The sequence below is a fragment of the Lycium barbarum genome, chromosome 7 (assembly GCF_019175385.1).
Source record: "Lycium barbarum isolate Lr01 chromosome 7, ASM1917538v2, whole genome shotgun sequence".
Classification (NCBI taxonomy): domain Eukaryota; kingdom Viridiplantae; phylum Streptophyta; class Magnoliopsida; order Solanales; family Solanaceae; genus Lycium; species Lycium barbarum.
The window spans coordinates 94,954,404-95,026,492 of record NC_083343.1 but is presented as its reverse complement, the minus strand read 5'-3'; the positions used below and the strand labels follow the sequence as shown (position 1 = coordinate 95,026,492).

Genomic DNA, 72,089 nt, shown 5'->3' with positions numbered 1-72,089 from the left:
AAATCGTTTTTGGCATACTATTATTATCCATATTTTAACCATATTTTATATTTTTTAGATTTTTAGTCCAATTAGTCTAAAAAAACATTTTAAGTCCCTTTTGTCCAAATTGTCCGTAGGTACGGTCCCAATTTGTCCCAATGTCCATAAATTTGTCAAGTCATTTTTTGTCCAAAATCATGATTTGCATAAGAAATGTCCATTTTTATCCATAGGGCAGTTTTAGTCTAAAAATCTTTTTTTTTTTTTTGCACATTATCATTCATCAAAAATCAGTTTTTATATCTTAAAAAATAGTTTTTGGCAACTCTAAAAATGTGACAATTTTTAAAGGGTTCCAATAAACACATTTCATCAAATAAATAATATAAAGTGAGGGTGTTGGGCCTACCAAGCCCAACAGAAATAAAATGCAATTAAAATTAGTCCGCCCCAAATCCGCTCCAATTGCTTAGCTTGTCCATAATGAGGTCGACTCGATCTAAGTGAGTTGATGGGCCTTGTTGGACCCACCAACGAATGGGGGGTTTACAAATAAAAATGGGCATGACATAAATTAAATTACAACGCCAAAAATTAAATTACAATAGAATTGGCCTAGGCCCATAATTATTAAATTAATGGGGAGAGGGACAAATATGAAAAAGGGACATTTTTTAATATATAAATCGGCTGGAGCATCAAGCGGGCCCAACTAGCCCAACCATTAGAATAGGCATGAAATTTTCTAAGTGTCAAAACATGATATACATGGTATACTAGATGATATACTCTCACATGGAGAGCAAAACCCTTTAAAGGGCATACCCTCCATATACAACCAACATACACTATATACCCTTTAATATTCACTCTACATAAACCTCTTTTAAATACCCAAAGAAACTGAAAAAAAAAATCCAGAAATTGCCCTGATTTGCCAGGTTCGAAATATTCAGATTTTATCAAGCAATCAAGCATATAGGCAACTTAAGGTTATGGATTCTAAGCTAGCAAATTCAGACAAGCACAACAAGTAACAAACAGTTTTAGGCCAAAACAAATGCATATGAGGCAGCGTCCAGCACAGTGCACACATCATATTTTAGGAGTCAATTTCTCACTTTAAACTCATGATTAATCTAGACTAAAGTAAAGGCAACACTTAGTCAAATAAATCTTTTCAAAGTTCCAATTTTTAAGGATAGGTATACAATTTCCACAAATGCAGCTAGAAACAAAACTTTCAATCATGCTAAGCCTATTTTTTGACAGAATCCAGAGGCGATAACAAATAGAATGGTGTACCTAAAGTTAAAATCTAGGCTAGTGCCAAATAGGATCATTCAGAGGCAATACTCAGTTTCTTGAGATTTTAAAACTGCAATTCTCGGTCTGTTTTCAAAGTTCAGCTGCACATAATCTTCTAATGTTGACTAAGGGAATTAATCTTATAGGTCTTATAAAGTTTCAAGTAGGGAGGAGTAGGGATATCCAAGTGAAGACTACATCTAGCAATTACAATAATACAGAATACAAGGAGAAAATGCAGAACTACATTATACCCTTATGAGTTTTTCTAATCAAACTATGCCAACTCCAATCAGGACTCAGGAAATGCAGTGTCACTCAGAATCAATACAAGATAAGATACTAAGTAAAGGTTTAGGAACAGCTAAGCTAATCAACAAACAGGAAAAACATCTTCCTATTTTCAAACTTATAGCTCCCTTTCCAAGTTTCTTTCTAGCACAAGTAATAGATTTTCAGTCTTCTCATTTATCATTTTCAGTCTCTCAGCCTTTAGAACAAGTTCTCAGTTTTAAATGTGACAAAACAGTCAAAGAAAAGTAAAGGAAACATTTTCACAAGTATTCTAGGTAAGGCCTATGCACATACAATCTCCACTTAGTCTCAAGTCAATTTGAAGTTTTCAAAGATCCAAGATGTAGTGCATCCTCCAAAATAACAGGGATCCACATGTCTTTATACCAAAGGATTCAACTAATGCAATTTGAATCTTTACAGGATCCTATAATCACTATATATGCAATGCCAACTCTGATCCAATACCAGTTTTAGGCTAAATGTCAATACTATGAAAGAATTCTACCTAAGTGTAGGGTCTAAAAATGATAATTTTAGCTTAGTTCATCTCAGAATTAAACAGATAAGTCCAAACACAAATGCAGGATCAAGCAGAGTCTTTATAGGCCATAAAAGGTAGTCAAGATAGGATCAGCAAATTCAGAGGCAGCATAAGGAACATGAAACTTATCCTAGGTGCAGATATATCTAAAACTGCAATCATAGCGAATCACAAATGATAGGAAGCTTTTATAGGAGCAAATATAGGTCCAAAGAGTCCTCAATTATGGCCATAAGGGGTTCATAATACTATCCTAGGTTCAAAAATTGTCACATTAGTCATGTTTTAGTTCAAAAAAGCAAGCAGGGGTGGGAAATCATACATATGAACTAGAGGAATTCACAAACAAGTTATAAAGATAGGTATAAATAGGCAGATACCATGTTTGTTATTTCAAAGCAATTTTAGCTTTAGTTTTACCATTGCATTAGGTTCAGTCAAAAATTCAATGTGAACAATTTCATAATGTAGTTTCAGAAAGAGAGATTTTAGTCAAAAGTTCAGTCTCAGTCCAAAATTCAAGTCAAGTCTTAAACTTTGATTGCAATAGATGTCACAAATCCTACAAGCTTAAATTAAATCTTAAGAGACAGTCTAGTCATAAAATAATTCTAAGTAACTTGATGTGATCCAACAATGCAGGCAAAGTATGTGTACTATGAATAGTAGATACACAACTAGATATAATGCACAACAATGGCCCAGTGTTCATATGGTGAATAAAGAAGATACGTGCTACTTCTCCTAAGTCACAAAATGATGTGCTCATAAGCAGTATAGGCCAACAGTGTATAATGAACAAGATATGTCGGTTGTAAGATCAAGTATGAGCAAGAAGGGAGAACTTAGACTATGGTTGCACCTAGTTTCAAATTTCCCTTTAGGTTCAATTTTAGTTTTTTTCCCTATATCCCTAACTTCTATTTAGTCTAGTAAGCAAAAGTATTCAAAGGCTACCTAATCAAATGTAACTCACAAAGCACATTACACAGTAGCCTTGACAATCAAACAAGTTTGAAAGAGAGAATAAGTCACAAAAGGGTCACAAACACAACCATAGTCCCAAAGATACTAGCCTAGCTTTCTAATCTTTACTTTCTTAAACAAGAAAATAGGTTCTCCTACTTCCTTTTATTTATTTCCTCTAACAGTTCTGAAACAAGTGGTAAACACACACAAGACCAGATAAAACTCAAATATTCCCAAACCCCAACAAGACAAGTTATAAATCTATCAAGGTTTTAGACAAATTTTAATTTTAGAGGCCTTAAGTCATACTTAGCAATCTCAGAATACACAAAGCAAACTAAGAGGTTCATTTATTACTTCTTCTAAAGATTAAGCAAGATTCAGAGGTTATAGAATGAATATAAATAAGGCAAGGCAGTCAGAGGAACATACAGGTCCCTATTACAATCTTTAACAATCATTTAGCCAAAATGTAGGAGGGTCAAAGGTTCAGGTTTAGAAAACTTATAGATTTGCAGATTTTTTGAGAACTATTTCTTGATTTAGATAGATTTAGATACCCTCTAGTCTAATAAATGTAGACAGCACAGAAACACACTATCATATTTCAAGCTTTCAAGTTATTTTTTAGTTTATCTCAGTCCCAAAACTTTTCAAGATCCAGAAAATATGTGGCAGGTTCTACCTCAATACCAACAAAACTTCATAGATGTGCACAGACAGGTTAATACAGAAGAATATATAGGCTCAAATGCCATTTTAACCACCAGCTCTTGACTGAAGACTATCTAACCATTTCGAAAGGTATTAAAACCATTTCAAGACTTCTTCTAAACTAGGCCTTGGCTATTAACAGCAAGTATGGGAACACAATCTCATTTTTTATGTTTTCAAAACATGGTTTTTAGAAAAAAAAACATTGACAGCCATCTATAGGACAAAACAAAAACTATCTATACCTTATTTAAAAACCATTGTATCCCAGATCAAACAAAACAAACTGAACTTAAAAGAAGTCAATACAAGATCAAAGGAAACACAGAATCCTTAAATAGTTTCCAAACACACAGAGTGAAAGATAATGCCGTAGAATCTCAACATAACCAATGTAACAGTAAACCAAGGTCCAAAACTAACATCCTACTCCATTTTAAACCTTATTTTTAACCCTACTACCTAATAGCTAGCATTTAAAATCTTTTGAACTTCATTATATTAGCATTATATCATAACAATCTTAAAACTTTAATGAAACAGTAGCCGAACAAGGTTTATATAAACATGAATAGACTTAAAACATGTATAAATGCTAGGTTCTTCAGATAGGAATAAAATTGAACATAGGCAAGATAATACATCAAATAAGTTGAAACAGGAATAAAAATGCACTAGAATAGGATAATACCTTTTTATAGGGCAACCCAAAGATCAAATGGAAGGAATTGGATCAACACTTAAACACCAACACTTAAATTTTTGGAAAATAACCCTTTTCTTTGAGTTTTTGAATAATATCAGTATCTTCAGAATAGACTCAATAGAGTATGTATTTGTAATGTTCTTATGTAGTATAGTAGTGATATATTGGAAGTGTTTCTATAGTATATAGGTGGTATATATTGAATATTTGTGGTATATCTGGTAGTATATAAGTAATGAAGGATTTATATGATTTTTAACACTTAGGATTTTTCAGCCCAAAAAGAGAGATCCTTCGAATGGCCATTTTCCTTCTATTTATAGGAGAAGAAATAGGTCTTAGGGACAAAAATGGAAAGGAAACAAATCCACAATAGAATTTCCCCCTAATTTGAAACCCTCATTCAAAAATATTCAAATTTCCAGTAAAAGGCAAGCAAATTCTTCAACAAATTCATACTAATTGTACTACTACCAATCAGAAAATAGAACATATCACACAATATAGCAAATTTATATCCTAAAATTCAAATAAAATTCCAACAAATCAGCAAAATACTAGGATAGTACCCCTGGTCATCAATAGGACAAAAAGTAGTACCTTCCAACATCTAAATTGTACAAATAGGATAGAAACCCCTAAAATGGTACTCAAATTGTACAAAATCTTTGGGGAAATTACCCCAGATCCTCTGTTTTTAGTACTGCTGCACAAGTTGGCCAAGGGCTAAAGGCCCTGCCCATGGCAACCACGTACTCAGAAGATCCGAGTAACATCCCAACTAAACCATTGAATTCGAGTCCATACAATGCGATATATATGAAAAATAACCTGGGAACTGTGAGAAAACAAGATAGAGGTTAAAAGCCCTCAAAAATCCAGCTAGAATTAGCCCTGAATCACCATTAATTGGTTGCAATCAAAGGAAACCCTAAATCGCCTCCAATATCGCCTTAGAAGAGAAGGAATGGTCGGGCAAAGAAAATGAAAAGCGGGGGGTGAAAGTTTTATTTTATTAAACTTTCACTCTCCCCTTTTAATAAACCTCCCCTCCTTAAAGTTTTTAAAAAGTTTTAATTAACCCCTCCCAACATTGTACTCATTAAAAAAAATACATGCTCTTTAAAACGTATTCGTCTAAAACATCCTCATAAAATAACTTTTGACGAAAACAAGACTTATAATACACAATTTTAAAATATAAGATTTAAAACAAGCCCAATATTGATATACTTCCGAGTAGTATTTAAAAATGTAAAAAATGCGGTCAAAATTAGCCGTAATTCATACATCGTCTTAATTAACAATTTTTCCGAGTAAGACGGAGCGGGACACATATATTCTTTTCAAATATTATTCGTGAAAGTAAATAACTCACAATTTTCTTGTAATTGTTATTTTTTATGAAATAATACTTAAATGCCCGATTTTGTAATGTTCTCGGGATTTTTGAATTTTTGATTTTTTAAAAGTGTATCTTTACTCCGTTTTGGACTTGAGAATTTTGAAAATTAAAATACGCGTCTTATGAGGTGGAAATTAGGTGTCAACACTTGAGTCTTCCCTTGATGTTGTCATAGGTATATTATAAGTATTCTCTTATGATATATATGCATTGATTGATCTAGGTTCTACGTGTCATATGTTACTCCTTATGTTGTTGGTCGGTTTGGGGTGACACCTGAGTCGATTAAAACCTTTTGAAGTATCTACACCGTTGGTGATCCAGTGATAGCTAAACTGATGTATAGAAATTGTGTGGTTGTAGTTTCCGACCAGCAGACAATGGCTGATTTCATTGAGCTGAAAATGGTATATTTTGAGGTCATTATGGGTATGGATTGGTTGGCCTCCGATTATGCCAATGTTGATTTCAGAACAAAAATGGTTAGTTTCCGATTTTCGGGAGATTGATTTCGTTCTTGATGTGTTACCGGATACTAAGCCCATATCTATTCCTCCTTACAAAATGGCTCCTACAGAATTGAGGGAATTAAAGGAGCAACTAAAATATTTACTCGAGAAAGGCTTATTTAGGCCTAATTCGTCGCCATGAGGAGCATCTGTGTTGTTTGCAAGAACGAAAGATGGTTCTTTGCGGATGTGTATTGACTACAGGCAGTTGAATAAGGAGACAATAAAGAATAAATATCCACTTCCAAGGATTGATGATTTATTTCTCAAAGATAGATCTGAGATCGGGGTACCACCAGTGAGAGTCAGGGAGGAGGACATTCTGAAGACAACCTTTAGAACTAGATATGGTCATTTCGAATTTTGATTAATGTCGTTTGGATTGACTAATGTACCGGCGGTATTCATGAATTCTATGAATAATGTGGTCAGGCCTTTCCTAGATTTATTTGTCATTATGTTTATCGATTATATCCTGGTATACTCTCGATTCGAGGCAGAACATGCGGATCATTTACGTGCGGTCCTTAGATTTCTTCAGGCTCGGGAGCTATATGAAAGTTTTCAAAATGTGGGTTCTGGTTTGATTTTGTAACTTTTTTGGGGCATATTATTTCAGCTGATGGTATTCGGGTAGATACCCAGAAGACTGAAGCTGTGAAAACTTGGCCAAGGCCAACAATACCTATGGATAGTTCATAGTTTTCTAGGCTTGGTAGGTCATTACAGAAGATTTGTAGAAGGCTTTTCTTTTATTTCTGCACCATTGACGAAGTTGACTAAAAAATCAGCTAAATTTCAGTGGACGGATGCTTGTGAGCGCAGTTTTCAGTAGCCGAGGAACAAATTGACATCGGCCCCGTTCCTGACACTACGAGAAGGATCGGAGGGCTATGTTATTTATTGTGATGCTTCAGGTGTTGGACTAAGTTTTGTGTTGAGGCAACATGGTAAGGTGATTGCTTACGCTTCAAGGCAAACATTTGAAAAACTATCCGACCCATGATCTAGAGTTAGCTGTGATTATTCAGACATTGAAGATGTGGAGAAATTATTTATGTGGCATTCATGTTGGTATGTATACAGACCACAAGGGTCTCCAGTATACTTTTAAGCAGAAGAAGTTGAATATACGGCAAAGACGGTGGTTGGAGCTATTGAACGATTATGATGTTAGTATCTTATATCATCCTGGAAAGGTGAATGTAGTAGCTGACTCTTAGCCACTAATCTATGGCAGTTTATGTGATGTTCATCCAGAGAAGAGGGAGTTAGCCCGTGAGCTTCAACAGCTAGCCAGCCTAGGAGTTCACTTGATAGACTCAGGCAATACATGAGTCACTGTCCAGAATTCAGCTGTCCCATCATTAGTAGTAGAGGTGAAAAAACGCCAATATAAGGACCCCCATGTTAACTCATTATAAAGGTACACTTCCTCAGAATAAAAAGCCACCATTTGAGATTTCTACAGATGGAGTTCTCAAGTATCGAGGCAGATTATATGTTCCGGATGTCATAGGGTTACGTCAACAGATTTTGGGGGAAGCCCATCCTTCTTGCTATTCTGTTCATCCAGGAGCGACAAAGATGTATCATGACATTAAATCCATTTATTGGTGGGACGGAATGAAGAAAGGCATAGCGAAGTTCGTAGCATAAGGTCCTAACTATCAGCAGGTAAAGATCGAGCATCAGAAGCCTGGGGGATTGCTGCAAGCTATGAAAAATCCAACTTAGAAATGGGAAGTGATTAATATGGAATTCATTATAGGCTTACCTTGTTCTCAGCATAAGTATGATTATATGTGGGCGCAAGTGTAGATCACCAATTAGATGGTTTAAATTGGGGGAGAATAAGTTAATAAGGCCATATTTGATCCAGTAAGTAGTGGAAAAGGTCAATCTTATTCAGAATCGATTATTGGCAGCTCAGAGTCGTCAGAAATGTTATGCAGATAATCACCGATGAGACTTAGAATTCAAAGTTAATGATTGGGTATTCATGAAGGTGTCACCTATGAAAGGTGTGATGAGATTTGGTAAGAAAGACAAGCTTAGTCCTCGGTATATTGGACCTTACAAGATTGTGCGCAAGGTAGGCCAGGTGGCTTATGAGTTGGAGCTACCTTCGGGATTGGAGTCAATCCATCCATTTTTCCATCTATCAATGCTTCGCAAGTGTGTTGGAAACCCTCCCAGAATTGTACTTGTGGATGATGTCCAGGTTACTGAGCAATTATCTTACGAAGCAATTCCCATTGCGATTCTAGATAGACGAGTTCGGAGACTCAGGATTAAAGATGTAGCTTCGGTTAAAGTCCTATGGAGAAACAATAATAGAGAAGAAATGACATGGGAAGCTAAGGAAGATATGAAGTTCAGGTATCCACATTTGTTTCCACTCCCAAAGGAGGTTCAGATAGAGCCACCATTATCTTCAGGTACGAAATGCTTTCCTTTTACGATTTCTTGATCGTGTGTGGCCATTATTGTCTCGACCCGACTAGGGTCCATGACGGGTACCCGTGGCTAACTACCGAGCACCACTTGTTCTACTACTCATTATACTCATATAATAAGAAAAATCATTTTTCATTTGGAAACATAAAAATTCTTTTATATACATAATCCTTTCGACTATCAAAATGATTATATATATAGATGTACAATAGCAACTTCGTGAGACCATATAACCTACAACTGCGTATCTACGAGCCTCTACTAGAGTGCTAGACATAGAGATGGGACAGGACCTCGTCGTGCCCAAAATATACATATATATACACAAAAGAATAAACCAAGTAGCACCTCCGGAACAATGGAGTGCCCTCAAGTCAGCTAACAGCTCCTACGAGTCTGAATCAAGCTCACCTCCCTGTCTACCTGTGGGCATGAACATAGCGTCCAAAGAAAACAGACGTCAGTACGAACATTGTATTGAGAATGAGAGGCATAAGTAATAATAACATGTCAATGAGATAAAGGTAGCATGAAGTAAAGAGCAACTGTAACTGACTGTCCATCATAAAGAAATAATGCATGCTGCTTACTTCATAATCGTCGTCATGTCATATATGCATAAATGTATAAGCTGCCCGTCCATATCGGGACGGTGTGATAATAATTAACCAGCGTCCAGGCCTCTCGCGTCCGGGGTATAAGCTGCCAACTGTAGTGGTGTGTCTGCCCGTGCCATATAGGCACGGTGTGATATAATCAATATATACTCATCATAATGCATGTATAATAACTCAAATATAACTATACTTTATCGAGGCGACATAAGGTCGTGAACCCCCGATTCCATTATGGAACATTTACAAGTATTCTGCCTCACCTTGAAGGAAATAGTATATAAGGTGAGCGTATACAATAAATGACATCATTAACTTTATGGTATTCCGCCTCACCTTGAAGGAGATAATATATAAGGTGAGTGTGTACAACATACGACATCGTTAGCGTTATAGGAACATCATATCATTTATTGAATTCATAATATATCTCTCATCTCATATGACTATTCATGAACGTAGGCTATTAGTTTTCCGAGATATAGAGGATTGATGGAGAAGGAGGAAAAATCATACCATCGGATTCATGCCATAGAAAGAAAGGACTAGCCTCACATACCTTTTCCGTTTAACTAATCTATCGCTTGCTTGTTCTCCTTCAATGCCCACGTTTCTACCTTCAAGAGAAGTCGCATGAACATTAGCTAATCGATTACTTAAACGTGCTTAATAAAGCTAAGGAAAATTAGGCAGCATTTCCTTTGTTTATACAACTTTTCCCATATTCTATATCAACTCCCAAACATTCATAATAACATTCACAATATCACAAGCAACAATCATAATCCGTCTACATTATCCACATTTCACAATTTCACTCCAATTTCTCCATAATCATGGTCATAGTTCATTATTTCATTTTCTCGCATATAATACTTATTCCATGGTCTAAGTGTCATTCACAACATACCAATATTCATAATTCCATCCAAACCTTTACCCAACAATGTCACTATTCAGACATTCATGACCTATTTCCTATATTTTTCTATAATCCATGTGTTTTTTAACTTTCAACACCTTAAACAACCAAGAATGATCATAAAACTCACCTTAGATAATGGATGAATAAGCCTTAAGTGGAACTTTTCTTCTTGCACCAAAACCCTAACTCACTTCTCTTGAGTCTTCTTGGTGTAGATGAACTTTTGTTAGGTTTCATACACTTGATTTCGTGGTTTTGATGTAGTTGATCATGGATTTCCCTTGGTTTCTTGTGGATTAATAATGGAGAGTGTTCTAGAGTTTTCTTGAAGAGAGGAGAGTGGAAATGAAATGAATTAATGAGGGGAGGGTCCTTATATTAAATCTTGAAATCAGTCCTGACCAAGTTATACGGACCAACATACGGTCCGTACAATTTATACGGGCCGTGTGTTTGGCCGTATGTTTTGTCCAGTGAGGCATGACATTCTGGGCTAATTATACGGCCAGACATATGGCCAGTATGTTGGGCGGTATAATGCCCAGTTCATCCGAACTCTTTCTCGTTGACTCGTTTGATCTCCAATCCTTATGGAACCTTCTTGACATTTGATCAACACTTCAATACCAATCTAAGGGACATTATAAATCTTCTCCAAGGCATCATTACACCATCATTAACTTGTCGCTTATAATTCTTACCCGACACATAACATATCCTTTACTTTCTTTGACAACTTTCTTCCCTTACGTCAAATGTCTTTGAATCTCGATTAGGATCACCAAATGCTATTTCTTTCTTATCACAACATCGTACATGTCGTGCCCTTCGCTAGCCTATTCACTGTACGCTAACGGGGAATTTTTCAAGGTGTAACATTCTTCCCCCCTTTTAGAACGTTCGTCCTCGAATGTTAAACATTCGGGAATTCTGCGAAAATTTCGCTAGAGTTTCCCCTGTAATATGGCACTATCATCCTGTCAAAACAACCCATAATAATATTTCCTCACAGTGCGACAACACAATAGAACTATAAATTGGCCACACACGACCAAAAGAATGAAAAGTAAGCATACGTACCTCATAATGTTAGTGTTTCATCTTGAATCTCTCCTGGGGGTTGGAATAAGTGCGGATACTTGAACTTCATACTCTCTTCTACTTCCCAAGTCATTTCTTCCCGGTTGTTGTTTCGCCACAAGACTTTGACTGAAGCTACTTCCATATTTCGAAGTCTTCGTATTTGCCTGTCTAAGATGGCAATGGGCACCTCTTCATATGCTAGCTTTTCTGTCACTTGAACATCATCAATCGGAATAATCCTCGTAGGATCTCTAATACACTTACGGAGCATTGAGACATGAAAAACTAGGTGGACTAATTCAAGCTCTGAAGGTAAGTCCAACTCGTAGGCTACATGACCCACCTTGCGGATAATCTTATAAGGTCCAATGTATCAAGGACTTAACTTTACTTTCTTGCCAAATCTCATCACCCCTTTCATTGGTGACACCTTCAAAAATACCCAATCATCAACCTGAAATTCCAAGTCTCGTCGGCGGTTGTCCGCATAAGATTTTTGGTGACTTTGGGCTGTCAACAATCGGTCTCGGATCATCTTGACTTTTTCGACCGCTTGCTGAATCAATTTAGGGCCTATTAACTGTACTTCTCCTGTTTCAAACCATCCAATTGGGGATCTACACTTTCTTCCATATAAAGCTTCATACGGAGCCATTTGAATACTGGAATGGTAACTATTGTTGTATGCAAATTCGATTAGAGGTAAGTGATCATCCCAACTACCGCCAAAATCTAACACACATGCCCGTAGCATATCTTCCAAGGTCTGAATAGTACGTTCGGCTTGCCCATCAGTTTGCGGATGGAAGGCCGTGTTGAGCTTTACTTGAGTACCTAGACCTTCTTGGAAAGATTTCCAGAACTTGGCTATAAATTGTGCTCCTTTATCTGTGATAATGGATAGTGGAATACCATGAAGTTGCACAATCTCCTTGAGATACAACCTTGCATAGTCTTCTGCTGAGTAGGTAGTTCTGACCGGAAGAAAATGAGCTGCTTTCGTTAATCTATCCACAATCACCCATATAGAATCATACTTTCCTCGAGAACGAGGTAACCCCACAATAAAATCCATGTTGATCACTTCCCATTTCCAAGTAGGGATTTCCATGGCTTGCAATAATCCTCCTGACTTTTGATGTTGGACTTTTACTTGCTGGCAATTTGAACATTGGGCTACAAATTCTACTATGTCTCTCTGCATGCCATCCCACCAATATATCAGCTTGAGATCATGATACATCTTGGATGCATCTGGGTGAATAGAATACCGAGAATAATGGGCTTCTTCTAGAATTCGTCGGCGCAATTCTGCAACATTCGGAACACATAGCCTGCCTCAGTATCTAAGAATTCCGTCCATGGAAGTTTCAAATGGGGACTTCTCTTTTTCATGAGATATGTCTTTGTAATGGCACAATTGAGGATCTTCATACTGACGCTCTTTTACTTCTATATTCAGGGATAAAATTGTGGGATCATTAATACTAATCCCTGCACTACCTGAATCAATCACACGTACTCCAAGATTAGCTAGTTGGTGGAGCTCATGAATCAATTCTTTCTTTTCAGGGGAAACTTCACATAAGCTGCCCATTGATCGGCGGCTAAGCGCATCAGCCACTATATTTGCTTTTCCGGGGTGGTGTAAAATATTCGCATCGTAATCTTTCAATAACTCTAACCACCGCCTTTGTCACAGATTTAACTCCTTCTGTTTGAAAATGTATTGAAGACTCTTGTGATTTGTATAAATATCGACATGCACTCCATACAAGTAATGTCTCCACATTTTCAATGCGTGAATAACCGCAGCCAATTCGAGATCACGAGTTGGATAGTTCTTTTCATGTTTTCGCAGCTGTCTCAAAGCATAAGCAATGACTCTACCGTGCTGCATTAACACGCATCCTAACCCAACGCCGGAAGCATCACAGTACACCACATAACCATCTGACCTTTCTGGAAGTGTTAAGACTGGAGCTGAGATTAATCTGTCCTTCAACTCTTGGAAGCTGCGTTCACAAGCATCATTCCACTGAAATTTAACTGACTTCTGGGTTAGCTTCGTCAATGGAGCTGAAATAGAGGAAAATCCCTCTACGAACATTCTATAATATCCTGCCAATCCCAGAAAACTTCGAACTTCTGTAGGCGTCGTAGGCCTTGGCCAAGTCTTCACAGCTTCAATTTTCTGAGTATCAACTCGAATACCATCACCTGAAATATCATGGCCCAGAAATGTTATAGAATTCAGCCAAAACTCACACTTTGAAAACTTTGCATATAATTCTCGAGTTCGAAGAATCCCAAGAACAATACGTAAATGATCTGCATGTTCTGATTCTGTGCGAGAGTATACCAGAATATCATCAATGAATACTATCACAAATAAATCCAAGAGTGGCCTGAATACATTATTCATCAAATTCATGAACACTGCCGGAGCATTAGTCAACCCAAACGACATCACCCAGAATTAATAATGGCCATATCTCGTTCTGAAAGCTGGTTTGGGAATATCTTCTTCTCTAACTCTCACTTGACGATAACCCGACCTCAAGTCTATTTTAGAAAACAATTTAACACCCTGTAGTTGATCAAACAAATCATCAATCCTTGGGAGAGGATATTTATCCTTTATCGTCACCTTATTCAACTGCCTGTAATCGATGCACATTCGTAAGGTACCATCTTTCTTTCTCATGAACAAGACTGGTGCTCCCCACAGCGATGAACTGGGTCTAATAAACCCCTTTTCAAGCAAATCTTTCAATTGTGCCTTTAGCTCTTTCAATTCTGCCGGAGCCATTAGATACGGAGGAATAGAAATAGGTTTGGTGTCCGGCAACACATCAATGGCGAAGTCAATCTCGCTTTCTGGAGGAAGACCTGGAAGTTCATTAGGAAATACATCCAGAAATTCATTCACTACTGGAACGGATTGGAAAGTTGGTGACTTTGCTTCGGTGTCATGTACTCTGACTAAGTGATAAATATAGCCCTTGGCTATCATCTTTCTTGCCTTACGGTTGGAAATAAAACTACCTTTTAGAGATGCTATATTACCCTTCCATTCAAGCACGGGCTCTCCTGGAAATTGGAATAGAACCACTTTCACTCGACAATCAACATTAGCATAACATGAGGCCAACCAATCCATACCCGTAATCACATCGAAATCTAACATTTCCAGCTCAATTAAATCAGCTTTGGTCTGGCGATTGCATATCATAAGTACACAATTCTTATACACTTTTCTGGCTATCACGGTATCACAAACCATAGTAGATACCTCAAAAGGTTTAATTGGCTCAGGTTTCACCCCAATACAACCAGCAACATACAGAGTAATATAAGATAAAGTAGAACCTGGATCTATCAAGGCATATACATCATGGGAGAATATGGACAATGTACCTGTAACCACATCAGGGGAGGACTCGAGATCCTTTCGTCCGGCTAAAGCGTACACACGGGGCTGAGTGGCACCTGAAGTAGATAATCCCCCTCTGCCTCTACCTCGACCTGCTGACATCTTGGCATTCTGCCCTACCGGGCGCACTGAAGATGAACCAGCCACTGATCCTGTAGGCTGAATCCCAACTCTACCACTCATCGACGGGTAATATCGCATCATATGACCAACCCGGCCGCAAGCATAGCAAGCATCCGAACCCTGGAAAAACCGTCCGGAATGTAATCTACCGTACTGGCTGCATTGCGGTACTAGGGGTCTCCTCTGGCTATAATCTCCCCCAAACTGAGAATCTGGGGCCCTCGAACTTTGATCCTATCCTGAACGAAAGGAACGATCAAATCTGCTACCCGTAAATCGAGGAGGTGCACTAGTCACCGACTAGCCTGAGTGTCTAGAATGTGTCTGCCTAGATCCCCCTCTATAATCACTACCTGCACCTATAGATCTGGCCCTCTTGTTTTTCCTTCTATCAATATCACGATCACCCCTTTGTAGTTGCTGTCGTCCCTCTACGTTCTGGGCATAGGCTTGTATTCGGGAAATATCCATCCTATCTTGTAACGAAGCCGTCAAAAAATCCTTAATTAAATGTGGCCCTAAGCCACTCACAAAGCGATGCACTCTATCTCCCATGCCGGCCACCATAGTTGGGGCATATCTAGCCAATGAATTGAATTGAAGGCTATACTCCCGAGCACTCATATTCCCTTGTTTCAAATTTAAAAATCTATCCGCTCTAGCTCGGCAGACCTCGGGTGGAAAATAATGGCGGATGAAGGCATCCACAAATTCTTGCCACACGGGAGGAGGCGCATTTTCTTTTCTTGATGCCAGCCAATTATTGTACCACAATACCGCCACATCTCGGAGTCTATAGGATCCCAACTCCACAAATTCAGTTTCGGAGGCATGAATAATCCTCAATGATCTCAACATCTCATTAATAAAACCTTGCGAGTCTTCATCCAGCTTTGACCCGAAAAACTCCGGAGGATTCAAACTCATAAAGTCACGGGCTCTAGTACTGGCTGCCCCATCACTTGAACTCACATTTTGCCGCTGTGCCTGGGCGGCAACCAACTGTGTCAATAGATGAATGGCCTCGGTCACTTGTTGACCCGAAGCAACCGGTGGAGGAATTGGGGCTGAAGCTCCTCCTTGTTCTTCCACATTGGGCGGGGTAGATGAAGTACTAGATGGGGCCTCATTGTATGATTCACCCTCTTATATATTCATTGGCGACTCTCTTTCTACCCGCCTTTATTTTTGTAGTCTTGCCCTTCTAGGTGGCTGTAGCTTTTCCCTTTGGCGGCAATTCTAAAATCATAGCACACTATTAGGAAGGAAGAGATCTTATAATACAGCTCTATCGCACGATCTCTTAAGATGAAAGATGGTCATTTTTCCTAAATGCCCCGTAGTCTCTTGTTTATTAGCGTGGCGTGCAACACACCATAAACAAGACTCTACTAGACACGGCTCGTAGACACTTCCTAGGACTGAACTGCTCTGATACCACTTTTGTCACGACCCGACTAGGGGCCGTGACGGGTACCCGTGGCTAACCACCGAGCACCACTCGTTCTACTAATCATTATACTCATATAATAAGAAAAATCATTTTTCATTTGGAAACATAAATACTTTTATATACATAAGCCTTTCGGCTATCAAAATGATAATATATATAGATGTACAATAGAAACTTCATGAGACCATATAACCCACAACTGCGTATCTACGAGCCTCTACTAGAGTGCTAGACATAGGGACGAGACAGGATGCCGTCGTGCCCAAAATATACATATATATACACAAAAGAATAAACCAAGTAGCACCTCCGGAACAATGGAGTGCCCTCAAGTCAGCTAACAACTCCTACGAGTCTGAATCAAGCTCACCTCCCTGTCTACCTGTGGGCATGAACACAGCGTCCAAAGAAAACGGATGTCAGTACGAACATTGTACTGAGTATGAGAGGCATAAGTAATAATAACATGTCAATGAGATAAAGGTAGCATCAAGTAAAGAACAACTGTAACTGACTGTCCATCATAAATAAATAATGCATGCTGGCTTACTTCATAATCGTCGTCATGTCATGTATGCATAAATGTATAAGCTGCCCGTCCATATAGGTACGGTGTAATAATAATTAACCTGCGTCCAGGCCTCCCGCGTCCGGGGTATAAGCTGCCAATTGTAGTGGTGTGTCTGCCCGTGCCATATAGGCACGGTGTGATATCATCAACATATACTCATCATAATGCATGTATAATAACTCAAAGATAGCTATACTTTATTGAGGTGACATAAGGTCGTGAACCCCCGATTCCATTATGGAACATTTACAAGTATTCTGCCTCACCTTGAAGGAAATAGTATATAAGGTGAGTGTATACAATAAATGACATCATTAACTTTATGGTATTCCGCCTCACCTTGAAGGAGATAATATATAAGGTGAGTGTGTACAACATACGACATCGTTAGCGTTATAGGAACATCATATCATGAACTCTAGAATCTTTATACTTAACTCATCATCATCATTTATTGAACTCATAATATATCTCTCATCTCATATGACTATTCATGAACGTAGGCTATTAGTTTTCCGAGATATAGAGGATTGATGGAGAAGGAGGAAAAATCATACCATCGGATTCATGCCATATAAATAAAGGACTATCCTCACATACCTTTTCCGTTTAACTAATCTATCGCTTGCTTGTTCTCCTTCAATGCCCGTGTTTCTACCTTCAAGAGAAGTCACATGAACATTAGCTGATCGATTACTTAAACGTGCTTACTGAAGCTAAGGAAAATTGGGCAGCATTTCCTTTGTTTATAAACTTTTTCCTATATTCTATATCAACTCCCAAACATTCATAACAACATTCAAAATATCACAAGTAACAATCATCATCCATCTACATTATCCACATTTCACAATTTCACTCCAATTTCTCCATAAGCATGGTCATAGTTCATTATTGCATTTTGTCACATGTAATACTTATTTCATGGTATAAATGTCATTCACAAAATACTTACAACCACAACATACCTATATTCATAATTCAATCCAAACCTTTACCCAACAATGTCACTATTCACACATTCATGACCCATTTCCTATATTTTTCTACAATCCATGTGTTTTTAACTTTCAGCACCTTAAACAACCAATAATGATCATAAAACTCACCTTAGATAATGGATGAATAATCCTTAAGTGGAACTTTTCTTCTTGCACCAAAACCCTAACGCACTTCCGTTGAGTCTTCTTGGTGTAGATGAACTTTTGTTAGGTTTCATACACTTGATTTCGTGGTTTTGATGTAGTTGATCATGGATTTCCCTTGTTTTCTTTTGGATGAATAATGGAGAGTGTTCTAGAGTTTTCTTGAAGATAGGGGAGTGGAAATGAAATGAATTAATGAGGGGAGGGTCCTTATATTAAATCTTGAAATCAGTCCCGACCAAGTTATACGGACCAACATACGGTCCGTACAATTTATACGGGCCGTATGTTTGGTCCAGTGAGGCATGACATTCTAGGCTAATTATATGGCTAGACATACAACCAGTATAATTTATACGGCAAGTATGTTCGGCCGTATAATGCCCAGTTCATCCGAACTCTTTCTCGTTGACTCGTTTGATCTCCAATCCTTATGGAACCTTCTTGACATTTGATTAACACCTCAATACCAATCTAAGGGATGTTATCACTCTTCTCCAAGGCATCATTACGCCATCATTAACTTGTCGCTCATAATTCTTACCCGACACATAACATATCCTTTACTTTCTTTGACAACTTTCTTCCCTTATGTCAAATGTCTTTGAATCTCGATTAGGATCACCAAATGCTATTTCTTTCTTATCACAACATCATACACGTCGTTCCCTTCGCTAGCCTATTCACTGTACGCTATCGGGGAATTTTCCAAGGTGTAACAATTATTGTTGTTGATATTATAGCCCTGTGAGATGTCGTATATTTTGGGTTGTTGTGACAGGATGGTAGTGGCATATTATATCAGAAAGTCTGGGGAAATTTTTATAGAATTCCTAAGAGTCTAACATTCGAGAATGGATGTTCCTAAGGAGGGAGGAATGTTACATCTTGGAAATTTCATGTCATTTGCATTAGGAGTGAACTAACGCAAGCCTAAAGTGGAAATGAAGCCCTTATAAGGTTAATTATGGTATTTGATAACACTAAGTGTGTACCTTAAGGTTTTGGAGTCATATGAATTGGCGGAAGTAAATTCGTTGAAGAAATTGGAATTTGAGTCATATTTTGGGAAGATTTCGTATCATTTGAGTTATACATTGCTTAGAATTACCTTGAGGGGGAGTTATAGGTCCCTTTAAATGGTTAATGAATTTTTATACAAGTACCAAGAAAGTTGCATAAGGATTACAGGTCAAACGAATCGAAAAGAATGCATGCTCACAAAACCAGAGAAATTGGGGCAATATGCGGTCGTAATCTTAGTATGCTGGGCCGCATATTGGTGGAAAATTCCCAGTTTTGGGTGATATTTCTTCCCAAAATTACCCCATGTTGTGGAGGGAGCATTCGGCCTCATGCTCAGTATGCTGAGCCACATACTCACTGCAACACGGAGTGGTGAGGCGAATTGGACAAATTTTTAAACCCCAAAGGACCCCATTTTTCACATTAACTTCCCACACTTATTTCCCAACATTATTAGAGGGTTATTGAAAGTTATTGAAGGTTTCACAATATCCCAAAACCTTCCATACTATCAAGAGAGAAGATCAAACATCAAAACCTCAAGATAATCCGTGAAAGATGAGGGTTCTAGCTTCTCTTTAAAGTTGTGATGAACTTGGCCGTACAAGGAGTTGAGGAAGGTGAAGTTCCTCTATTATAAGGTATGTTCTTCCTATTATTTACATGTTTGAGTTGATGTAAAGGTTTAGTAACTCTTGGAAAGGAAAAGAATTAAAGTGGAAACTCATAAAGTGTTGAAGTGAAGAAGATGACTATCAGATGAATTTGAAAAGGGATTTTGGATAACTTTAAGATTAAATTGAATATAACTACTTGATAATGATATTGTAGATGCTATTATTGTTGGTTGAGAGTTGTTTTGTAATTTGGTGGAAGTAGATAAAATAGGGGAAGTGCTGCCTAAATTTCGCTAGCTCGTTAATTACAGTAGTTTGAACTTAAGAATGTTTTCAAGACTTAACCTTAGTATGAATCCTCTTGAATATAGATTTGCAAGCTGGAGAGGAGAACATTAAGTCGTTAAGGAGACGTAAAGGTATGTGCAGGCTATTCTTTTCCTTCTTTTGGCATGTCTTTGATGTAAGTTAGACGTAATAAAAGTCTTAAGCTTGATTATAGTCATGATAACCGAGAACCTCCTTGATTCTTATTCACTCGTTGAAAGTAGAGCGTGTATGCATAATGAAGATTCATTTCTTATGTCTTTTGTATTCCAGATAAGTTGCTAGTATGTTCCAGGATGACATAATGTATACGACAATAGTTGGGGCATAGAATTACCTTGCGTTATTCAAGTGAATTCAAATACGTACCTGAATTGAAAAGTTGTCGTTTACGAAACAAATGTAGGATTTGGTTCTCCAGATAAGGTATAGTTAATCATATTAACTTCCTAAATACTATGATATACTTCCCTAGGGACTTATATGCACTTAGTATTCATTCAACATTTAAAAGTTAAATAGAAATGTGATAGTACTTTACATAATTCGAGGATGGGCAATATATACATTATATATGGATCGGGTTGCACATTTCGCAAATATACATTATATATGGATCGGGTTGCACGTTCCGCAACATATACATTATATATTGATCGGGTTGCACGTTCCGCAACACAGGGCCAGATAACGTTAAGATAATAAGATAATCAAGGTATAGCATTGCATATGAACGTAGTTGAGGTTTCCAGAGTATAAGAGTAGATGTATACGTATGTGTATACTAAGAGCACTTCGATAAGTCAAGGTGCCAGATTATATTCTTATCTTCTCCTCTTATGACATATGTTTATTGTATTATGCTTCATGCCTTACATACTCAATACATTATTCTTACTGACGTTCTTTTATTTGTGGACGCTGCATTCATGCCCGCAGGTAGGCATGGGGACGGATCAGATTCTTAGGTGCTTCATTAGCTATCTCTTAAGAGCGCTCCATTTTCCTTGGAGCTACAGTCTAGTGGTACTATTATTTTGTGTACATATGGCACTGGCGGGGTCCTATCCCATCCTTGTGATGTTATGCACTCCTTGTAGAGGCGCATACACAGATGTGTATAGTTAGAGGTCCTATAACCTTAACGGTTCATTTCCTGTATATCATTTTTGGCAGCCTTGTCGGCTTGCATACCTATATATAGACAAGCTATAATTTTTGCGCATTTATGCTCTTTTAGATCAGGATATTCATAAGGTATCTTTCATGGTCCACGTAGAATGATAATAAGAAGTATGCTAAGAGGTGCTCAGTATGTTAGCTCAGGGTACCCATCATGGCCCTCCAGTTAGGTGGTGACAGTGCCACTTTTAGCTTAATCTTCCCAAAATATCCTTAGATATTCTTTTCCCCAAAATGAAATATGCCATGGATAGGGATCAGGTGGAATTTTTCCATGTGATGGCCTATCATTGGTTCAATTTTCTTTTTCTTTTGATTAAATAAAAACACCAAGATAAAATATTAATCAACTACTTTTAAATCAAAAAATAAGAAAAATCATTACACTAAGGAAAAATTGAAAAGGTAATTAACTAATAAAAAAAATAGATTAAAAGAAACCTATTTTTATTTTTATTTTTTTCGTTAAAACACAAAACTTGTACTCTAAAAATAGTGAATATTTTTTTTCTTTTTTAAAAAAAATATTTTTGTAAATAAACCTACTATATAAAATAGAATAAAACTGATACATCAAAATTAAAATTAAAAGAAATATTTAGACACTAGAAGGTGAAACACCCCGGGGAGGGTCAAAAATCACGTGTCTACAAACAACAACTATTGTTGTTGCCACAACTACAACTTCAGTAGTTGTTCCATCATCTGTCGAAGTTGTTCCAATATTTAAAATCATAATCTTTAGGTTAATATTTTACTATGCGTATAATCACTTGATTAACGTTCAATTATAATCAATTCAATAAGTTTATGTCTAATAATACGTTGAATCACTCGATTAATCTTCAACTATCATTAAACCTCTTAGCTAATGTTTTACTATGCCCTGTATTACTCTGTTGATATTCAATTATAATGAATTAGTAGTTATTTTTCTAGTTGTCCTAACAATTACTTTAGTTTGTCCTAACAATTACTATAAGTGCTCCTATAATTTATATAGTTTCCAAATAATGTTTTTTAATTGTATCAACAATGTTTTTTAATTGGCCCATCAATTGTCTGAGTTGTTCCAACAATTTCTATAGTTGTCCCAAGAACTATGTCAGTTGTTCCATCATTTTATATAGTTATCCTAACAACTCTTAAAAAATTCATCGAATCGTTAATATAATAGCTATATTATACTTAATAACTCATCGAATCTCTTGATTGATCATCAATTGTCATTACATTACTTACTTTATGCGTAATATTTCATAAATCACTCAATCTTCAATTATTATTGAATCACTATGTTTATGCCCAACATAATAATTGCATCACTTGATTGACCTTCAATCCTTACTGAACCACTATGTTTATCCAAAATTATTCATAATATGGCTCGAGTGATCATCCATTTTTATATTAATTCGTTTATGTGTAATGCTCAATACAGTCACTCAACCTTTCTTTAATTGTTATCGAATCACTCCCTTTATCCTTAATAATTTGCATTATGGCATAATTGATCATTAATTTTCATTAAATTAATTTGTTTATGTGTAATAATTCATACAGTCACTCCATCAACTTCAATTGTTGTCAAATCATTACATCTATCCTTGTAACATGGAAGAATTGATCATTAATTTCGTTATATTACTTATTTTATGTGTAATAAGTGTAATAATTCATATTATTGTTCAATCTATCTTCAATTGTCATTGGATCACTACGTTCGTCTTTAATTCATATAGCGGTTCAATTGATTATCAATTGTCGCTATATCAATTCGTTTATGTGCAATAACTCATAGAATGACTCGATCAATCTTCAATCATCTTTGAATCACTATGTTTGTTCTTAATAATACATAGAATGACTCCATTGAGCATCAATGTCATTATATCACTACGCTTATCATTAATAAGCCATAAAAAGACCCAGCTGGTCGTCAATTATAATTAAATCATTTAGTTTATGTGTAATAACACATATAATTGCTCGATCGATCTTTAATTGTCATGAAATTACCATGTTTATCCTTAATTAATCATAGAATAGCTCAATTATAATTGACGTTAGATCACTTAATTTATGTGTGATAATTCATAGAAGCACTCAATCGATCTTCAATTATTATTGGATCACTATGTTTAGCCTGGTAATTTATCGAATGACTCAATTGATTATCAATTTTTATTAAGTACTTAGTTTGTGTGCAATAATTCATAGAATAGATCGACCGATCTTCAATTTTCGTTGAATCGCCATATTTATCCTTAATAATTCAAATTTAGCTTAATTGATCATCAATTTCCATTAAATCACTTAGCCTGTGTGTAATAATTCATAGAATCACTTGATCGATGTTCAATTATCATTGGGTTACTACATTTATGTCCAACAACTGACTTTGTTGTTACAACAATTTTAGCAGTTGTTCACTAATTTTAATAGTTGGTCGGGCAACTACTCTAATTGTACGACAACTGCTAAATTTGTTGGCTTACCCCTAATAGAAATTTTCAACAACTTCAGAAGTTGTCCGACAACTACAATAGTAATTTTGGGACAACTACCGAAGTTGTTGAAAAAACTCAATAATTTTAACATGTGGTTACTACTGTAATAAAATGACTCCATTAATGCAGCATAATTCATACAATGACTTGGTACCACAAGCTCTGAAATATACATCAAGGTTATTTGTTAAACTTAGATCAGTAATAATAGCAACGTCAAATACTTATATATAATACAAATGATTGTAGGTCCCCAACATCTATTGCAGTTGCTAGAACAAATGTTGAAGTTGTCTCAATAACTATTGTCGTTGATGGACAACTGCTGAAGTTGTCCCAACAACCAGTTAAGTTGGTCCATAACTGCAATAGTTGTTGGGACACGTAGTATCAAATTTGATCTAGTAAGATCTTTCTATTATACTAAAATATTAGCTTAAATATGACTATTAAATATTGGAAAAACTATTGAAGTTATCGGAATAACTATCATAGTTGTGGGAACAACAGTAGTTGTTGTTTCAATAACTTTAATAATACTTATTACAACAACTTTAATAGTTGCCGAACAACTAAAATAGTTGTCCAACAACTCCCGTAGTTATTCGCGACTGCAAAAGTTTATTTATTGGTTCTAAAATTTATTTTCAAAATCACTTTAATCACCATCAAATAATCTAAAATTTGATATTTAGCTTCTCTTAGGTGTTTACAATGTTTTTCAAGAACACTAACTCAAAATAATAACCAATTTTCATATCCTAATTTTCAACTTCAACAAACTCAACAATGGAGTTTTAATTTTTCTTACACCAAATCTCCTTCCAAGTAGTGTTTTTAACAACCTATTTAAGCACAAATAAATAATATCTACTTAATTATGCAACAATTCACCAATTATTTTCGAATTTTAATTATAAATTTATAACCCCAGAGCTTTATGACTCAACAATGGAAGAAATTTGGGGCTAAGTGAATGCCTTTTGATTTTTAAAAGAAAGAAATTCTTTTGTTTCTCTAAGTTTTGAATATTACAAGTTAGCCCCCATTTTAAGGAGAATGAGGTGAGGAGGACATCCAAGTCTTCAATTAACAAAAAGGGACAAGTGTCCCTTTTTACTTAATTAGTGTTTAAGTGAGCCAAAGAAAAAAAGAAAAAGATAGTGGAATCCACTTGTCCCTTTCTGTTAATTGAAGACTTGAATGTCCTCCTCACCTCATTCTCCCAACTTACTACCCATATGTATGTTCGGCAATCTAATTTACGCTTTATGCGTCCATGAATGAAGAAAGCTGGATCAAAGCTCTGCACAATCCCCACCTTGCAATAAAAAAGCTTTCCCCTATGCAGCTTCATCAAATCTCTTCCAAACTCACCGCCTCACCAGCAAACACAAGTGGTCGATTCGATTCAAGAGTTTTAAGCACAGATTCAAGCTCTTTCTCATCTGGGTATTCAGGAAGTTGCAAAGCTTTCTTGGTTTTCCAACTTTCAAGACTCCATTTTTGCTTCACCGGCGCCTCCGTCGCGTGTACGATCGAGATGGGGTGGCGCCACCCAAGGGAAATACGGGGTTGGGGTGAAGGGTTGTTGTGGAGGAGATGAGATTGAACAAGTGATTTTGATGATGATGACAATGATGTGGTGTTCTATAAAGAAGCCAAAAAAAAAATTCCTTTGATGATTCTTGAATGCTCTTTTACTCTCAAAAAACTCTTCTGATGGGTTTTGCTATCACTTTATTTCATAGTTGGCATTGTAGTATATGAAATGTTTATATATATATATATATATATATATATATACAAAACAGATATAATATCGATACACTGCAATTTTGAGTTGATTTTGTGTGTTTATACAAAGCATATATATTACATATGTAGAGTATATGTGCTATATACATTATCTATACACTGATGATATAGTGAGCTACATCTGCGTGGGCCATATAGCTATAGAGAATATATATATTATCTATACACCGATAACACAACGGGATACATCTCCTGTAAACTAGATGTGTCCGCCGTATATATAAGTTATTTCCCCAAATATATTCCCCTTTATCTCAACTATTCCCTGAAATGCCACATTAACAACTGGAATAAAAGTCAAAACTATTCCCTTTTTATTTTCAAGTGCCTTCTTTTTTATGTTGGCAAATTTTTTTTTTGTCCTTTTCTTTTTCTAGTGTCTTTATTTTTTATTTTCTTTTTAGCTGGTAAAATTCTTGTTTTCTCTCTCTTTTTTGCAATTCAGATTTGGATATTACTTTACACATTATTTTACATGTTAATAATTGGTTGGTGTAGTGCTTATGTATTTTCTATGTTAATACTATATGTCATAAGCCATAACATTATTATGATATATATTGCCTACTTACATTATATATATATATATATATATATATATATATATATATATATATATATATATATATATATATATATATGTCTAAGTACCAACACTATATATGACATACTAACGGAGTATTTACTTTTATACTTCCACCGTCTCAAATTATGTCGCTTCTTTGTTCTATACATCCCTTAAAAATATTAATTAGAAGGGGTATTTGACTAACTTTATTCTTATTTATGTTTAGGTTATAGTCTTTCTTCATTAAATGTGTACTCTATTTATGTGTCATTTTCATTAATAACAGAATTCTACTAAGGGTAAAATGAAAAAGAATCATTAATTGTGTCTTGAACTTTTAAAACGATAAATAATTTAAGACAACTATTTTTTATAACCATAATAAATAATTTGAAATAACTATTTTTATAACCACGACAAATAATTTGAAACGGAGTATAAAATTATTATGACAATATAGTGGACCTAAAATTCATTCTCAACAAGGAGGGAAAAAGAGGGAAATTCTAGAAAGTTCAAAATGAATGATAAGTATAATTCTACCCTGATTTTGCCTCTGATCAGGACACGTGGACGTCCAATGGCTCACATTGACCCATAGGCCCACACTTTATGACCTACTCTAGAGAAGATTTGTATAGACGACCACTTCTAAGTTTTAATTGGGAATATGGCCACTCATTTTCTTTTTCAATTATTTTTCGATATTAGAGTTCAGAAAAATGGGAATGGGGTACTTTTCATAATTTTAAAAAGATTGAAAGTTTTAAGTTATACACTTAATTCCACTTGACTTCTAATAAAATACACGAACACCCCCTCTCTTATCCGTCTTTTTCCCTTCTATATTTCTCTTTCTAGCTTGGAACTCTCAAACTTCCACCTCTCTCCTAAGCTCCAATACGCCTTGATCGTTGTAAACATATAATTTCTTTAACTCTGCAACTCCGTCGGAGCATTTTGAGCTCCATATTGCCCTAAAATTTTTTATTTTTTTCGATCTTGATAAAAAAACTAGTGTTCATAAAGATCTACTTTTTGTCAAAACCTTTGTTGTTTTGCTTGTTTTTTCATCGAAATGTTATACTTATTTTGCTTGTTTCAATATTTGTTTTCTGTTTTTTGCTTTTTGAAATTATATATGGTCTATTAATAAACCTTTGGTCGATTATTATATCGTGGATGATCAACGTCTCCATTGTTTGTATATAGATCATATAAATGCCTAGGTCTAGAGGCAAAGGAGTAAAAATACTCCCCTGTTCTTGTGCTATGGTTGAAACTCGTTCTAATGCGAATTGTAAGGATAAAAATAGAAGAGGTGAAGAACTTAGCTGAAATAGAAAAAGAAAAAGAAGTGCAGAAGCTGAGAGTGCGTCCCACTCAGACCCATTGATGAGTGTACTGTTGATGGAGATAGAGCTGATAGTAGAGTTGAGAGTGTATCTGAGCATGGTTCAAAACACTCTAGTGCTGCTGAAGATGTTGACCCTTTGTCCTTGCCATATTGTGCAAAGAAAATTAACATTAAAAGTATGGCTTGATCAATTGGCTGGATGATTATGAATCTTTTGGAGCAAAAGTTTCTGTTAGGAGCAGGCTATCGTTGTTAGTTGAATTTAACAATGTGTTGAGAGATCAAAAACAAAGGAAAAAGTGAAAGTGTTCCTCTTTCGATCACGTTAGAAAGATATCAAAATTCTTCATCAATTTCAACGGACGGATGATCCACTATATGTTTCTTCATCACGTGGTCCAGAAAAAGAAGCGTGAAATGTGGTTCTTCGTGAACGACAAGCCTGTGTGTTTTGGCTTGAAGGAATTTGCGTTGATCACCGGTTTAAATTGTGGATCTTATCCCTCCCAATCTAGAGAGTACAAGGCAATTAAGAAATGGGCAGAATTCTACGCAAAGGTTACTTGAAAGAAGAAGATTACATCAGACAAGCTATTGTCGGTGATAAGAGGGCCTAGATTAGATAAAAAAAGAAAAGCTGAAATGTTGTTTTATGTGGTTTCTCTATACAATTTCGATGGCCAAAGATGTGTCCAGAGGTGTGGACCCTGATTGGTTTAAAATGGCTGACGATTTGGAATTCTTCCAGAGTTATTCTTGGGGAAAGGAATTCTTTGAACTCACCTTAGAATACTTGATGGACAAGGTAGATATTTTCAGGCACCACCAAATCCACCTTGATAAGAAGACGCCATCATACGCTTTCTACGTCTTCCCCTGGACATTCATGGTACATGTTATAAACCACTGGTGTAGTAGATTATAGACTGTGTGTTATTTATTTTACACTCAACAATTATTTGTGTTATTATAGGTACTTATGAAGCTTTCCCCATACTTGGACTGCATGCTGGCAAATCAAATGAGGTTCCTCTACCTATTCCTAGCATTCTTAGGTGGCACACCACAAAAATGGAGCGATTTATTGAAGGTGATCCATTTAGTATTGGAAGGGGAATTTCACAGGTATAAATTTGGAGTCTATTATCAATGTTTTTGCAAAAATATAAACTAAATGCTAATGTTTTGCGTATTTATAGGTTGTGCACCCTTATATCATCCCTATAATGCGTGAGATGGAGCAGGACTACATGAAAGACTTCTTGGCATTTGATAATAAGGTTGATGATCCCATCATAGATAAATTGAAGATCGAATTGGAAGGCGTGACCATATTGGTTACATCAAAGAATGGCTCGAAGGCTCCTAGTAGGTTGAGAAAGGAGCCCGAGGAAAATTCTGATGAGGACACTCATCATGCCTTGAAGCGTCGTAGTAGTTTTGAAAAGGAGCCCCCATATGATGTGGAACATTGTTACACCCCGGAAATGTTTTTGATAACGTACAGTAAGTAGACTAACGAAGGGTACGACGTATACGATGTTTTAGTAAATAAGAAATAACGTTTGATGATTTTAAATAAGATTTCAAAGACATTTGAGGTGAGAGACGAAAGTTGCTAAGGAAAGCAAGGTATATGTTGTGTGTCAGAAAGGATTTACGAGTAACAAGTTAATGATGATTTAATAGTGCCTTGGAGAAGAATTATAACATCCCTTAGATCGTTAATAAGGTGTTAAACAAGTATCAAGAAGGTTCCATAAGGACTGGAGATCAAACGAAGTGACGAGAACAAGATTGGAGAAAAGATGGGTTCTACGGCCAATTATACGGTTTGTATAATGTTATACGGTCCGTATAATGGACCGTAGAATCGTCACAGTGAAGTCCTTAACTGATGGGATTATACGGTCACTTATACGGACCGTATAAAATTATACGGACCGTATAATGTGCCGTAAAATGAACACAGAAGTGAGAAGTTGACGGGGTGATTTCACGATCACTTATACGGACTGTATAATGTGCCGACAAATTGATACAGAAAGGGATGGTTGCTGAAGCAATTTCACGGTCACTTATACAGACCGTATAAGTGTCCGTATAATTTCATCAGGACAGATTTTTAATTCATAAAAAGAGCACCCAAGTTTATTATTTTCATTTCATTTTCATTCTCCACAATTCAAGAATTCTCTAGAACCATCCACACACTCCATATACAAGAACTCATGAGAAATTGATGATCAACTTCATCAAATCAAAAAAACTAAGTGTGAGAAACACATCAAAGTTCATCCAAGTCAAGAAATTCCATGGGAAGTGGAACTAGGGTTTTGCACAAGTGAAGTATTTCCACTAAAAGCTCATCCCCACACTATCAAAGGTAAGTTTTATGTTATTTACATGTTATTTAAGGTGTTGAAAAATCGAAAAAACTTGGATTGTGGAAGGGTATAGGAAATGGGTCATGAAAGTGGGAATAGTGTTATTTTGAATAGTAGTTTGGGGTGAATCATGAATATTGATATGATTGTGATTGTAATTAAGAGTATGAGAGAAACAGTAGATGAGAATGAATGTAACATTGTATTACGATTATGATTATGGGTGACCTTGAGAGGAAATTGTGGGGATTGGATAATGATGAATTTGACTAAAGTCATTGATGATGATATTATGAATGTTATTATTGACATTTGGGAGTTGATAAATGATATGGAGAAAGTAGTATAAATAAAGGAGATGCTGCTCAATTTTCTCTAGCTTTAGTTCAAACACGCTTATGTTATCGATTGTCTAATTTGAGCATGAACTCTCTTGAAGGTAGAAACGCGAACAACGAAGAAGAACGATCAAACGATAGAATAACTAAACGAAAGAGGTATGTAAGGCTAGTCCCTTCTTTCTAAGGCATGACTCCTATGACATGAATATTCCTAATTTTCCATAATCTTCCTAAATAAAGGAATTCTGAGTCCATGGCTGTAATGAGCTATATATGTACGAGATAAAGAAAGGAGATACAATACGAGCATGACAATGATGATGATGAATATAAGAATGAAGAATCCTAGCGTAATATAAGATGTCCATGAAGCTAATGATTCTAAGTATAGTTTTATTGATGCTTTCCTTGTATACACTCACTTAAATTGTTAGTCCCTTCAAGGTGAGATATGATGATGATGATTACTCCATAACGTAGTTGGGGGCTCACGACCTTATGTGACCTCGACATAGCCATGGTTACCTCCAAGTTCTAATATAGGATTAATGATGAATGTATGATGATGTTAAGTTACGATAAGATTATGATATGCCTATGACATGTGTAATAATGATTGAGTATATGACGATACGATTCCACCGTGCCTAGTTGGCCGGTCATGTCACCGCAAAGGCGGGCTGCTTACGATTCCACCATGCCTAAATGGTCGGGCATGTCACCGCTAAGGCGGGCTGCTATGTTTACACCGAGCCTGGAGGGCCGGGCATGATCACCACTAGTGGGTGACATATGATGGTTACCCGGACGCGAGTTAACGATGATGATTATGATGCGATGATATATGCGCTATGATGATACATATACTATGACTCTATATATGATATATGTATGAAATGTATTCACCCATAAAAGTCACGCAGGTTATATCTTTATCCTATGTCTTATGATTTTTCTTTCATGTTCATTTCATTCATGCCTTACATACTCAGTACAATATTCGTACTGACGTCCGTTTTCTTTGGACACTGTGTTCATGCCCATAGGTAGACAGGGAGACGGTGCAGACCTATAGGAGCTATCAGCAGATTTATAGGAGCACTCCATTATTCCGGAGGTGCTATTTGGTTGATTCTTTTGTGTGTGTGTGTGTGTATATATATATATATTTATATATATATATATATATATATGTAATTTGGGCACGACGGGGTCTTGTCCCGTCCATAAGTCTAGTACTCTAATAGAGGCTCGTAGATATGCATATGTGGGTAGTATGGTCTCACGATGTTACTATTCTATATGTATTATTATTTTGATAGCCGAAGGACTTATGTGTATAAAGGTAATTATGTTTCCAAATGAAGAATGGTTTTCCTATGATTTGAGTATTATATTAATGAATGTAAGCTTAATGAGTATGATAAGCAATAGAACGAGTGGTGTTCTGTGGTTAGCCCCGGGTACCCGTCATGGCCCCTAGTCGGGTCGTGACAAAGATATTCAATCAGAAGATTTTGGTGGTAACGTTGGCATTGGGACTTCTAGGGGTCGTGCCGCACCAAGTGGGGGCCCATCAATACCGATAGAGCATGTGGAACTGCAACAGCGTTTGGTGAATATGGAGGAGTCTCTGAATATTGTTCTCACTTTTATGGAGGTAGAAAAATTTAGAAGGAGCGAGAAGGCGAAGAAGAAGAATTAGGAGACTATTAAAGAGAAAGGTGAACTTTTTGAATTCTTTTGTTGTAATTGTGTTGTATGCTATTTGCATTCTTTTTAATTATGTCCAACAAATGCAGCACAAGCACCTGTGGAACCATCTCCTATCAACAAGTTGAATGTAGGTGCTGAGCTCCTGTCACGACCCATTTTAGCCTAGGTCATGCGGGCACCTACCATTTCCCCCTCGGTAGGCGAACCCTTAACTCAACGTTCACCATTGATAAATATAATAAAAAGCGGAAGAAGTAACTGACGTAAGTCTCACAATATAGTATAATATAGAAAAGTGCGGAAGTAAATGAAACCACCCCAGTATCTGGTTTGGTCATACAAGAGCATCTAAATCCGAATAACTCTGGTCTGAATAATAATACATAAAGTGTCTCAAATCGTGTCTTGAAAAAAGAGTAAGACATAAAAAATAGAAGAGTCTTCGAGGTCAGCGGATGCCATGCTCACCCTAGAAAACTCAAGAAGAAGCTGAGGAGTCGATCAGCCACGAGTCAGAGAAGTCAATCCGGCCTGATACTCTGCACAGATAAAAGAATGCAGCAAGTGCAGGTCAGTACCAAAAATAGTACTGGTAGGCATCATAGGCTGACTAAGCATAGTTAACACAATTAAGAGAATAACACAGATAAACCAATAGAACAATCAAGCATGAAACAATATAATCGTAACCGAGTATCTATCAACACCTATGTAAATATCTAACCCCAATATAATAAGTCTGAGTATATCAGTTCCTTGAACAATAAACACCATAGAATCAATAACGCAATCCACCACAATACAGTCATCACGACATCTCACTCAAGTCATAATGCAATGCAATGCAATAATGGTATGAATGTGATGTCATGCCATGCCATGCTATGCAAATGAGATGTGCACATGTACTCCGGACGAAAATATCAACGTCTTGGCAGCACAACCCAGTGTGACTCGCGAAGTCTGAGTGCCACCCATCCTGGATCTTTGCCAAACAGACAGACGGGACCCTGGCTAATTGCTCACAGGGGGAGTCTCACCGGCACCACTCTGGGAGACCCGCGGAGCCCATGCACTACAATCGAATCTGGGATAACATCGAAAACGGCCATGCACAATGATGCCCGAATATAACCATCGGACATCCGCCTTCTCACAATCACTCAAAAGAGTTATCAAATATCAGTTTCACAAATCAACGATTCCGAATTGAACCTCGGATATCGGCCTCCTCACAATCACTCAAGTAAAAGAGTTTAGCAAGTATCAGTTTCATATAAAAAATGATTCTGAAATGGATCTTCGAACATCGGCCTTTTTCACAATCACTCAAGTAAAAGAGTTTATCAAATATCAGTTTCGCTCAATCAACGATACCGAATCATCACCGGATATCGTCCATGCATAATAATATGAGAGAATGTGTGCAGTGCATATGTTAATCATCAACAACTAAGCTTAATATCACAAGTACGTCAATGGGGTACGCCAACAAAATATCACATCATAATACCAACAGTGGGTATGCCAACATATATCAATAACTCAAGTACCAACAGTGGGTACGCCAATAATGTATCATAGTACAAATACCAACAAGGGTATGCCAATCCTATCCTTAATCAGGACAACAAGTGACATTCGCTATCTACCAACTACACATGGCATCAACCAACACCATTAAATAATCAAACACATATAACGGGGTGGCTAGTCCCAGCACACATCAGGGCCCAACCTAAGACAATATCCATCCCAACTTCACACCCGAAGGTTCAAATGATGTCTCCGACATCATAATCTAAATATGTGATTCACTACACTATGTCTCACCAAAGGTAAATCATAACCTACCTGGATTGCCAAACTGCAACACCAACAAGTCACTCTATCGCCTTGCCCTTCCTCTGAAGCTCAGAACCAAAGTAGTCTAAGCATAATTGAATTTTAAATTACAAATCATGAATAATGATTCTAATATTACTATGATATCAATTAGGTCTAATTTAACCCTAGAAATTGAGGAAACGGGCCCACAAGGGAGAAATGAGAAATTCACGGGTAAAATACCAAATTGAATCCTAGGTAATCATAACCCAATCATTTATTGTTGATTTATGTTACACCCCTCGCTTTCGTAGTAGTAGAACCTATGGCTTCCTAGTTGGGTATGCCTTTGGAACAGGACCCGAGCCCGAGTTTGGAGGTAGAAAGTGTCATATCCTGTGTACAAGGGTACTAGCAGATATTCCTAGCAATTTATAGAGTTATAAGTTGAACGAATCGAATCGACGCAATCTGAACTGAATCAGAAAAATCTGCAGACACCAGTCATCGTCGACATGGTCGATGGACCGTCGATGTGCGGTGTCGACAAGGTCCCGCAATCTTGCATCTGTAGGCGCATGTTGATGGAGCAAGGCGGCGGACCGTCGACACGTCGAGGGGCCGTCGACCCGCTCGTCTAACCGGAGCGATGTAGCTTTTCGGCTTCCAAGTATAAATATAGAAGCCAAGACCTTATTTCTTATTTTCCTCCATTCCAAATCAGAAAAAATCCTAATATTTTCTCTCCCAATATTTTTCATCATATTAGTGAAGATTTGACAAGACCCGGATCTCGTAAACCCAAGCTTGTGAAGGAGAAGGTTGCTTCTAGGGTTTTTTCAAGGTTGTGAAGCTTAGGGAGTTGAAGTTGAAGTGATTCTTGGGATTTTTGACCCCTCAAGGTATGTAAATGATTTCTACCCTCGTAGTTGAGTTTATTATCAAGAGTCTTAGTGGTTCTAAATAAAGAGAAGCTATTTGTGGAAGTGGTAACTTGATAAATGGCAAGGTAATGATTTAAGGCTATTTTAAGAGATGATTGGGGATATATTTGAGTATGTTTTGATATAAAAGTGTTGTTATTATTGTTGTGGTTGATGTTGGAGTGAATGGGAAGTTGAAGGGTTGTTAAGCTTATAAGGGAAATGTTGCCCATAATTTGTTAAGCTCTACCTGTATTTAAAATGATTAGTAAGCAAAGTAAATGGTCTAATTAAGCCCTATGTTATCTTAATTATAGACTTGCAAGTTCGAGAGGTAGTAGTTGGACGATTTGATATACGTCAAGGAATGTTAAGGCCATCCTTTCTTTCTTTTGACATGGTCCTATGACATGATCCGACAAGCGAGTAAGAGAGCTTCCATATTCCTCTACTCTTAGAAGCATTAGAAGTACTTCAGTCTTTGATGTTCATGTACCCCGTTTATGAGTGATCCGTCTGTTCATGGGTCCAGTCTTATGTAGCAGTTATATGCATACAGTTGATTCATGCATTACCTTCATTATATATTTATGTACATTGACCCATGACCAGAAGGCGTTATATATATGTGTGTGTGTGTAGGGTATGAGAAAGGATAGGCGTTATATATGCATTACCACCTGATCAGCTGGTGCACATTAATGATGATATTGATTATGGCCGCAGAGGTGCCGATATGATATGATGAGATATGATGAGATGCCATAGAGGCTTTACAGGCATTATATGCGCACATATATCAGGCGTTATATACGCACATATATCAGGCGTTATATACGCACATATACATATATAGATGTATGACCCTCATAGATAGGCATGAGCATGCATATTATGTGCCCACAGAGGCATTGTCAGTTATACAGATTTATGCAGATACATGCAGATACTAATTCATACAAGTACATGCAGTTAGTCATTTCAGTTTATGAGTTCAGATCTTATCCATGATTCTTATGTATATCGGTTGTTCTTATGCCTTACATACTCGGTACATTATTCGTACTGACTCCCCGTTGCTCGGGGGGCTGCGTTCATGCCCGCAGGTACAAGTAGACAGACAGGTGGTCCAGCTCAGTAGGACCTCTAGATCTAGTAGTGGTCAGTGCGCTCCATTTGATCCGGAGTTGCAGTCAGTTTTGGTATGCCATCCTTTTGAGATGTGTATGCATATGGGTATGACGGGGCCCTGTCCCATCCTTTCTACAACTTTTATTTCAATAAAGGTCTGTAGATAGTTGTATGTAGTAGTTAGATAATGTATCATTTCCGGCTTCTATTCTTTTGTGTACAGTATATATAGCATCCTAGCTGGCTTGCACTGTTCTTCTGCATGTTGTGTATATATGCAGATTGTACAGAGTTTTGATGTTTCCCTTTTATGAGATCAGTTATGCCATTATGGGCCCTTCATGTGTAGTAAGATTCAGATATGAGTATAGGGGTGTTTGGTCTCTAGAGGTCAGACGCCCGTCAGGACTCATCGGTTTGGGTCGTGACAATTTAGCTCAAGAACTATCCCCAAATTTGATTTCTAGTAAAACCCCCAAATTAGGTATGAACCCTAATTCCCCAAATCTGAAATTCAACATTAAAATTCAAAGATATAAGGTTACTAAGCTTAGATTCGTCACATTTTAGTATTAGCATCATCAATTTTATCAATTATAACCCTAGGGAGAAGTCTCCCAAAACCCTTCTTCAAATTCTACTTCTAAAGGATTGAAAAGGGAAGGGATGATTCTAAGATGATAATGATTAAAGAGAAGTAAGTGATTAGACAAAGCTTTACCTCTAAGAAATTCCTCAATTCATCCTCAAGAGCAGCCTCCCCAAGCTCCAATACCGAGTTATGACATAATGAGGGACTAGGTCTTATTTTAAGATACATTTAATGAAATTCCCCTGCCCCTGACCGCCACAGCGAGGGTATTGCCGCTACAGCAGCGCTGCTGCGGCATCAGGGACACTGCTGCAGTGGTGAGGCCAATTTATTCATGACTGCCCCAGCAACCAATACATCGCCATAGCGGTACCGTTGGGGCGGCTCTGGTGCTGCCATTGTGGGCACCAGACACCAGAAATGCCCAATTTTTCTAAGTCTTCCATCAAATTTGCAGGTTATTCTCGAGGCCATCTGCTCATACCCCGACCACCTAAACTCAAATAAAAATACGCTACGAACGCACTCGTGGTCTCAAAATTTCCAACGGAGGTCCCGTTGACTGAGTCAACCACCGATGTTTACTTTCCATTTCCCATCCAAAGTCCCGAGATGCACTAAAATGTATTGGGAACCGAACCAATCATACATACAAGTTCTAAATAATAATCCGAATCTATCGGAGTTGACGAAACTTCCGAAAAGGTCCGATTTCCCAAAAGTCAACCTCGGGTCAAAATGAGTCAATAAACACTCAAGAGTGGCGAAAGTGTCAAAAGGACTATAACGACCAAATGGGTCGTTACAACTCCCTAGACCAGCTGCTCAAGCTGAAAAGGCAGCAGTTGTTTCTGTGCCAACTGCCCAGGTTAATAAGAAGAATGCTAATGCTAATCTTGAGAAGGTTGATGTCCCTAAACCAGCTTCTAAAGTCGAGAAACTTGAGAAGGTTGAGGTCAAGTAGTTTAAGCTCCCTATGCCAGCTGCTCAAGCTGAGAAGGCAATAGATGTCCCTGCTAATGTTAATGAAAAGAATGCTAGTGAGGCGATTTAAGCTGTTATTGAGTTGACTCTGAAAAAGTTGTGTCGGGCGTCCTCGCCCAGAATAACGGGTCTTCAGACAGCTAATTTGGTTATTTCGGTTGTAACAAATAATTAAGTTTTTGCTAAATGTGTGTGGTGGATGATGACAAACAATCAGTACTAATGTCCGATAGTTTTAATAAATAATTAATTTTGACTGCTTTGGATTAATTTATGTGAAGGCTAGATCATTGAAACCTTTGTATATAATTGTGTTGTTGCCTTTTGAATTTGGATATGCATAAATATTTTGGATGTTTTAAAATATGAATGGTTTAACAAATAATTAATTTGATTGTTGTGTATCTAAGTGTGTTGTTTCATTGTGAACTTGGATGTCTTCAAATATGACTGTTTTTACAAGTAATGGTCACTTCTTAATATAATTATCTATCGGCGACATGAAACCTTATTATCTGCTACGATGATTGTTGATCAACTGTGAGTTTATATATACTATTATCGACTATGAATAAAGCTTATACACAATGTCAATAGAGATGTTATAACGCTTAAGGACAAACACATATTTTTCATATAAATAAAACCTGCTTCATATTGTCCAAAATTCTTCATACGCTAAAATGAAATACCAGCCTCACTACAACCTTATTACATATTGTCATATAGCAAACACCACTAATAAACCATACAAAAGCATCGTTAGTCTATTATGTTCCTCTTCAGTCATCATCAACCTCTGTTTTACTTCAGCCCTCTCAATTTCAGCTTCTCCCAACCTAAATTTTAAGTGATTCTTATTTTCTTCAGATTCTCTAAACAACGACTGAAGTAATTCCTCGTTCTCTAAAGATTCTCTGAGCCTATTTTGTAGTTCAGATTTTGTTAAGCCTTTTGATGTTGGTGTATCAGGTCCACCTGGGCTCTTGCTAGGTCCTGAGCTCATTTGAGATTTTTTTTTTTTGGTGTTTTGTTGGGTTGTGGATCAATAAACCTGAAATAGTCACAACCACCATAATCCTGAAACAAACAGCAATCAATTAGAGGTTTTTTGTCATGAAGCCATATAAAAAACGCATACATTTTGAATTAGCAACTTACAGTTCCAACTGCACTATTAAAGAATCTGCGACCTAGGTTCTATCGGGTGCGTGATTTCTTCAAGACAGTGTATTCACCGCAGAAACAAATGTCAGGATCTTGTGGTTGAGATGTTTCAGATAGCTGAGACATTTTGGGTGTTTTGATCAAGAAAAAGATAATGGTGAATTTTGATCAAAAAAAGAGACTATGGAGGTGTTTGATCAACAAAAGAGACAATGGAGGTGTTTGAATTTTGAGTCGGTTTTATATAGGGAAGGGTGTATTATTACCGTTGTAAATTTAAGAATATTTTATTTTATTACCGTCGAAATAAAGTTAAGCGTACTGGGTCTATTAATAAATATAACTATAGTAAATGACTATGATCTATAATTACTCATTGAGACAGTCGATGATGGACTTTCAAGGTTTATTATAAACCATGGGAATAAAGGTTTTTATTGGAACGAGAAGCTTGCACAAGTCCAACAGACCCAAAAAAAAAAAAAGAACCCCAAACGCCAAATCTAAAAAAAAGCAATAAATAAATAAAATAAAATAAATAAAAGACTTGATAGTATTTAAACATTATAATAACACTTTAATACATCATATGAGAGTCCACATCCATTAGACACATGATCAAAATAGTTTTAGGACACCTAATGGTCCTTAAATCACTAATATTAGTCTAAAAAAACCAAAAATAAATAAAAAGACTTGATACTTTTTAAACATTATAATAATACTTTAATACATCATATGAGAGTCCCTACCAATTAGACACATGATCAAAAGACCTTAAGCACCAGTAATGTTGTCCTTAGAACAAGGTTGTGCTTTGAGACAATAACTTATTGTCAGACTAATTGGATAATAGTGATATGATTACCATAACTTGTGCTTAAGCTATTTTGATCATGTGTCTAATTGGTGTGGACTCTCATATGATGTATTAAAGTATTATTATAATGTTTAAAAAGTATCAAGTTTTTATTTTAATTTATTTTTGGCTTTTTTAGACTAATATTAGTGATCTAAGGACCATTAGGTGTCCTAAAACCATTTTGATCATGTGTCTAATGGATGGGGGCTCTCATATGATTTATTAAAGTGTTATTATAATATTTAAATAGTATCAAGTCTTTTTATTTATTGTATTTTATTTATTTTTGTCTTTTTTAGATTTGGGGTTTGGTTTTTTTTTTTTTTTTTGGGTCTGTTGGACTTGTGCAAATTTAGCAGGCTTCTAGTTCCAATAAAAACCTTTATTCCTGTAGTTTATAATCAACCTTGAAGATACATCATAGACCTTCTCAATGAGTAATTATAGATCATAGTCATTTACTATAGTTATGTTTATTAATAGACCAAACACACTTAGCTTTATTTCGACGGTTAGAAAACAAATGCAACAAACAGAAAAGGACATAGATAAAACACAAAACAAGAAATATGAACATCAACCATATATTTCATTTCATTGCAACCCCCAACCATAACAGCAAAAACATTTAAAAGCTTTCATAAATGAAAGCCCAAAAGTTGCTTCCATCTACAACTTTCACCAATGAAAGCTTTGCCAAAAACTTATAACAAAATGAATATATACATAAAAACTAAAACTTCATAACTAAACTAGTCTAGGGATTTGCAGTGGGGCTGTAGGGGGGTTGCAGGGCATCTGGGTCGATATTCTTCTCCTGTATGAAGACACACAGAAATCGCTCAATCCTGTGAAGAGACCTTGTCAATCTCTTCCTGTCCTCTCCTAGCCTCCTAAAGAGCCTTCCAAGTCATTTCATAGTAGAAGAGAATCTGTGATGCAGTTTGTAGCCTTGGGTTCCTAGGAAGGCGGAGTCTTCTGGGCATTTTGGAGATGAATGATCTGGAATTTGTATAGGCTTGAGTTTATTTGAAATGCAGGAAATAAAGAATGGGGAAGAAATAAAGACTGTTTGCATCGGTTAAGTGAACCGTCACCCAATGGCTAAGAGACACGTGGTTATGGGCATAGAGGTGTCGTTTAAATTTGTATTTTATTAGTGTGATTAGACATGAAACGCTAGTATTCTGAAAAGGTAATCATTACGCTGCTCAGTTTCGTATGATAAGGTTTTTAATTGGGGAGTATAGATCTCCTAAAGGAAGATTAATTTCCTAACTATGAACCATTATAGACCAACAGATTGGTTTATTATAAACACACATAGAATCTATGATAGACTAGAATAAGGTTGATTAATATTGAACTAATACAACAAAAATACATTCAAACTAAAAAAAATCAAGTGGGGTGCTCTCTCAAATATCGACACGTTGTTTTTTTGTGACCAACCCCTTTGCAAATCGAGCACTTGTTTCTCGTCCCTTTGCTACTTCCTTTGGACTTGAAAGATTTCCCGACGCCAGGAATACGCTTCACTCTCTTCCTTCCAAGTTTGGGATCATAAGGGGGTGGAGGAATATACATGTTTGCGTACTTCTCTGGGACTTCCCATTCTGACCCTGCATGGACTATATTAATAGTTTCATCAAATGCAAGAATGTAAGACTAAACTTTATACATGGGCGAGAAATACTCGTAGATGCTTGAACCATAATCAGGTCAGTACTTCAATCTCAAGGCTGCCATCTCGTGAGCGCACGGTAATTTCACCAAGTCGTACTCTCTATAAGTACATGTTTTGTTCAGTAGATTGACTTTGGCAGTTAGGCCACTGCCGACCACGGTGAATTCGTTGGCATCCCCTTTTATATTATTGATAAACAAGGAGTCGTCCTTATTCATCTTTTCCCTTAGCGTCTTTTCAGCCGAGGGCACAAATAAATTGATCGAACTACTGATATCTGCACATCTCTGCCTGAAAATTTCAGCAAACCTCCTAGAAATGGAAGTGAATAAGGCAGTCACAGGGTACTCTCTTTCATCCCTCAACATTGAGTTTAGTGACTCCGCAATGTTTGTAGTCAGCACATCATACCTATTTACTGGAAAATATACCCTGCTCCACTTGTCAAATCCAATATCAAACTCAAGGAAATTAGCAGCTTCGGGGCATTTAACCCTTAATTAGTAAAAATGTTCATTGAACTCCTGGTAACCATATACCTTTGTTGCATCATAGTACACATGAAGAGAATCTCCACATTGGAATTTTTTTCGAAGGTTATCACCAAGATGCTTCATGCATAGTCCATGATGAGCATACTCAAAAATTTTGGAAACACCGTTGGCTATGCTCTTGTGCCTATCAGAGATGATGCACAAGTCTGGTTCATCGGCGATTATGTACCTCAGCTGCTCGAAGAAGTAGGTGCAAGATTCATCACACTATTTGTCCACCACGCAAAAAGCAATTGGATAAATATGGTTCTCAGTATCATGTGCGACCGTCAACAACAACACACCCTCATACTTGCCGTATAAATGTGTGCCGTCAACGGCAACAACCTTTCGCATGTGTTTGTATCTGTTACACCTCGAAAAATCTTCCGTTGATGCACAAGTGAATGAACTAGTGAGGAGTACGAGCATACGATGTTTCCGTAAGTAAGAAATGACATTTGATGACCCTAAGTGAGATTTCAAAGGCATCCGATGTTAGACGAGAAAGTTGGCCAAGGGAAGGCAAGGCATACGATAGGTATCGGAAAGGAAATACGAGTAACGAGTTAGCGAGGCCTTGATGATGTCTTGGAGAAGAGCGATAACGTCCCTTAGATTGGTATTGAGGTGTTGAACAAGTGTTAAGAAGGTTCCACGAGGATTGGAGATCAAACGAGTCGACAAAACGAATTTCGGAACCACTGGGGATTATACGGCCAAACATACTGGCCGTATGAATTATACGGTCCGTATGTTTGGGACCGTATAATCATCCCAAAATATCCCAACTTTCTGGACCAAATATACGGCCAAACAGACGGCCCGTACAAATTATACAGACCGTATGTTGGTCCGTATATACGGTCGGGGACTGTTTTGCTTAATAAATAAAGGGACCAAGGTTTATTTCATTTCACTTCTACATCATACCCCTTCTCTCTAAAATATCTCTCTACATTTATTCCACAAGAATTCAAGGATTATTAGTGATTAACAACATAAACCAAGTGAATCAAGTGTAAGAAAACCCATTAAAGATCATTCAAGTCAAGAAATCTCATTGGAGATGAACTAGGGTTTTTGCTCAAGTGGAGTATTATCAACCAAGGCTTGTTCCTACAACGAATGATAACTGTTGTTATAAGCAAACCCTTCTAATGAGAAGAACGGGTCCCAATGACCACTAAAATCAATCACACAGGCCCGCAATATATCTTCAAGGACCTGAATAATCTACTCGGACTGACCATCGGTCAAACGATCCAAAATCACCCAAATAGCATCAAATTTTCCCATAGTCCGTAGCAACCCTACTAAAAAATACCTGGCAATCCTCTACCACTTACACTCAGGTATAGGCATCCTCTGAGAAATACCACCAGGCTTTTGTTGCTCGTGCATCACCTGTTGATAATTCAAATACCGAGACATGAATTTAAGAATATCCCTCTTCATGCTACACCACCAGTAATCCTGTTTCTAATTCGGATAAAATCTTTGTAGCTCCCGGATGAATAGAATACCTCAAGCTATGAGCCTCCTCTATAATCAACCTGGTCAAATCCTCAACCTTGGGCACAAATACACGACCCTTGATCCTCAAAATACCCTTATCATCAAGTCTTGCCTCCTTTTCCTTTCCTTTCAACACTTTATCTCTAACTTTTCACAACTCTGCATCATCAAACTGCTGGCCTTTAATCTGCTCCAATAAGGAAGACCGCACTTCCACACTAGCCAAAACATTGCCGGTTTCCAAGATATCAAGTCTAACTATTCTATTGGCTAAGGCTTGAACATCCATAGCCAAAGGTCGCTCTCTAATCTGTAGACATGCAAGGCTACCCATACTTATCGCCTTTCGACTCAAGGCATCCGCTACCACATTAGGCTTTCCTAGATGATAAAGGTTGGATATGTCATAATCCTTGAGCAACTCTAACCATCTCCGTTTTCCTCAAACATAGATCCTTCAGATTTAAAATGTGTTGAAGAATTTTATGATCGGTGAACACCTCATGATGCAACCCATAGAGATAGTGCCTCAAAATCTTCAATGCAAAAACCACTGATATAAACTCCAAATCATGAGTAGGATAATTCTTCTCGTGCGCCTTAAGCTTACTCAAAGAATAAGCTATAACCTTCCTTTTCTGCATCAGAACACAACCAAGACTAATTCGCGAAGCACGGTAAAGCCCTCTCCCTCCACGGGAAGAGTCAGAATCGGAGCCGTAGTTAACAAAGACGAGATTTTGAAAGCTCGGCTCACATTCATCTGACCATTGAAAACGGTACATTCTTTTGTGTCAATCTGGTCAAAGGAGATTCTATAGATGAAAATCCGTCCACAAAACACCGGTATTAACTGGCGAGATAAACAAAACTCTGAATCTCGGCAATCGAAGTAGGCCTAACCCAATCACGAACCGCCTCAATCGTTTGAGGGTATATCTTAATACCATCTTTGGTCACCACATGCCGAAGAAATCCTATAAAATTGAGTCAAAACTCACACTTTGAAAACTTGAAATACAATTTCTTATCCTTCGAGATCGCAAGCACAATCCTCAAATGCTGCTCATGCTCTGTCCTACTACGAGAATATACCAAGAAATCATTGATGAATAAAATCATAAAAGAATCCAAATACAGTCCGAAGTCACCATTCATCAAATCAACAAAAGCCATCAAGGCATTAGTCAGGCTAAAAGACATGACCAGAAACTCACAATAACTATAACGTGCCCTGAAAGCTATCTTAGGATATCCTCTTTCCTAATCTTCAACTGGTGATAACCGGATCTCAAATCAATCTTACAGAAGACTGCTACACCCTGAAGCTGGTCAAATAAATCATCAATATGAGGAATAGGATACGTGTTCTTCATTGTGACTTTGTCCAATTATCGATAATCGATACACATCCTCATGGACCCATCCTTCTTCTTCACAAACAACACTGGAGCACCCTAAGGGGAAACACTAGGTCTAATGAATCCCTTGCTTAGCAAGTCCTGCAACTTCTCCTTCAATTCTTTCAACTCAACGGGAGCCATCAGATAAGGAGGATTGGAAATGGGCTTAGTGCCTGGCTCTAAATCAAGGCAAAATCAGTGTCACGATTTGGAAGAACACAAGGTAAATGAGTAGGGAACAACTCTAGAAAGTCTCTAACCACCAACACCAATTCAAGTGAAGGGGTATCGGCGCTAGTGTCTCGAACTTACGCTAAACAAGACAAACACCCCTTCCCAACCATCTGTCAAGCCTTGAGATAGGATACTACTCTCTTTGGTGCTAAACTAACTGTATCCTTCCATTCCAACCTATAAAATCCCAACATAGCTAACATAACTGTCTTAGAATAACTATCAAGGATCGCTTGATAAGGGGACAACCAACTCATACCTCGGATCACATCAAAGTCTACCATGTCTAAGATCATCAAATAAACCCAACTGTCATATCCCATCAAGGCCACAACACAGGATTGGTATGCCCAATCCATAACTACAGAATCTCCAACAGGAGTAGAAACTCACACATCATATCTAGACGCGCAATAAATTGGTAGGCGCATAAGAATATGTAGAACCCGTATCAAATAAAGCTATAGTAGACTGATGGCAGGCTGAAATAGTACCTGTAATAATAGCATCAGAAGCCTCTGCCTCTAGTCTACTTAGGAAGTCAGAGAACTGAGCATGGTCACCCTCGACCTGAGAGCCTCCACCACCACCACAACCTTCCTGCCTGAATACCACCTCTACCGGACTGGGAACTATCTTTACCTCTCTGTGCATCGTACCTAGCCGGCTGTACTGCTGATTTAGGTGTAGAACACGGTGAACTAGAGTGTAAACCACCCTGTATAAGGCTGGGACACTCTCTAGTAAAATGCATGATATCACCACACTCAAGACATCTACAACGAGACATAAGCTGCTTGGGGGAGCTTGAAGGGCCGGAATAGCCACCTCGATCTCTGAGTTGGGAATCAAAACCCAGGGAACCTTGTCTCAAACTGTAACCACTGTGACCCGAAGAATCACAGGTAGAAGGCTAAATCACCACCTAAACTTTCTTGCTAAAGTAGGGACTATAACCCCTCCTTTGATACCCTTTACCTCCGGATGAGGTACCTCCAAAACTGCCTGATCTGCAGAGCTTCTTACCCTATCTATCCCCAAACTCATCACGTCTGATAGACTCAATGATCCGAGCAACATCCACCACTTTCTTAAAAGTACCTTCCGAAGAGGCCACATGAATCGCCATAACTCCAAGATAATACGATAGTCCCCTGATGAACTTTCTGATCCTTTATGTCTCATCGGGTAGAACAGTCAAAGCATGGCGAGATAGGGAGTGGAAAATTATCTCATACTTAGTCACGGAATCCTACGCTGCTCCAACCTGTCAAACTGCTCCCACCCCTCATCCCTCAAGCTGCGGGGAATCCACTTTTCTGGAAACACTCGAGAGAAGTTGTCCCAAGTAAGTGGAGGTGACCCAGCTGGTCTAGTCTCAACAAAGACTCTCTACAACTGGTTGGCGGGGCCAACCATATTCATAGCCATGAAATCAACTCCGTAGGACTTTACCAATCCCAAATTGTGCAAACGCTCATGGCAACTAACTAAAAACACATAAGCATCATCATTAGGACACCCATCATACTATGGTGGCTTCCTATTCTCAAACTTATCCCACCTCTTCTGCTCATCAACTGTCATGGTAGGCTGGGAAACGGGACAAATAACAATACTCGAAACTGGAACACCTGAAAATAAGGGAGCAACAATAGCAGTTGGCTGTGCCTGTGGGGTCCTGAATCCCATAACATCCTGCTCGAGAGTCTGAGCTCCAAACCAGGTCTGAGAAGCCTCTGGCGTAACCGGACGAATACCCGCCTAGGCCATACCTTCGAAGTAGCTTAAAATGTAAACTAAGGCATCCTGCAGCATCAGTGTAGTAATAAGCCCTGGAGGTTCCTGAGCTAGTCCAACCTCATTTTCTAGAGCGACCTTTTCCTCATGAACATCCTTGTGACCTAGAGATACCTCTCTATCATGACCCAGAGCAGCAACTGGTACTCGAGCCCAGGCTGGTGTGACAACATAGGCTCAAGCCCTATCCCTCCCTCGACCATGTCCCCTGCCACCTCCTCTAGCAATACCTTTAGGAGCAGGTACTGGTAGGGGTGAAGGCTCCCGACCTCTGACAGTCATTGAATATGTCCTCACCATCTATAAGAGAGTGAAATAAGGAAATCTTTAGAACACAACAGATTTAAGTACGCACGATAAGGAACAATAGATAAGAGTTTTCCTAAATATCCTATAGGCTTTCGAAGATAGATACGAAGCTCATCGTACCAATCTGCAAGACTCTATGAGACATTGTTCTTGTACTTGTGAGACCAATTAACCTAAAGCTCTAATACCAACTTTGTCACGACCCAATTTGAGGAGTTGTGACAACACGAAATTCTCCGAGTTAGTAACCCATACATAACCCACTAATTCAATAGTTTAAATAGGAAATAGGACTAATAAACATACAAGTCAACGTTTAGGTGTTTAATGCAGAAATAATAGTACAACCATCCCCAAATCTGATGTCACATGTAAAAGAACTAACTAAATTGAGTATAAGCCTGGGGACATATCCCAAAAACACATAAATTATTCGAAATAGAAAACATGAAGTAAAGATAACTGAAGAAGATCCGGTGCTATAGATCAACTGATGGCTTACCCCGAATCGTAAAGATTGTCTCCTCAATAGCCAGTAGCATCCCGAGATCCACTTGTACTATGAATAGAATCTGCACACAAAAGGTGCAGAAAGTGTAGCGTGAGTATAAACACAACAAGTACTTAACAACATCGTCGACCGACCCTAGATATAACGGAGACGAGGGCTGGTCTTTGATTACTACTACTACACTTAACCGCCATTAGTCCTAGATATATAATAACACGGAAGATCAAGTATTTGGCTCACTAAGCAATAATAATTCATTTGTTCAATCAACTAAAATCATCGATAATAGTTAAAGTATGAATCATGAATGCAATGCAAGGACTTTCTTTCCATTACCCGGTACACACATGTTCAAACATTAATGAATCGTGACCCATGAGGGTCTCGCGAGGTCTATGTACCATCCGAACTACTAGATCTCCTAGATCACATCGGGTCCTTAGCCACATTTGGCTCCAAATCTCATAACTTAGCCCCGTAGGCTCCATATACCCTGCCTCTTAGCCAATCTGCTAAAAAATCATCATCACTCCATCCGAAACCAGTTTTCCATGGACCCATAATTTTATCCTCAATAATAATAAGCATGAGATACAAAATAAGCATGAATATAACATTTAACATAATAAGAAGCAGGAATATACAATAAAGATTTCATTTAGATTAGCATACGTCATAAAGCTCCCACCTTAGCTTCTTATTTACTTTTTAACAAGTACTTAGGAGTGCTATACCACAAATATTTTAAATAAGACATGCATAAAATCATAACAGAAAGCTCGGGCTTCAGACCCCAATCACAGATCCATAGGTTCGTACTATCTACCAGCTAGTGCTTAAAGTATGGCATTCAGACCAACTATACAATTGAAGTACACAATTACCCATATCATGACACCGATACCCGATACAAGTACCCGTCACGTCACGAGTATCGGACCCCCTTAGTCACCCCATTATCCCTCTTAATTAGGTTCATTAAGACCAATCACAAAAAAAAAAACAATAAAATAGAAATTAGAAGATCTTTCATTTGCTTGATTTTTTTTAAAAGTCTCGTATATAAACAAAAAGAATGCTTTCTTTTAATTTTCATATACCTTTTTGTATTTCAATATTTTAGAAGTCTTTTGAAAGTGCAAAATTGATATTCCAAGATGAAGAAGCAACAGTAGAGAGAATTAAAAAAATATCTACATATTTAATTTTTATCATCAGCCCGGGCCAAATGACACTAGTACTGTTAAGAATTATTTATAACCATCAATAGCAGGAGTTTTATAAGGACCTCAAACATCCATATGTACATCAAAGCAATAAGTACTTTTTATGCTACTTTCTGGAAATGGAAATTTAGTTTGTTTAGCACTAGGACACACAAAACACTAGTCCACTACATCACCTGTACTTTCTGCTGTATTGAGTAGTATGTTTTGTAATACAGAAGTGGACACATGTCCAAATCTCTTACGCCACGGACTGACATTCATTAATCTATTCTCTGGAGTACTATTAGCAACTAGAGCTATTATATGTGCATTTGATTGATAAAGTAGGAAAAGTCCATACTCATGTCTACCAATCTCCTTCACCTTTCTACTTGAGAGATCCTGAAATATGAAAAAATTAGGATAAAATAAGGCTGCATATTTTAGTTTCGTTGTTTCCTTTGACATGGACAGTAGATCATATTTAACCTGTGGCAACAAGAAAACATTTTCAAGGGTTATTCCCGGTGACATAGAACTTGAACCAATATGAGTAAATAATGCAATATCGCCATTTGGCAGATATACTTCGTTTAGGTATTTTGACCCTTTTACCCTTTTTGACCCTTCTCCTAGCTTACTTAGAGTGTATTTGACTTGTAGGGATGGGTGGAACGATTCTTGAGGTAATCAGGCATGTCTTAGTTGAAGATTATGGAAATTAGAGGCTTTAAGTGAAAACCTTTGACCAATAGTTGACTTTTGAGAAAATAAACCTTTTTGGGATTTGTGTCGATTCCATGAGTTTTGGAGATCCATTTATAACTTGGCGGGACAGTTCGTTCGCCTCCCGAGGCAATCAGTAGAGTTTTGGAAACTTGATTTTGGGGTTTTGGGGGTTGACCAGGTGAAGATGATGGCAGTTGGAAATTATGAGCGGCACGATTGAGTTCGTAGCGTGTTTTTACACTGGGTTGCATATTTGGTTTTTAATCAGGAGGTCTCGGATGGATGTCGGGTTTTGGGTTGAACTTGGTGAAAAAACTAAATTTTGCTGACTTCTGGTGTCCCGCTTCCCTAGGTGTGTGTTCGCCTCTGCAAGACCACCTATGCGGGACTTGGCCCACATGTACGAGAAGGTGAGGTTTCAAGTGACTCTGCGTGTGCGAGTCATTCTTCGGGGAGGCGAGTCCGCATCTTATATTTTCCCCAATTTTGAACCATTCTGTCCATTCACAAATTGTAAACTTAGAGAGTGTTTGTGTGGTTGATTTATAGAGCTTTTGGGTAAATTCTTCTTTGGGTAAGTTCATATTGCTCCCTTTGTGATTTATTTATGATTTAAGAATGGAATCTTTGGGGTTTTTCATTTTTTATCTGGAGAAGATGGGTTAAAAACCCTGAGATGTTTTTATGAATTCTCTTCAATCCTAATGAATTTTGTGGGAAGATTTCTTGATTTCTAAGCATCTAAACATTGGGGAAATTAGTTGCTAAGTTGAATCTCTCTTTAATTCTAGGGTTTTATTAAGGAAAATTGGGGAATTTCTCTTAATTTGGTGGTTTTCAATTAATGATGCAATTCATGCTAATTGGGGACTAGTTTGTGTTGATAATTAGTGTTTGGGCTTCTTAAGCTTGGGGTTGACCTTTATCAACTTGGATTTTTTGGTTTTACACTTGTGGGCTCGAATTTCCTTTTTAAGGGTTAATTTCGAATCATATAGTATTATAGTAATGTGTTTATCATTAGACTCATTTTTTAACATAGATTAGTTTGTTGATTAGACTTCGACTGTTATAAAACTCTGCGCAAAGGGAAGGCTCGTGCTTCATAGTCGGTGGTGCCTGCTCGGCGTTGAGGTAGGTTATGACTTACCTTATGGTTAGACTTCTATTAGTGAAGCATATGTAGAAGTAGTAATTGATGGGAAAAGCATGATAGACCTTCGAGCAGGGTGTGGAGGTGAAATCCAATTAGCTTGGTTCTGTCAGCTGTTATGTGGGCTTGTCGACATATGTGCTCTATTTTATGATATATGTTTGCATTCATCTTTCTTTTGATATCTCACTTATCATCGGAAAAAGGAAGAATAATGAAAAAGGCTGAAACTGTTATGTGTACTTTATGATTAGTACTGAGATTTTTATGCGCTTACCGTTGATGATTTATATCATGCATATCATACATTCTTTTTTCCATATATTTGATATGATATGAATCGTGGTTTTAAATTATTTTAAGTGAGAGAGTGGTTCCTTTGAGGTCTTTGGTGGAGAGTGTAAAAGAGAGATGAGAGAGTCCGTGATCCGAGGTTGTTACTGGAGCAGAATGAGTGCACGTTGCCTGAGGTCTCTTGTCAGGAACAATAGAGTGCTTGCCCTAGGTCATTTTCCAGAATGAGTGGTACATGAACTTCGCGGGTCCCCATGGATCATGCTTATGAGACTTTTTCCTTAGCATGTGTGTACGGTACTAAAGGTTGGCTAGTGCATTGCATTTACATTTCACCCCACATAAGCATATGGCACTTCTATTTCTGATTCTTGGTATTGATTGTTGAACTATTGTTGTGGTGAAGATTTGATTATTGACTTGACAGAATTGTTGTTTAGTGACTCTACCTAGGCTCATGACTTGAACACTTGAACTATTTGCAACTACTGTTTGGTGGAATAGTCTTGATTATTGTTTCTATGCGTTGATTGTTTATTTGTCTACTTGTTCGTTCTGTCTTTATATATGTAAGATAATTGTTGTTGGCTTATAATACTTACCAGTACTAGCGTTGTACTGATACAACCCTTATTGTACTCTTCCTTTGACTGCAGAGTTTGTTACAAGATCCACGCCTCAGCCTCGTGAGCGACTCCAAGGCCTACTCCAAGAGTTTTCAGAGTGAGCATTGCCAGAGCCGTAGCCTTGGATTCCCTCCTTTACTCATCGGCCTATTTTGATTCCACTGACATATTTGATTTATGTATTTTGAGATTTAGTACTCCTTAGAATTGTTGTTATGGTAGTGGCTCTTGTACTACGTTGCAGACCAGATTGTTGGGGTTTATGGATGTTGTATTTTGTACTTTATTTCAGCATTTATATATCGTGACTGCTTTACTAATTATCTCAATTTTTGCATATTTCTTTTAAATAAAATAAGGTAAGGGAAGGGTTCGCCCACTAGGGGGATAGCATGGGTGCCCGCTCGGCCCACGAGTTGGGTCGTGAAAGTTCTAGTTGACTTATCAAGTAAATTTGACTTTGATACTACATGATTTATAGCACCAATGTCTACAATCGACTCATGTTTATTCTCAACAAGTAGACACGCACTACTTACATCTGAACTTGTGTTCTTACCATTTTATTTACTTGTTAGGTCATCTGATCCTGTTGCATTTCCACTTGCTAACAAGGCATTGCTCTTGCTTAGAATCAGTGTTTTAAAAGGCGTCGGCATAAGACGAGGCATTTTCCATATGCCTCGGCAGGGCGTAAACCCATGGGTATTTACTTTTTAATATTTTATAAACTAATCAAATAAACGTATATGTATAAGAAAAATACATTAAAATATAAAAATAAATAAATTAATAGAAAAAAAGTATATATCTATTATTAACATGCTAACATCTGAACGGACCATCGTAAAGATGCATTACACCAATAACATGACTATGATGAAACATAATTAGATTTTTAAGAATAATACTCTATCCTAATAATTCAAAGATAAAAATGACAATAATATGAAGTTATTGTCTTGAAACGTGAAACTAGATAACAAATTAATACTCATTATAATAAAAATAGCCAGAATAGTGTCTTCGTAACATTATCTAAACTAGAGCGATACCAAAATAAATTCTAAAACTAAAAACAATTTTGAAAAAATATAAATTGAAGAAGACTAAAAAGATTTTGAAGAAAATAAAGCATAAAGAAAGAAAATACAAGCATGGAAATATAGTAAGATATGGAGGACAAAATCCTTTGCTTTGTAGATTGCACTTTGTATACAAAGGGCTAACGTGTATCTGTTACTCCGTAAACAATAAAGGGAAAATATTATGAAATTAGGATAAACATTTATAATTTTTTGTTTGACTTTTTGTGTTTTTTAGTTTGAGAATTTACTATGAGTTAACTTTTGGATATTTAAACTTTTTTTTTAAAAAAAATTATTAAGCAATTTTTGCTCAAATTTGAAAAAGTTCTCAGGGCTAACACCCCAACTGAACGCCCAGAAGGTCAGGGCTTATGCCTAGGCGAATGTCCAGAAGGTTGGGGCATACACCCCACGAGACTTACGCCCCACACGTACGCCTTGCCTCGAGGCTAGCCCCGACGCTCGCCCCAAAAATGTCTTTTAAAACACTGTTCAGAATCTACAGGATCTGATTGTATTGAACTTGGGTGGAAGATAAGCTCCAGGCTCATTCATATTAGATAGTTAATCCATGTTACCCTGCTCTATCCCTTGATACAAGCCAGTTACATTCGCAGTTCTGAGATTCTCACCTCCTTATTTTGTAGTATGATTCAGCATATTTGGATTCTCAAACAGCAAAGCATTGTTGCGCAGATCCTCCAAATACTGGACCATAGTTTGGTTGAAATCTCCTTTTCTTGAAACTTGAAGGATAACCAACCAGCTTATACAAGTTTTCCTTAATATGCCTTTTCAATTTATAGAATTCACACTGCAGGTTGTAATCCATCTTGAATTTTACCGGTTGTAGTTCTAGAATACAATGTTATGGGGTCATAAGGACCAGGTGGAATAGCATCAAGTTGAGGGTCCAGCACTATGGCGACTAGATGTTCAAAATCTAGCAATCCAGATGAAACACTTAGCTTTTTGTCCCTCATGATTTATGATCATGGCATAGGCTATATTTATTGAGGGAACGACTGATATGAGTAAAATTTGGCCCCTATCATGCTGGTATGTTTCATGTAGGCCCATAAGAAACTGATACAACTTTTGTCTCTAAATATAAACTAACAAATTTCTGGATTTTTCATAGTTACTTCCAGGAGATGGAACAAGAGACACATTCATTCTGAAAACCTTTCGGTTTGGTGAATATGTTGACACAAAATTAGTTCCTTATGTTAGAGTAGTAATTTCCCTATGCGGATTATAAGTTCTTAACCAATTAATCTTTTCAAATCTTTCCTTCAATTACTCCCAAGTAGAGCAAGCATTTGATGCATACACTACATCACTCAAGATATTACATGAAATAGAATTCACAAGCCAAGACAACACAGTTGCATTAACCTTCTCCGATTATCCCAAAATTCTTCTCTGAATTTTTCAAAGTTCCATCTAATAGCCCTGAATTTTTTCTTCCTAGTAAGGCTACAATAGACCTGTACCATACTGAGTAGTTCTCAGTTCAGTTAATTGAAAGGAAATTAGAGAAATTCCACTTACATCATAGGTATTCAAGAAGAGAGGGGGACTTTGATCAATAGTTTGAGTTGTTCCCTCAACTGGTTGATTGCCCGTGTTGTTCTCAGACTGAGATGGAGTCGAACTGATTGAATTTGGAACTCTACTGATCACATCATTAACATCGACCACCCAGATGTATTTCCATTTTTTTCCATTGAGATTTTTTGAAATTTTAAATGTTTATGACACAAAATTTACCAATTTGTGAATTTTCACCAACTACTATCTTGAGCGAAATTTAGATAGCTTCAAGATTTCCCAAATTTTGATCAGAACGTTGAAACTATCATTCTGTTCTTCTAATAACATGAAATGATTCAAAACTTCATGAGTGAGTTTAACATGAATCAATTGAGGAAGAGAGAGAAAGTTCAATGATGAAATTTGTGAATTAACTTGTACATTTATTATGTATGTGATTCATATATATACACAATGAGATAATGAGTATTACCTACTCTAATCTATGTAAGCAAAAATCAGAGAAGTAGTTAGTAGCATAAATAAATTGCTTAACCTCTAACTAACTCCTAAACTTGAATAATAATCGGAAACTGTGTAAGTACAGAATTATCCTTTTGTCTTTGTACTTCTTTTTCTTCAACATTCTGAATTGCTATATTGCTCACACGCACGTCAGATATTTCATCACATAAATTTTAGCATTCAAGAGTATGGATCCCACTGCAGATATGAGTACTAGGATACAACTAGAATATATTGAGTGTAGAAATACAACTCTTTTATGTTTTATCTTCTTGCTTCTCTACGTGAGGCGATGGCTTCACTATATAACCATGATGTAATGTTAAGCTATGTCAATGTTTAAATATCAATTGAGTGTTTGTGTGAAATAATATTATCTTGAATAACAGTAATGTGGTTAATTATATATGTTTGAGGTTGGCCGTATTCTTCTACACTTTGTTCTTCTAAACCAAAAGTATTGTGGTTAAGGAATTTAATCCCTATTGGACTTGATTTCCTTATTTTTTTCAACCTCCTTTCTCCTATTTCTTATGCTATGTACTGTTATGCAAGTGCAACAATGTTTCCTTGTTACCACATGCGTAGCCCATAAACTAAATTCTTCAAGCCACCCAACTTGCAATAAGAATCAATTTTGTAGCTTTTAACCGACAGTCTTCTAAGGACCTAGTTCTTTCTATATCTATATAATACTTCTGCAAACCAGTTACCAACATAAGAATCATCTTCTAAAGACCTGGTTCTTTTATAATTATTTGTTTATCAGAAATTAGTTAAGCTTTGCTCAACAGGGCTGCCCCTGCATGAAACTCTCATCGAAAACTCTAAGTCCTCTCTCGTGTTTGGTGTTTTGATACTTTTTGCCACTTTATCACATCTATAAACCTCCAGCTTATAGCATGCATATGTTACCATCTCCCAATGGCTTTACTACCTCAAGTGGGATTGTGCACACCTCAAGGTCACTTTAAATACATTATTAGGGTTATAATTATCCTAAATTAATCATGACCCGCATTTATCCGGATTCACCTTACCTTGGGACCATCAAGATAGATAAGAGAACTTTTAAATATTGTTCAAGCTTGGTTCCAATGCTTTTTTAGTGAAGCTACTGAAGTTATTGGTTTGCAGACTAAACATGATCAAGATCTAAATCTGAAAATTCATCACAACAATAACAATCCCCCAAGTACTAAAGGTCTCTTCAACAACAACAACAACAACAGCCTAGTGAAATCCCACATCTTGGGGTCTGGGGAGGGTATAATGTACGCAGACCTTACTCCTACCAAGGTAGGATGGCTATTTCCGAGAGACCCTCGGCTCAATAGAAGCATAAAAAGAGGTACTAAAGGTCTCTTCAAAAAACATAAAATTCTACATCCTTCTATAAGGCTTAGTTTTCTAAGAAATGATTTTCTGTCGTACAATTAGCGATTTTATATTAAGATCCATTACGCTCCCTAGAATGCCCACCTGTAATTTCCCTAAATTTCGTCAAAACAAGATGAATGTTCCTCCGTATGGAGGCCAAATCTTACCCAATGGGGAACATCTGAGTGACCCTCCTAACCCTAACAATGACCATAACTCTTATGCTACTACTATTTTTGTTTAGTCAAAGAAAACAAGGAGACAGTTCAAGATGCCTGAGATTTACAAAGGCTAACCAACAATCTTCTTCACACCTCAAGAGGTAGAGATGTAATTACTTGCTTAATCATTTTGAGATTTCTACCTTAATTGCTCCAAAATACCATTTCTGTATCTTTATCTATGTATTTATGACTTGTAGGGGTGGGTGACATAGTTCCTGAGACTATTGGGTGGGTTTAGATTCAATGTTAGTGAAATTTGAGTTTTCTAAGTTAAGGAAATGGAAATGCTTGACCAAAGTGAACATCGAGGGTAAATCCATCATTTTTAGAGCTTCTTCAATTCCATTAGGTTTGAAATATGATACGTGACTTAGTCGAACCTTTGATTCGGGTCCCAAGGCGTTCGGTTGTGATTTGTGTGTTTGGTTGAAAAGTTTGGATTTTGATTTTTTGGAGTTGACCTTAGTCAACACCGGGTCAAGGTGACCTCTTTTGAGAATTTCAAGTGCGCGAGCGAGTTCGAAGCGTGTTTTATGATAGAAATACATATTTGGTTTGTGTTCGTGCGTTGGATCAGGACTTGATGAAAATCCAGATTTTTCTGGTTCAGTTGGTTCTAGTGAGGTCGCCGTTGCGATGGCTTTGTCACTAATACAGGACATGCATTTGTTAGATTCTCGTTGCATTTGCGAGGTCGGGGAAATGTTGGGAGGTTCCGAAATTGCAAGGCATTTCTCACTTTTGCGAGGGTCGCAATTGCGAAGACCCCTAGCAGTGAGGGATAACCCCCATTTCAAGTTCATTATTTCATTTACCCATTTTAGATGTTATCAATCTTGGATTAGACATATTTCAAAGGCTAAGTTCAAGTTTCTTCATTAGGGTAAGTTCCTCACCGAAATCTAAGAGTTTATCCGTGATTTCTTCAATTAATTTACGTTTCTATTCATAATTTCTAAGTAGTAAATTAAGGGTTTTCTCAATGAATTGGATTTTGATGAGATTTATGAAATTGAGGATTCCATTCGGATTAGAGCTTCATGATTCTTAGGTTATGGACCATTTAGAGTATAGGTAAGATGATTTTAGGCATAAATTCCAGTTTTGCCCTCTTGGGCCTTGTGTTACCCTTTTGGGTTCATTTTTGGAATCCGAACTAAAGCATAGCAACATGGGTATTGTTGGATTCGTGTGACCTCGTAGGGTACTAATTTGACTATGTTGAACCCGTTTTCATGATTGATTACCATTTTGACCTTTAGGGTTTGGGAAGGGGTTTTGGGTTGACATTTGTTACCTGAATTCTTTATAAGGATATATATGGGTAATGATTGGCTCGTATGCTTATGTAAATAATACGCAATTGAACATATTGGACTCATTTGGATGCTCAAAGGAAAGGGAAGGCCGCAGAGTGACTCTTTGGCTTCAGATTCAGGCATGTTGAGACTTACTAGACTCTTTATGTAGTGTTATGTATTGGTTAATCTGAATAAGGGGCGTAATAGGAATTAGGGGTCCCGTACTCGTGAGGTTACGAGCACTTGTGCAGGTACCGTTATATCTGTATGGGAAACTAAAACATGAACTATAATGCAGAATATGCATTTAGCCTTCGGGCCATAAGGAATGGTGCATAAATGCATTTGGTTTGGTATCATTGTTGTTTATTTGGCTATTAAGCCCATTGTTGGATGTATAATCATGAATAATGACTTGATTGCATTCATCACTCCATATCTCTTCTAGTTATAAAATGGACATGTATAAAATCGACAGCTAAAATCGACATACTACATTAGTTTTTCGGTGAAAATCGACCAACCTAGCGTACCAAACTGTAACTCATATTTTTGGATGCTCTTAAGAATACATAATCCCATAAGGCCAAGCCTCTAAGGATAACAACTATACTGTGGTTGGGACTAGGCCCCTACCTACCCATACTATTTGCACAACAAAACTCTAGACATGGCAACTTCGAATGAAGTGGAGCTTACCAATAAGTTAATGCTCCCCAGGCAAAGGGACGTCAATACAAAATAATGTACCGATCATGTAAGGTAAATGGGATAACTAAAATCTGAAAATGAACTGAAATCAGTAATAAATGAAAGTACTGAGAGTCAATGATAAATTGAGTATGTACTTTTCTTCTGCTATCTCGTCTCACACTGATGCAATGCAATAGATATATAGCTACCCACCCGCTTATAGGGCTCGGTTAGTGTGTGGCTACCCGACCACGTGGGCTCGGTAAGTGGCTACCTGGCGATGTAGACTTGGTAAAAGTCTACTTGTCCATGTAGGATCGGTGTGTCTACCAGTCCATAGGAGGCTCGGTGTCTCTACTCGGTCGTGTGCAGCCCAGTAATGCGATGCACTGTATAACTATAAACATATGAACGCCTTCTCTTCTTTCTCACTAAGCAAGAAATATATGAACTGGGAACTCTCTTCTTTCTTACTGATAAGGAATGAGTACAAACTGAAATGTACTCCCAACAAGGGACAATCACTATATAATTTTATGGAAAGGACTTGAATAGAATAGAATACTGTCTGCTGAAAACTCGTCTTTAAAACGCTTCTTCCGGAACAATCATTTTGGAATTAAGGTCATGTCAAAAGAGAGAATGAATAACCTTTACATACCTTAGGTTATTCGCTTGGCAAACCAAACAAAGCAGCTCGTGAAGCTCTCAACCTATAACCATGATATCAAGTTCGTTATACTAAGGAGATGTTAGCATACCACGTATATCGAGCGACAAACTTATTTCAATAAAGAAACGAAAAACATCTCCCCTATTTCTTTCTCATCCTAAAGTTTAACAATAAGAATAAAAACAACAATAACATATCTAAGTTGTTTCTCATGTATTCCAGCCACATAATATCACCGAAAAAACCCAAGGCAGTCCACAACACTATAGCAACTTGAATACAACTTTTAGTCTTCCTTTCGCAATTCCTTCATCAGATGGACTAGCTAGGACTTGTATAAACTCAAAGACATAAGGAAGAAGAATATGCTTACATCAAACAGCAAGAATCCATTAAAATATGAGGTTACTTCATAGCAAGGAAACCTCTAAATCAACCACAAGACAAGAACTTGTGTTCTACAAGCACCAAGGGCTTCTCGGCATAAGATTTAAGTAACCGATCCTGGAATTTACTCAAAATCCTACGACAGATGATAAATCTTACCTCAACCAGAGAGATTTATTTGTGACACACTTTACATCCTTCTTGAAAGAAACTTCAATTCAAGAACAATAAGAAGAACAAGTGGAGAACTAGTATCACGAGATTCCCCACGTTTGATTCACGTTGTTTGCCTTACTTTTTGCTCTCGGGTGATGTACGAACTTTTTCCTCAATAACGTATGAATATACAGGATGTAATATCCTCCCCCCCCCCCCTCCCAGGAACATTCGTCCTCGAATGTAGGGGTATATGTGAGGGAACTAACTCATATAAACTTTTCTAGAAATTTCAATAGATTTTTCTCTGTAATACTGACTTTCCAAACCTACACACAGCCCATAAAACATACTATATGCCACACAGGGCTATATCACAAGGCATAACACAATACTAGTCTTAATGGCAGTCAAACATCAATGTAAGTGCTGGGAAATTTGAACTCATCTCAACTAACTCTAGATAAACTATGATGCCTCGCTTTGAATTATATCTCTTATCTGCAAGAAGTCAGGATACTTCTTCCTCATTGACTCATCTACTTCTTAAGTTATCTCTTCCCGATTTTTGTTCCTCCACAATACTTTCACGAAGGCTACCTCCTTAGTTCTCAGCTTCTGGACTTGATGATCTAAAATTGACATGGGAATCTCTTCGAAGGATAGGTCCTCAGTGACTTGAACATCCTCTACTGGAACAACCCGAGATGCACCTCCAACACACTTCTTCAACATGGAAGACTAGATGCACCGCCTCTAACTCTGAGGGATAGTCTAACTCATAGGCCAATTGTCGTATTTTGCGAATGATCCTATAAGGTCCGATATACCTCGGGCTCAAATTGCTCTTATTGCCAAATCACATTACGCCTTTTATAGGAAAAACCTTCAGGAATATCCAATCATCATATTTAAACTTAAATTCACGACGATAAACTTCTGAATACGACCTCTGGTGACTTCGAGCTGTCTACAGTCGCTCCTGAATAAGCTTCACCTTCTCTACAGCCTGCTGGACTAAATTTAGCCCTAATAGTTCTGCCTCGCCTACATCAAACAACCTGATAGGGGATTTGAACTTACACCCATACAAAGGCTCATAAGGAGTCATTTTGTAATGACTCATTTGGTCGTTATTGCCTTTTCAGTGCTTTTGACCTTTTCTCGAGCCTTGTTAGCTCAGATTTGACCCAAAGGGACCGTTGACACACTTCCCGAGGTTTTTGGTTATGATTTGGGTGACTTTATGGGAAATTTGGGCTTTAAGCGAAAAAAAGTTGACTTTTTGGTTAACAAACATTTTTCGAGAATCCATCAATTTCAAAAGGTCTAGGTGATCTTTTAGAACTCATGTGCATAGTCAGTTCGGTTTCCAATGAACTCGGGTGCCTTTTGAAACTTGGGTTGGGAAGTACATTTTGAGGTATCGGGGGTTGACTCGGTCAATGAAATCTCCGTTGGGAATTTTGAGGCCACGAGTGCATTCATAGCGTGTTTTTATGTATGTCTGCATATATGATTTGTGAGCAGATGGTCTCGGGTGATAGTCGAAATTTCGGGTTGAGTTGATGAAGCTTAGGGAATTCTGGTGTTCTGTGTCCCACTTTAGTGGTACCAGGACTGCGGCAGCGGTACCGCTGTAGCGGTGATCCTGCCGCCATAGCAGTTTGGTACATTTGGCATGGACTGCTGAAGCGCTATAGTGAGCGTGGAAGCGGGTGACGAGCAGTTAGATTCATTAAATGTGTGTTAAAAGCCCTAAGTCTTTCATTCAATACCATTTTGAAAAATAGAGCTATTGGGAGCATTTCAAGGCATCTTTTGGGGGATGTCACGACCTAATTTGGCTAAGCCATGCGGGCACTTACCTTTTCCACCTCGGTAAGTGAACCCCCAACCTAACAATAATAAGGGCATGAGTAAATAAATCAATTAAGCGGAAGAGAATAAATAACGTAAGTCTTCCGATAATAATCTGGATAAAGTGCGGAAATAAGGGAATGCACACAGGGTCAGGTCTAAGCCAGACAAGAGCATCTAGATCCGAAATATACAAGTCTGGAATAATAATAATACATCCAATTTGTATATGTCTAATAATGGGAAGCAAGACATAAATAAAGAGAAGCCTTCAGGGCAGCGGATATCTCGTGCTCACCCCTGTAGACTCAAAGCAGTCCTGATAGCAACTATCAGCCACAGGAGACGGAACAAGACCCAACCTGGAACTCTGCACTCATAAAAGAAATCAGCAAGTGCAGGTCAGGACAAATCCATAGTACTGGCAGGTATCATAGTTTGACTAAATATAGCTAACATAATTTAGACAATAAAGCAAGGTTGGCAGATAAAACAACAAGTATAAGTCAAACATAATCAGAACCAAGTATATGTCATCGCCTAGGTAGAAGCATCAAAACCCAAGTGTACCCAGTCTCAATATATCCAATCCGAATCAAAACAACACGGTAAATCACTAGATTGTCACAATATAAGCCATAAAGCAATGCAATAATGTATGAATGCAAATGCAATGCAATGTTGTGTAGGCTTGTACTCCTGACGGAAGTATCAACGTCTCGGAAGAACAACCCAAGGTGACTCGCGAAGTGTAAGTACTACTCATCCTGGATCTTTACCCAACAAACAGATGAGACTCCGGATCTTTGCCCATGGAGGATTTTCATCAACACCACCCCAGGGGACCCGCGGAGTCCATGCACTCACTCAATCCACGATTCTGGGACAAATATCAGATATCGGACTCTCGCATCACTCTTATCCAAACCGAGCCCAGCTCATCACAGTATTTCATCAAGTATAAAAAATGTTTCAACAGTATATCATGAAGGATGAGAATATGCGCAATATATGAGTCAAAATCAATAATCGATCGATATCATAAGTACCAAACAGGGGTACGCAAACAATATCATAGAATACTATCCTCGTATCAACATCAACAAGTAAAGTACTACAATATGACAATCAAGATGTAACAACAGTCCCCAAAATCTACTATCATCACATGGCATCAAGCCAACAACAATAGAACAATCAAGTCACAACACATCGGGGTGGCTCGCCTCAATCACACAACAGGGCCCAACCTAAGAAAATATCCAACCCTATATTGCTATCACTCAAATTAGGTCAAAACCAACCCTAGAATTTGGGCAAACGGGGCCCACAGGGACAAAATGAGAAATTCAGGGTAAAATATCGAAATAAACACTAGGTGATCAAAACCCATCAACCAATTTCTACATTAACTCAAGGATTCATCCAAATTCGAAACCCAAGCAAAACCCCCAATTTTCGGTATAAACCTTAACTCTTAGATTCAAGAATCCAACACTAATAATGGAAGATATAAGATTAACAACCTTAGATGCATCATAATCTAGCATAAACCCAATCAATTTCATCATTTAAAAGCCTAGGTAAAATATCCAATAAATCCACTTTTTATCTTTCATTACTAAGGAATTAACAAGGAAAGAGGATTCTAAGATGATTAGGAATAATAAATTAGTAAGGAGATTAGAAGGACATACCACCAAGAATTTTCCATAAGAATCCTCTAGAACAGTTCCCAAGAGCTCAATTTTCGTAATGGTAATAATTGATATTCTAAGGGCTTTTAATACACACTTAATGAAAATAACAAGATCGATACCGTTACGGCGGCATCAGAACAGCCACGACGCCATCGCCCCGACGTCCACTCAGACCGTTGAGATGGTCTGAACAAAAAAGGCTTAGCCACCCCAGCGGTCATCCCACCGCTATGGCGGTGCCGCTGGGACGGCATTGGTGCCGCCGTGGCGGACACCAGGTACCAAAATTTCCCAAGTCTCAACTGAAATCCCAACCAAATCCCAAGGCCATCTGCTCACAACCCATGTACATAGACACACATAAAAATACGCTACAAATGCACCCATGGCCTTAGAATTCCTAACGGAGGTCTCGGTAACAAATCAACCCGAGATACCTTAATTTCAACTTCCCCACTCAAGTCCTAAAATGCATCCGGGTGCATTGGGAACCGAACCAGATATACACACAAGTTCTAAACGTCCATACGGACCTCTCGAAATCGATGAATTTCTGAAAAAGGTCCGTTTACACAAAAGTCAATCTTGAGTCAACTCTTTTTTGCTTTAAGCACAAATTTCACAAAAGATCGCCCGAATCAAATCTGGACATCTCGAGAAGCATGTCAATGGTCCCCGTAGGTCAAAAGTGAGCTAACCAAGCTCGGAAAGGGGCGAAATTGTAGGAAGGGCTATAACGACCAAATGGGTCGTTATATCAGATCCCAATTAAACCATCGCTCGTCCTGGAGCGAAGAAAGGAAAGAAATGGGGAAGTACCTGAATTAGTGAACAATTGGGGATAATGCATGTCGGACTCAGTCTCCCAAGTAGCCTCCTCAACAGGACTGTGCTTCGATTACACCTTCACAGAAGCAATCTCCTTCGATCTTATCTTTCGAACCAACCTATCCAAGATCACAATAGGCTCCTCTTCATAGGTCAAATTCTCATGAAGTAATATCGAATCCCAACGAACAATGTAAGTACCGTCGGTGTGGTACTTCTTCAGCATAGAAACATGGAAAACCGGATGAACACCAGCCAAGCCTGGCAGCAAGGCTAACTCATAAGCCACATCGCCCACACGGCCAACAATCTCAAATGGGCTAATGTACCTGGGGCTCAACTTTCCCTTCTTCCCAAACTTCATAACACCCTTCATGGGTGAAACCTTTAATAGAACCTGGTCACCAACCGTAAACTCCAAATCGCGGATCTTTCGATCCGAATACATCTACTGTCAACTCTAAGTTGTCAAAAGCTTGGCCTGAATAACTCTCACTCTATCAAGAGACTCTTTTCACAAATCCGTACCCCAAGGTCGAACCTCGAACCCATTAAACCAGCTAGCCGGAGATCTACACCTCCTACCATATAAAGCCTCAAAAGGTGCCATGCCAATACTCGAATGATAACTGTTGTTGTATGCAAACTCTGCCAACGGTAAGTGTTGATCTTAATGACCGCCAAAATCAATAACATAAGCTCTCAACATGTCCTCGAGCACCTGAATAGTCCGGTCGGACTGGCCATCGGTCCGGGGGTGAAAACCTGAACTGAGATCCAATCAGGTACCCAATTCCTTATGAAAATCCCTCCAGAATGGGGAAGTGAAAATAGTACCCCGATTAGATATAACAAAAATAGGAACCCCATGCAACCTCATAATATTCTGAATGCATAACTTAGGTAACTTCTCCACGGTATAAGAAACCTGGACCGGAACAAAGTGAGCGGACTTAATCAACCGATCAACTATCACCTAAATAAAATCAAACTTTCCCAGGGTCTTCATATGACCCACAAAAAACTCCATGGCAATCCTTTCCCACTTCCACTCGGGAATGGGCATACTCTGAAGCACACTGCCGGGTCGCTGCTGCTCATACTTAACTTGTAGACAATTCTCACACTTAGCCACGAAATCAACTATATCCCTCTTTATCCGACGCCACCAATAGTGTTGCCTCAAATCACAATACATCTTAGTCGCCTCCAGATGAATGGACTATCGAGAACTATGAGCCTCGGACCGGATCACCTGAATCATATCACCAACATGAGGAATACACATGCGTTGCTTAATCCTCAAAATCAATGATGGCCTCCTTGGCCTCTGTCACGACCCAACCGGAGGGCCATGACGGACTAACTCACTCAGGTACCTCCTATCGTACTCTCATATTCACATCTAGGTGAGCCACATGGCTTACTCATAATTTATATGCATCAATAGTGCTAATCTCGTTGGGCAATAACATATCTAGATCATCATCAATGACAATGCTCATATCCATATATACAAGCCGACGAGGCTATCAAATGATATACAAAATATGAGCCGACAAGCCTAAGGACATCTAACCATACACAACTGTCTACGAGCCTCTAAGAAGAGTAGAGTATGTCACATCATATAGATGGGACATGACCCCGCCATGCCCATAGGTATGTAAACAAAAGAATAAATACCAAAAGATGTAGCTCCGGATGAAATGGAGATCCTCTATGCAGTCCCTGAACAAGATATCTATCGATCAAGCTTGTCCCCCTGTCACCTGTGGGCATGACGCAGCGTCCACAAATAAAAGAACGTCAGTACGAATAATGTACTGAGTATGTAAAGCATAATCAACATCATAATAGGAGCATAAGAGACAGCATAAGAAATAGCGTAAGATGGGAAAATCAGGGGATAGTAGCCATCATCATAATTACTTACTTTTCTTTCATAGGGACCTTCCATTTCTAGTGCGTGCTTGTGTACATACATATATAAATATACAAATATCCATATCCGTATCCATATTCGTATCCGTATTAATATACATATTCGCATCCATAGCATACCCGACCATGAAGGTTCGGTGGTTTCACATACCCGTCCATGACAAGGCTCGGTGACGTACATACCTGGACCTACCAAGGCTCAGTGTTATCCGTACCCAACAGCAGTGGTGTGCGCACAATAGGTATCATACCCGGCCATATAAGCTCGGTGTTACATAATAGTCATATATACTTAGACATGTATATATAAAAGTCCATAAGTATCATCAACATCATTGCCATCATCGTTTTCGTTACATCTATCCTTATAGGATCAAATATCATATAAAGGAAGTACTAGTATCCTAAAAGTATCAAGAATCATGAGCTTTGGTACTCTTAGAGGTAGAGTCATTTATAAATCATTATGGAACTCACTAAAGGATATATATACATATATAGCAAGGGAACCATGCCTTAATGAAATAAGGGTTAGCCTTACATACCTGTTCGTCTCCTCAACTATTTAACGTTCACCGTTGAAGCTTGAGTAATCTACATTTAGAAGGATTTTATACCATGGTTAAGCCTTGATAGTACTCTTAAATTCAAACAAGAATGATTCATAACCCAATGAAAATTGGGCAGCATTTCCCCTATTTCGTCAACTTCCACCATATCACAAAACAACTCCTAAGAACCACATTAACATCCATAATACACTTATAATATCATAATCAAGTGATTACACTTCATTTATCCTTCAAAATTCATCTTTATGTTTAACTTATGCTAGCAACTTCATACCCATTTTATCACATTTTCATATAATGCTTCCTCATCACCATTACTGCCTCCAATAGAAATATTATATCCATATTATACTAATAATCATAACTAAAGTTAGCTTACTACTCAAAAACATCATAAAAACTACATTTAGAACTCATTTTTTACTTTCTCCTTCCACCCAAGTTGTTCGACAACTAAACATTCTTGTTAACATGTAATAAGTATGAAAACTAACCTTTTATCTCATAATAATGAGCTTTGGAGCATGCTATCAACTTATATGAAAACCCTAGCTTCAATATCCAAAGAATTCTTTGAGTTTATTAACCCTAGCACGACCTCTAGCAAATGGGTATCTTGATCCTTGACTCTTGATATTTAATCTCCCTTGAATTTTGGCTTGGATTAGTTTATGGAGTGGAAGAGAGGGTTTTTAGAGAGCTTTTGGATCTGATTTGGTGAAATAAAATGTCCAAATGAAGTGGAGTGAATTATATAAAGAGGAACTTAAAATCCCGTCAGGCAATTCTGTGCCCATTTTGACGGCTGGTAAAAATTCCCACGGACCGTCAAAATGCTCCGTAGAACTGCCTAGTCAAATATGGTTCACTGTGACCATTTGACGCTAGGCTGGTGCAATTTGACAGATCGCAGAATTTTCTGTGAGGCGTCAAAATTCCTGCGGGCCGTCAAATGGTCCGCAGAAATTTTCTGCTCAGACAGTCTGTCGTAAAACATGCATAACTCTTTACTCAGACGTTACATTGACAAACGGTTTGTTGCGTTGGAAACTAGATTCGATGGAATTCAATTTGGAAAAAATAAACACACCAAAACTCCTCATATTATAGGAGATATGCCTCCGCCAATCTTGACCAAAATCCTGTCCGAAAATTTTGCCAAGTTTTACCAAAGTTCCCACAAACTCCATTTCTTTATTTGTTTGTTCTTAAATCCTTCCATAGCTCATTTCATGGGCTTAAACCCCCATAACCATATTATGGGAACATGTAATCTCATATATCCTAAGGTAACTCCCATTTCCACGTTTAGGACAACTAACGCCTAACGAATCTCAACGGACGAAACTACGAGGTGTAATATTCTGCCCCTCTTAGAAACATTCGTCCTCGCATGATAGACTCTTGGGGATTCTTCGCCAGAGTTTCCCCTATAATATGGCACTACCATCCTACACAGCAACCCAAAATACATCGCCTCAGGGGCCTATAACAACACGACAATAACCATGGCCACACACGACCAAGAAAACATCAAGAAAAGCATTACATACCTGAGGTTAATAGCGTCTTTGCCTGAATCTCTTCTGAAGGTGAAAATAAATGCGGATGCCTGGACTTCATGTCCTCTTCAGCTTTCCAAGTCATTTCCTCTCTATTATTATTCTTCCATAAAACTTTAACTGAAGCTACCTCTTTGGTTCTAAGCTTTCGTACTTGCCTATCTAAAATGGCAATGGGGACTTCTTCATAAGATAATTGTTTAGTAACTTGGACATCATCTATTGGCATAATTTTAGAAGGATCTCCAATGCACTTACGAAGCATCGATACATAGAAAACTGGATGGACTGACTCCAAATCCGCATGTAGGTCTAATTCAGAAGCCACGTGGCCTACCTTGCGTACAATCTCATAAGGTCCAATATACCGGGGACTAAGCTTGCCCTTTTTGCCAAATCTCATGACGCCCTTCATTGGCGACACCTTTAAGAATACCCAATCTTTCACTTGGAACTCTAAGTCTCTTCGACGATTATCTACATAGGATTTCTGACGACTCTGAGCTATTAATAATCGATCTTGTATAAGCTTGACTTTCTCTATAGCTTGCTGGACCAAGTCTGGCCCTATCAATTTGGTCTCTCCTACTTCGAACCACCCAATTGGAGATCTACACTTTCTTCCATATAAAGCCTTATATGGGGCCATTTGGATGCTAGAATGATAACTATTGTTATAAGCGAATTCAATAAATGGTAAGTGATCATCCCAACTACCTCCAAAATCCAATACACATGCCCGTAGCATATCCTCAATGGTCAGAATGGTACGTTCAGCTTGTCCATCAGTCTGTGGGTGAAATGTCGTGCTAAGGCTCACCTGAGTCCCCAAACCTTCTTGGGAAGACTTCCCAAAATTGGCTGTAAAATGAGTCCCTCTATCGGAGATAATAGATACTGGAACACCGTGAAGTCGCACTATCTCTTCAAAATAAAGCTTTGCATAATCTTCTGCTACATCTGTAGTTCTGACCGGTAAAAAGTGAGCTGACTTTGTGAGTCTATCCACTATCACCCATATAGAGTCATACTTACGTCGAGAACGGGGTATGCCGGTAATGAAATCCATATTAATTACTTCCCATTTCCAAGTTTGAAGTTCTATAGCTTGCAACAATCCACTTGGCTTTTGGTGCTTAATTTTCACTTGCTGACGGTTAGGACATTGAGCTACGAATTCCGCTATATCTTTATTCATCCCATTCCACCAATATGTCGATTTAAGATTATGATACATTTTCGTTGCTCCTGGGTGAATAGAATAACAAGAACAATGGGCTTCTCTCAATATTTGGTGGCATAATCCTGCAACATCAGGAAAATATAATCTGCCACGATATCGGAGAACTCCATCTCCATAAATCTCAAATGATGACTTCTTCTTCGGAGGGAGTGTATTTCTGTAATGAATTAGCATGGCATCTTCGTATTGGCGCTCTTTCACTTCCACTACTAGTGACGAGACCGCTGCATTTTGAATGATAGCTCCCATACTACCTGAGTCTACTACTCGACCTCCTAGGCTAGCTAACTGCTGTAGCTCACGAGCTATCTCTCTTTTCTCTGGCTGAACATCACATAAACTTCCCATAGATCTACGGCTAAGAGCATCAGCCACTACATTTGCTTTCCCGGGATGATACAGGATGTCAATATCATAGTCTTTCAACAATTCCAACCATCGCCGTTGCCGTAAATTCAGTTCTTTTTACTTGAAGATATACTGAAGTCTCTTATGATCTGTATAAATATCAACATGGATGCCATAAAAATAATGTATCCACATCTTCAATGCATGAATTACTGCAGCCAATTCAAGATCATGGGTCGGATAATTTTTCTCATGTTTCCGCAACTGTCTTGAAGCATACACAATCACCTTATCATTTTGTATCAACACACAGCCTAAACCATCGCCTGAAGCATCACAATAGACAACATAACCTTCCGATCCCTCTGGAAGTGTCAGGACTGGGGCAGAAGTTAATCTGTCCTTTAGCTCTTAGAAACTACGTTCACAAGCATCTGTCCATTGAAACTTATCTAATTTCTGGGTCAGCTTCGTGAGTGGTGCAGAAATAGAAGAAAAGCCTTCTACAAATCTCCTGTAATAACCTGCTAAGCCCAGAAAACTATGGACCTCCGCAGGTGTTGTGGGCTTTGGCCAAGTCTTCACCGCCTCAATCTTTTGGGTATCTACCCAAATACCGTCGGCTGAAATAATATGCCCCAAAAAGGTCACTGAGTTCAACCAAAATTCGCACTTACAAAATTTGGAAAATAACTCTCGAGTTTGAAGAACTCCAAGAACGATATGTAAATAATCTGCATGTTCTGCCTCGGACCTAGAATATACCAGGATATCGTCAATGAACACAATCACAAATAAATCTAAGAAGGGCCTGAACACATTGTTCATCAAATCTATAAATACTGCCGGTGCATTACTTAGCCCAAATGACATTACCCGGAACTCAAAATGGTCGTATCTGGTTCTAAAGGCTGTCTTAGGAATATCTTTCTCTCGAACTCGCACTTGATGATACCCGGATCTTAAATCTATCTTTGAAAACCATTTGGCGCCTTGCAATTGGTCAAATAAATCATCAATCCACGGAAGAGGCTATTTATTCTTGATTGTTACCTTATTTAGCTGTTGATAATCAACGCACATTCGCAAGGATCCATCTTTCTTTCGCACAAACAACACGGGTGCTCCCCACAGGGAAGAACTAGGCCTAATAAAATCTTTCTCAAGCAAGTCCTTTAATTGTTCCTTCAACTCTTTCAACTCTGCGGGAGCCATTTTGTAAGGAGGAATGGATATGGGTTTTGTGTCCAGTAGCACATCAATAGCCAAATTAATCTCCCGTTCGAGAGGGAGACCAAGAAGCTCTTCTGGGAATACATCTAGAAACTCATTCACCACTGGAACAGACTGAAGAGTTGGCGATTCAGCTTCTACATCTTGAACCCGAACTAGATGGTAAATACAACCTTTGGCGATCATTTTCCTTTCCTTGAGATAGGAAATAAACCTACCTTTTGGGGACGCAGTATTTTCTTTCCATTCTAAAACTGGTTCTCCCAAAAACTGGAAAAGAACCATTTTCATTCTACAATTAACATTGGCGTAGCAAGAAGCCAACCAATCCATGCCCATGATAACATCAAAGTCCACCATTTTTAACTCATGTAAATCAACCATAGTACGATGGTCACAAATCACGACTACACAATTTCTATATACTCGGCTAGCTATTACCGGTTCACCAACGGGTGTAGATACCTCAAAAGGTTTGATCAATTCCGGTTTGACCCCAAACCGACCCACAATATATGGAGTAACATATGAAAACGTCTAGCCCGGATCTATCAAAGCATATACATCATGAGAAAATAGCGATAATGTACCTGTGACGACATCGGGGGAAGACTCAAGATCTTGACGTCCAGCCAAAGCATAAATACGGTGCTGAGGAACACTAGAACTAGGAGCTCTCCCTCTACCTCTACCATGGCTAACCGGCACCTGTAAAACTTGCCCCATAGGGCGTATCGATGATGAAGACCCGACTGCCGATCCTGAAGGCTAGACTCTACCCCTACCACCAACCGAGGGGCAATCACGCATGATATGGCCTGGCCGACCGTATGTATAGAAAACCTCTGAACCTAGTCGACACTGGCCCCAATGTAACTTCCCACACTAGGAACATCATGACGCGGGTGGCCGAGCCTGACCCGAATCACACCTGAACTGTGAACCCGAAGCCCTGAAACTCTTACTCGGCATGAATAAGTAGATCTCTCAAATCTCTGCCCTGTAAACTGAGGAGGCGCACTAGTCATAGAATGGCCTGAATGCTTAGAAAACTGCTGTCTTGGCCCACCTCTAAACTCACTTATTGGATTCGAAGATCTAGCCCTCTTGTTATACCCCTTATCATGCTCACGCTCACTCCTTTGTTGTTGTTGGCTTTCTTCCAAATTCTAAGCATGGGCTTGAATGCGTGAAATATCCATGTTGTCCTGAAGGGACGCAGTCAAGCACCTTCCATCAAATGTGGCCCTAGGCC

The 72,089-nt window shown here is 37.9% G+C and overlaps 1 long non-coding RNA gene across 1 annotated transcript; it reads right to left on the bottom strand.

The window, feature by feature from the left end:
- Positions 1 to 38,111: 38,111 nt before the first annotated feature.
- On the bottom strand, positions 38,112 to 54,720 carry LOC132602335 (uncharacterized). Its single transcript, XR_009567737.1, has 3 exons — positions 54,224 to 54,720; positions 47,563 to 47,632; positions 38,112 to 38,627 (listed from the first exon to the last, which is right to left on the bottom strand). It is a non-coding gene; the product is annotated as an uncharacterized LOC132602335 (long non-coding RNA).
- Between the last annotated feature and the right edge of the window lie 17,369 nt (positions 54,721 to 72,089).